The 70,404-nt window shown below is 42.1% G+C and overlaps 2 protein-coding genes across 5 annotated transcripts; one reads left to right on the top strand and one right to left on the bottom strand.

The window, feature by feature from the left end:
* Positions 1–10,541: 10,541 nt before the first annotated feature.
* On the bottom strand, positions 10,542–26,037 carry NTAQ1 (N-terminal glutamine amidase 1). Of its 2 annotated transcripts, XM_086609553.1 has the most exons (7): positions 25,964–26,037; positions 25,610–25,709; positions 24,971–25,021; positions 22,831–22,979; positions 22,370–22,494; positions 13,519–13,691; positions 10,542–10,558 (listed from the first exon to the last, which is right to left on the bottom strand). In XM_086609553.1, the coding sequence occupies exons 1-6, from the start codon at positions 26,035–26,037 to the stop codon at positions 13,558–13,560; spliced, it is 633 nt and encodes a 210-aa protein (XP_086465679.1). In that variant the 3' UTR covers positions 10,542–10,558; positions 13,519–13,557. The 2 variants fall into 2 exon arrangements, with proteins under 2 accessions (XP_086465679.1, XP_086465678.1); XM_086609552.1 differs by lacking the exon at positions 10,542–10,558 and having other exon boundaries at positions 13,423–13,691.
* A 620-nt stretch (positions 26,038–26,657) lies between these two features.
* ATAD2 (ATPase family AAA domain containing 2) lies at positions 26,658–63,176 on the top strand. Of its 3 annotated transcripts, none has more exons than XM_086608807.1 (28): positions 26,658–26,876; positions 31,799–31,941; positions 32,467–32,516; positions 33,831–33,984; positions 35,346–35,439; positions 36,427–36,499; positions 38,245–38,355; positions 38,799–38,907; positions 39,912–40,028; positions 40,952–41,060; positions 41,282–41,397; positions 42,692–42,866; positions 43,521–43,609; positions 43,944–44,103; positions 45,681–45,771; positions 46,201–46,515; positions 47,837–47,963; positions 49,245–49,428; positions 50,908–51,093; positions 52,386–52,521; positions 52,668–52,864; positions 54,129–54,288; positions 54,646–54,768; positions 54,863–55,012; positions 56,440–56,844; positions 57,546–57,670; positions 60,015–60,143; positions 61,906–63,176. In XM_086608807.1, the coding sequence occupies exons 1-28, from the start codon at positions 26,658–26,660 to the stop codon at positions 61,945–61,947; spliced, it is 4,089 nt and encodes a 1,362-aa protein (XP_086464933.1). In that variant the 3' UTR covers positions 61,948–63,176. The 3 variants fall into 3 exon arrangements, with proteins under 3 accessions (XP_086464933.1, XP_086464934.1, XP_086464935.1); XM_086608808.1 differs by lacking the exon at positions 26,658–26,876 and adding an exon at positions 30,843–30,871 and having other exon boundaries at positions 38,242–38,355; XM_086608809.1 differs by lacking the exons at positions 26,658–26,876; positions 46,201–46,515 and adding an exon at positions 30,843–30,871 and having other exon boundaries at positions 38,242–38,355.
* The last annotated feature ends 7,228 nt before the right edge of the window (positions 63,177–70,404 follow it).

The following is a 70,404-nucleotide window of genomic DNA, read 5'->3' as shown; positions in this document are numbered from 1 at the left end:
AATTTCTATCCCACGTCTTCCAATGATTTCGTTGGTAGCAAATCGGCTTTGCAGGATCTGGCCCTAGGGAGAACAAATCCATCTTGTCCTTGACACACGCAGTCTCTAGTATATTAATACCTTGAACACCCGAGAGATTCCCCCTCCATTGACCAAGCATTGCCTCTTTTCCACCTGGGATGGCAACCGAGGGTGGAACTTGCATTTCTTTAGCCATCGTGTGCTGCACAGAATGCTAACAGGTCAGCTACCAAGAGAACATTTTCATTTGAAATAGCAAATATGCTCATCTTTAGGAACTAATCTACAGTAAATATAAATACATACTTATATATGGAAGAGACTGTGTGTTCTGTTTTGCTTTTCCTTAAAGTTGTAACTAGAAATGATATGAAGTGAAAGGCATCCCTTGTATAATAAGACTTCTGTTTAATATTATTGTGTGGTTAAAATCTTTCCATTATAAATTTGCACACTTTCTTCTTTCCTTGCATGTTCAACTCCCAATTTTTACAGCTGTTCTGTGCAGACAGTAATGTATTTTGTAAAACATTTTTTGACACTGAATTGCAATAAATGTTCGAACAATGTGAACCACAGAGTTGGTTGTCTCATTTCTTCCAAGTTGGTGACCTTATCAGCCTTGAGCTTCTGGTGACTGTAAGCAGAGACTCTTCTGCAGGAACACGCAGTACTTGGCTTATCATGGCAGTAGGTACATGGAGAATACCCAGGATAGAGCTGGTGCTTCATTATACCTCAAAGGAAAATTAGGTGAATGGAGCCCTCACTTCCAGCAAAAACAGTGCTCATGTGGAGCTTGTGCATATGAATCTGTATTCTTCCCAAAGCATAGGAGTGATATTTGCCCCAGATGAGATTGCTAGTTCTTGCACTGGTCCAATAACTTCAACTTTTGTCTTACAGAAATGTTATTTTTTTTCTATAACATTATTATGTTATCCAAGTGACTTTGTTTTATTATTTTTTTAATCTTCTTTTCAGTTACAATTGCATCTGGTTACAGTCAGGACTGCAAGTCTGACCCAGGCTCCCGCTCGGAGGGAATGCGAGTAGGAACCCACTGAAGGGGGAACTCCCAGTAAATTTGGGAAAAGCAGTTGAAAAAGCTAAAGAAATGTCTCTCAGGCTGGAATAGAAGTTATCTTGGTAAAAGAGGATGACTTGCCTCATGAAAGCTATGCCAGCTATAAAAATAAACACAAAATGCAGATGCTTGGTTTTTAATTCCATTTGCACTGTCAAGTAAGGTATGCTTAAGTCTTTTTGTAGTTATGCTGTGCCTCAGGAGTATAGTTAGAGGGTTGCACCCCCAGACGCAAGTCTCTGGAAATATGGGACACTACAAAATCATCACAGCATTATCAACAAGGGGATAAGAAAGCTGTCGTCAAAATACATTTCTTACTCAAACTTTCTTGAAAGTACTCAATTCTACTTATTTTAATAAACTAAATCCTTTAAGGGGAATACTTGATCTTTTTAGGAACATGTTGGGTAGGTCTGTGAGATTTGTCTATGTTTCTTCCCATTTTCATGGTATCGCTAACACCTTCACCCAGAATTCTAAGAGCACTCAGGGATCGAGGGCAGGGCAGCCTGAAGCATGGATGAGAGTCCTGCCTTGATCAGTGATAAGTCACCTTCTATAATTCCTTGAAGTGCCCTCACTCTCTGTCTAGAGCCTAATAAAGAAGCCGAGTTTAGGTAAAAAGCATTTTGAAAACTATTTGCACAACAAATACTAAGATTATGACTCAGCTTTGCCCCAACTTCCCTTAATGCTCAGTTCTACTTTTCTGCTTTACAAGGGATGGGGGTAAACCCCAGTCAATCACGCAGGGGCTTGCTTTATTTGTGACAAAACCTGAACTGCTCCTGTCATCAAAATTGCAGAAATGGGAGGGAGCTGTTTTCTAAAGGTTCTATAAATAACTTGCGTGGGTTCAAAGGCCTTCCCTAAGCTGGAAAGATACCAGCTCACCCCTCGCTGTTCTTCATGTGTAGTATACCGTGCTTTTTAGTAGAAAACAAACAAATGTCTTTTTAATATGTTTTCCTTGGATCGTGTGGTCCTGGTCAGAACAGGCATTGAGCACAAGAGGCAGCACCCGCAGCTGTTGTGGCAGAGGTGGCAGGTCTGGCCCCGCGTCCCCGAGGGCGCTGCTGCTGAAAGCGGGTGGTGGGACAGCGAAGATGTCCACTCCCAACTTCACAGGATAAATAAACAACCAACCCTGCAAGGATTGCATGTATAGATGGAGAAATGCAGTCAGCGCAGGAAACATGAGTTCCTCCTCTTTACAGCACACCATGAATTTTGACTTATTTTAACAGGGCTTTTGAGCATTGAGTTAAAAATATATGCCTGTAGGAATATTTTCTTTTCTCCCTGGGTTTGGGGCACCCTCCTCAGCTGGGCCTGGGGGACATTTTGTCCAGGGACCTCCCACCAGAACCTGACCATGGTTTTCAACATGGATTATCTCTTAAATTACTTTCTCCCAATCTTTTTATAGCTGTCTTGACAAAGTGGAATTTATTCTTTCTTTTTTGGATATAGATGGAGGTGTAAATCCAGACAAATATAACTTCTGAAGGGGGATCAACCTGTCCATGTCACAGCTCGGCAGTGCTTGTGTTGCTGCTGGTGTATATAAAGCAACTCAGCTCCTTTTTAAACCTCTGAAACTGAGGTAATTCTATTTGGGTTTTTTTTTTCTTCCTCATAGACAATTAAATGTTTCTCCTTTAAAAGAGCTGGCTCCTGGCAGTAGGTAGAAACCTACAATCTTTCTCTTACCACACACTTTTATATTTAAAGCCTCTATTTTTAACCCAATGGTGGGATTCAGGGTTAATGCTCGTTAGATCTGTGTCTAGACAGTTGTGAAAAACAGGAAATGAATTACATTTAAGTATGAGAGGAGAATTTAACCTTTTCTCTCCTCACTAACACACGTGACTGAGGAAAATATGTTACAGCAGAGTATTTTGGAAAGTTTACGGAAGTAGAAAAATGAGGAGGGCAAAAAAAAAAAAAAAAGCTGGGTTTCCACAAGGTCTCGTGGGAATTATTTCACAGAAAATAATGAGCCAGACTCTGCTCCCAGCTACACCCAGGCAGTAATTCGTTTCCTCTGGTCTCTGTGGAAAACTTGCATTTTATTATTCCCTGCTTCTTCTGAACATTCATAAGGAAAAAAAAAAGCCAAGTTAAGCAGTTTCACGCACGTGCACGCGCACATGCGATAGCTGCAAGAGGGAAACCACCACGTGCCACCCATCCTCCGGCACACGGAGCCAGGCGGAGCAGCAGCACCTCACACCCCCTCTCCTCAGGCTATCTAAGGCCTCCAGGTCTTTATGTAATATTTTGAAAGTTATTTATTTGAATTAGAGACTGCAAAAATGCAAAATTCCCTCGCTTGGCCCTTCAGGAAAGTCAGAGCCCCGAGGCTCGCTGACCCCAGGCGGCGATACCAATACCGCTCTGGCCATCAGCGTGCAGGGTGAGACCCGAGTTTTAAAAGCCTGTTGCAATGAACCCAGAGCAGGAATTAAGCCTGAACTAGTGCGGACAGCTGGTCTGCTCCAAAGAGCTGGAAAGCAGCGGCTTGGGTGCTCTTTACCCGCCTATCCCCCCTCCGCCCCCTGCACAGTGGCTGCTGTTCGAATGCAAAACGCACGGCGACCAAAAGCAGTCCTGCAAGCACCCTCGGTCCTGCTTCTGAGCCTTTCCTCAGGCCCCCCGTGTGCCCCCAGCGGTGTATTTTCAGCCTTTCCCAACCCACTCACCCACCCCAGGCCCGGGACATGGCAGCAGCCGGCAGCGCCAGCAGCTGCAGGGGCACCAGGTGAGCGCCCTGCTCCGCTGCAAAACCGCCGTCCTCCCGCTGGCAGTCGCACCGCTTCTCCCCGAGGATGCCTAATCCTGCTCCGTTCCGCAGCCCTCAGCTGGAGACAGCCCTCGCCCCGCTGGGCGCTGTCGCAAGGACCCTGTTCATGTCGTGCACAACTTGCCTCCTTCGTCTGCAGCCCTTTGCTGGAGCCAAATGTTTACGCTTGCCGCACATGCTGTCAGCCGGCCAGAAACATTAATATCCCCATGGCAGAGCAACAAAGCCTTCCCAAGGATCCTCCATGCTGCTTGGCATGGGCCGTGCCGCTCCTGCCCTCGTGGGACCGCTGCTGGCTTCGGTGGCTGCTGGGAACGTGGAGGAAAGGGATTAGGTCCTCCTCAGGACTGTTTATTTGCTTTGTCTTATCATGATTGCTTTTAATTTTGAAGGCGCATGAATGTGAAGTGTACAAATCACTAGAATAATACTGTAGCTAATTTTATGGCATCTTTAGCAGAATCTAAACAGAAAAAAAAAAACACACAAAAATCCCAACAACCAACCAACTCTCCCTCCAATGGAGCAATCTAAATAAAGTTTTTTTAGCAATCAGTATTTGCCTGGATAGTCGTCAGTATTTGTCTTCCTAAAGGAACCAAGCTTTGGCACAGCTTATATTAGAAAAAAAACATCATCTTTAAATATTTCCAAGGGAGTGTGGGATGGTGGGAACGATGGGAGTTAAAATCACTAGTAGTGCAGTAATATGTTGGCCTAAGAGCCTCAGAAAGGAAACGGCTTTGATTTATCCAGATTCACTTGCCTGTGATCGTGCCGGCAAGGAAGGGAGCGGGGCAGGAGTCCTCGCAGCCCTTACACCCGGCCGGGCAGCAGCAGCCAAAGCGCAGGTCCTCCTCAGGAAGAGCCAACCACTAATGGGAGCAGTGAGGATACAATTTACCGACACTCGTTGCTGATGCCGAGGTGAGCTTAGCAAGCTGGGAGCCCGTACCCACTGCACAACCCGCCGCTGTGACAGCACCGTCTATAAACGTACACGTAGAGAGGCAGACAGACACACGCGTGCGGACGCACGGACACACCATTAATAAAAGCTGTCTTTCAGAAGCCTTGCTCGGTAGCATCAGGAAGAGCAATAATTTTCTTGTCAGCAGCAGCTTTGCTTGGAAGAGAGGCTTTAGGCCATGGCTCATCCTGTGGTGGGGAAGGAATGTTTCTGCATTAATCATGAACTTCTTTTCTTTTTTTTCATTAATATATGCTGCCTGATGTAAGTATAGCCTGCTTGACAGCCTGACACAGCCAGAAATGGCTTTTGATTTATGGAGGAGGTGGAAATCTGAACAGAAAAGGACACAGCCATTCCAAGGGTCCTCATTTTGGGCCCTCTCCATAAGTGCCCACGTTATCCCTGAGGTTGATCTTTAAGGGCCCTTCCAATGCAAACCATTCTATGATTCTAAGTCTCTTGGCATTAGAAACTAATGGAGGAACCCCAAAGCTCCTCTTGCTGGCTGGCTGCTGTAGTACCCTCTCAGGTATCTCAGGAAGCCACTTTTACCTCCAGCCCATCCTCAGGTTACCAGATGAACTGCATCAGCTGGGATCTTGCATCCCACTGAATATTTAATTACCCTTTGCTCTCAGTTTTCTTAAGCTAGCAGTGAAACCCTAGCTAGCCTGCATGCCACAGCGCAGCAGTATTTTATTACAGAAAGCTCCAAACTAAGCTTCCACTTGCTAATCCAGCCATGCTAATGGCCATACCGCTGGAGCTCCATAGATCAGTCTTCAAACAGCATGAAGCAGCAGCGAGAAGTAGTTACAACGTTATTTGGGAGCAGGCTCTGCTGCAGCGCGCAGTTAGGGCCGAGGACCTCACTGCGAGATACAACGATGCCATCTCAGACAAGACCAAGTGATGGTGAAGACAGTAACGTCTCTTTTGGGCCCCACACCTGTGCTTTTGTCACACGTCAGGTCTCAGATGTCATCAACGCTGGACAAGCTCCACGTGTGGGTTTTAGCCATGGACTCCACCCGCTAAGGCAGGGCATTTGCTCATTGAATGAACTCAAATAACCCCCATTTCTGAGGATGTCTGTAAACCCAGCAAGCATCCTGAGTGGGGTGGTCATGTCCTGCCACCTCCACCACCTGGGTTGCCCCTGCAGGGAACCAGCAGTGAGGACACCATGGTCCCCGGCAAGGGCTGGGGACCTGCACTCGCGTGGCCAGGGCTGGGCTGAGCCATTCCACAGCCATGGGTTTCTACAGCTGTTCAAAGCAGCGAGGCTGCAGAGAGCATCAGCAGAAAGGTCTCATTTGGGCTCTGCAGCCGTCAGGGAGGGCGACTGCTTCACCCCTGCTCACACAGCCTTTGGCAGCGGCTCGGAAGGGGCTGGGGCTTTGCCTCCCGTGCACGGATGTGACCTCCAGGCAAGGTGTGAGCTTGGAGAGGATGGCGAGCAGGGGGCTGCTGGGACCGTGTGTGGCTCTTCCCTGCTGGGAACCAAGCCTCGCACTTGGCCTTTCAGATATCAAAAATACCCAACCTTTTTTTTTTTTTAATTATTTAATAATTACCCAATAAATTAAATTAGAATAAGGGTTAAGGAAACAATCTTCCTAGTAAAACACCTCTGACAAATACGGCAGGTAGGGCACTGCAAATCCCCTCCAAGTCCCGTCTTCCCAACCTACTGCTGGGAAGAAGGTATGGGGAGCACCGTGCCGGTGTCCCCCTGGCAGGAGAGAGGTTGGACCCCCGCAGACATTCCCAGCACCCGTTATTTTGCATCTCAGGACTGAGCTGGTCGGGCTCCGTTTACTTTGTAGCAACTCCACGGAAGGATGCGTTTGAAAACAACTTCTTGCCAGACACATACCTTAGAATATTAAAAGGTATTTTTAGTACCTTTGGCAGAGCGGATCAAGCTCTGCTTTCAGCTGCACTAAGACAACTCTATGGACTTTGCTGGCAGGGCCACATATTCATACTGAGGTAGCAGCTGGTAGAAGCTCCTTAACTAAATAGTCTCACTTATTTTGCGTAAGACAAAAACACAAGCGCAAATAAATGCCGGTGGGATTCCTGACTTACAGCGGGCTGTATTTTCTCCCTAGGAGCGTGACTTTGCCCGATAAAAGTTTGAATTGCCAAGGAAACGAGTCATGTAACAAGGAAAAAATACTCTGAATGTCGCCTCCTCGATTTGTGATGACTTTGTTTTTGCACTGGTATAAATATAACTGTGACCATTTCGAACAGCAAAGTGCTCTGTGATGAGTACAGTATAAATAGCCAAACTGATTACATGTGCTATAAACAAGGACTGGAAACCCTTGCTTCACTCCAGCAGCTAGAAATGGTGGAAGCGGAGGGAGCTTGACAGCTAAATGGTTAAAAGCCGCAGCAGAACGTTTTCTTGGGATGGCTCTGAGCATGGAGCTGGTGCACTGCCATTGCAGCAGCCAAGCCGAGATGGTGGGAAGCACGCCGCCACAATTGCATACTAAAAAGAAGGGAAGGCTGAGATAACTACCATCTTCTCACTGTGTAGGCCGTTTAAAAAAAAAAAACAACATATAATGATTCCTGCCTTATTGCAGTGTTTGGGTCCCAGATATAGCATTGCCTGGGAAGGCCGGCATGACGCTGAACCCGGCCAAATGAGCATTTCCTGCTTTTAAGTAACATCATGTCAGGAATCCAGCTTGTCGGAAACACCCTGCTCATCGCCCTCCACACCAGCGCCAGACACTCAACATGAGCTTCAGGTGAATAATGCCGCTTCACTCAGGCTTTGTGAGTGACAGTTCGCAGCTCAGGTCCTTTGAATGCATACTTTTATGGCTATAAACCAAAACTCGGTACACCTCGTGCCTAGGAAGTGGCTTAGCTCACTCAGAAACTCAGGAACTCGCCAGAGGCCTTAGATAACTAAGTAAGATTTGTTTTAGCTGCCCTCAGTATCCAAGGTATTTCCTACTGTAAGTATAAGGAAACATCGAGGATACTTAAGCAACCATATTTGTTTATCTTAGGTCAATCTGGAGAGATCTTCCAGAACCACTACTGCAGCTGCACTTTACTTGTTGAAAGGCTGTATTTGTAGAGTGCTTCGCTTCTGACTCCATGATCACAAACGAAAACCTTCACCGAGAGCTGAGCTCCACAGGGAAGGGTGCACACAGCTGCTGAGCAAACCTGAGCAGATATCTCCAGACACTCACTCTCCGGGTATGCTTCATTAGCCTTGGCCTCAACTGGGCCAACTCCTGCATAAGGAGAAAGCCAGAAGGGAGAAGAAAATTGCCAGCATTCCCTCCCTCAAATTTCTGAGTAGGTAATTACCTGAAAAGAGACAGATGACCAGATAAGTTTCACCTTGAGAGATGACATTGTCCAAGATTGCAAATCCAAAGTGTCATAGGAGGGCAACCCCACCAAACCTGGCACCATCTGCTCAGCCAGGTGATGCATGAAGCCATGCTCTGCAGGTCCTCCCCTCCAGCAGCGTGGCTCATGCTAGTTGTGGGGGACAGCTACCACCTTGCTCATGGATGGTGTCTCATTCATGGTTCTGCAAGGTGCCTGGTGGGAGGTAACTGTGACTACTGCAGGGACATGGTGGGATTTTCACAACTCCTTCCTGTTCCTTGGTCCAGCTTTCTCAGGTCATTCAGTCTACAAACCTGTGTTTGCTGAAAAGGTGGGGGAAAAGACGATGAAAAACAAGAAAATTTGGGCCAAAGTCATTCTAACAAAAGGAAAGCAGACCCCAGAAATGGCCATTTTACAGTAGGTGTTTGGAGAGCAACAGTGCTTCAGAGCATGCACGAGGCTCTGGCTGGACAATGAGGGGTTGAGGAGAGAAGGCCATGCAGATCAGAATGTCCCAACCTGGGCTCTCATCCCAGAATCTGATTCATACATATGCACCCTGGTGCCTCCCCACAGCTTATTTAATAGCTCAGATCAGATTGCAGTGTCTCAGGTACCTAAATTTAGCCCCTGAAATCCATATATTGATAGCAAAGCAACCAGTCTGATATTCTATGGTGTCACATACATACCCATTTCAATAGGGCCTGTGAACGCTGAACAGATCCCCCAGAATTGGTAGATGGTTTAACAATGCTGACGTGTAGCCCTTGATGCGCCCCATGAACTTGCACTGACATTAGAGACTCAGGCAGTCAAGGGCGACATGTAACCTGTGAGCTACAACCTTGTAAGTTAGGGATCACCTCTGAACTGCTGTCAGAATTATTTTTATTGAGCAGTAACAGCTACTGGCAGGGCTGAGCGTGCAGGAGAGCGCCTCTGGCCAAGTGTCCCAACCCGCATGTCCACCGAAAGCTGACTGCTCTCTCTGCTGGCCAACTGAGAAATGGTATTTTCTCAAGACAGACATGGTCATGTGCTAAGTTTGCAAAAATGTGCTGACCAAGCAAATGAGTGCCAGAAAAAACAGCTTTTTTTTTTTCTGAAGTCCCAAACAGGCGAATAAAAGAGGTTAGTTATCAAATAAACTATATTCTTAACTAAAAAGCAGCAGCGAAGAGGAGAAAAAGGGAGGAGAGATGGGGGTGTCCTATCTCATGCTGCAGCTTACTGCATCAATAGCCTGATGGAGGTGCGAGGAACTACCTGCGAGATAGGACATGCCCCCATTGTAAGCATAAGGCTATCAGGGTCTTGCCCTAGAATGTCTGGAAGTAAAAGTCTCAGAGAATTTCCAGTAACCAACAGAATACAGAAGCTGGGAGACTGTAGGGTTGTCAGTAACTGACCTGAGGGCAGAGGAGTTTCTCCTCGCTTTGTTCAATGCCTGACTCAAGGGTGACCTAGTCCAAAAAGCCACCTCACAAGGGCTCTCAGCACATAAACGTTGTAAGAATAACTGGACAACAGAAAGGCTTTACTGTTGGAAGGGATAAGGTAAAGAAGGATGAAAGGGAATGGGAAGCTAAGTTCCACTAAGAAATTACAGTACTGAAAGAGCAAATAAACAGCATATCTTTGTGCTGAACACATCAGGACATCCTCTGGACACAGGGAAGATTAAAAGTTTCAAGGGCTATCGACAGTGTGGGGTATAGGTGAGCACATGCTGATCCAGCTGTGCCAGTGCACCGCAGGAAATCAGGCCTTCAGTAATGTCAAGGATTTCGTATGATTTCATATCTTATATATAGTAGCACGAGCTTAGCTTCACTGCATCACGGAGTGAGGCTCTCCCTAGAGCACCACTTTGCGCTGGGTGGCTGTACCGGCCAGCCTGGAGCTGTGCCTGAGGACCACCGAGTCATCCTCTGCCGGATGGTGTACCCCATACCTGGGTATGCCCGTGGCAGAAAGTCGCTGGAATCTCAGGTGTTTCAATACATCGGTGATGACAGAGCTGATAATTTGTGATGTCTGGCAGTGGAGTTGCCTCCTCGCCGTCAGCTTTGCAGTGGCAGTTCTTTGCTTGTACTTCTGACACGTGCTGCTTCCGCAGGCACTTGGCAAAGCGGCTCTCGGCAAACTGCGCTTTTCTGCCTGCAGCTTACTGTGGTGTTGAGTGAGTAAACCATGCTGGTGGGGACACCTCACGGGCCAGTCCGAGGTGACAGCAGAGCGGTTAAACACAGCAGTTCCCCAAAACAGTCAGGATGAGGGTTAACTGGAGAGAGAAAAGGGCAAAGAGGGGAGGAAATTCACTTAGTCCCTCTGATAGGACACCAGGGTTAATCATGAGAAAAAGGGCTGGTCTCCGCTAATTAATGGTGAAGCAAGTAGCTCCTCCTTGTATTTGGGGCCTTAAATAAGCACTTAGAGTATTCCTGGATTCTGGCTTTCTGATAGCACACCTTCTGAAACGGTGATGAAATGCCACCAGGCTCGAAGGGCTACAGAGACAGCACCACTATATCAACACCCTCAGCACTGAATGAAATTGTTCTCCGGCTTTTACCTATTCCTCTGGAATGACAACTTTTTACAAGAGCTACAAAAAGATGGTTAGTTATAGAAAAGCGATCATCACGCACCCCTGGCCTGCTACATGTAAAATTAAGCATCTGTTCAGAATGATTAGAGGGAAGAAGGACTGTCTCTTCACATCGATTTTTATTATAAACTTGTATACTCTGAATAATGGTTGTGACTGTTCTTAACAGCCTCGATCCTGAAATTGGATTAAACCAGGCAAATTCTTGTGTTTGAGCCTTACTCAAGGGAGTGTGTCATGGATTTCAGGCACTGGAAACCAGCTGAGGATGGCAGCTCAGTATTTAAATCAAATTACATACTCAACTATGGAGGGATGAGAACCTACCGTTCTCCAACAGCTTCGACAGTCTGTTGAGCAATGCACAGGAACTCTGTGTACAGGAGATGGAATCACTTGAAGGATAAAAAGTGCTTAACATAACTCATTTATCTAAAACGTGGATCTTTAAACTCTCAGTTCTGCTGTTGTCTAACCTGGGCTGTGTGCGCAATGCCCTGGGCACTGGGCGAGCACCTATACAGAGCTGAGCAGGCAAATTTCTGCTGCTGTGCACATTCACAACCAGACCTGACGTCACTCAAAAATAGCAAGTAACACTCTCTCAAAGCATGCCTGCCACAGCAGCCTCACGCAGAACATACCTAGAGAAGGGAGAACTGCCGTTTCATCCAGACACTGATAAATCAGACCTGAAATCCAGAGCTGCCTCCTTTCAAGAGAGCTCTGAGCACCAGTTTATCAGGAATCCCGAGTTCCATCTTCTCAATTGTTTCTGGTGAAGCTGGTTCAGAGACAGAAACTACAGATCAACTCTCTCACTCTGCAGACAAGTGCCACAACAACTTGCCTCCTGCCCGTAGCCCATGCTGGCACCCAAAGAATCCGTGTGGTAGCAGCCTATCTGCATAGCCAACCAGCTGTGCTGCATCTGGCAAGAGAAAGTGTAAGTTTCTACATTCAGCCAGCCCTGAGCCCTGATGACACAGAAAAAGAGATGTCTGGATGAAGTCAATCAATCCCACAGTCATTCAACGGTCTGTCTCTGCTGTTAACATGCTGAGTAAATTCTCTGGAACTGATGGGAGATAGATACAGCAATAAAATATGTATGTAACAATACACCTATCTAAACAAGGGATGTGCAGTATAATTGCTCACCACCTGGAAGCTGAAAGGTCCTTGATGTGTCAGCACCAACTATAAACATCAGTGCACTATCAATATTCTTCTCCTAACAAATCCCATACTAATCCAAAACACAGAGCTATTCCAACTAATAAAAACTCTGTCCCAGCTGAAACCAGGACAAACAGTAACATACATTTAAGTATCTTTGAAGTTTTTTTATTTTTCTGTACTTACAAATAAAATGATCCCTTAATACTTAAAACAGTTACTGTGCTTTTCCTCACGAAGACTGAAGTCCATCACAAATATTTATTGTAGTCTCAATCCCAGTCAGTTTCCAAGGCCTGACTGGATAAAGCTCTGAGCAGCCTGGTCTGACCTGATTGGAGCAGGGGATTGGACTAGACCATCTGACCCTTCTAACCTGAATTATTCTACCAGTCTGTGATTCTATGACATGCTAGTATGTAAAGTAGAACAGGTCCAAACCCAGAGAACTAAACACTCCAGTTTAGCTTATTTCTGTCATCCCATGTTCAGGGCACTCTTCGAAGATGTGGGAGACTGTGCTCCAAACCCCCACTCAACGTGATCGCTTTCCTAGGTTCCCCAGCAAGGATGCAGATTGGTATTATCTCTAAGGAAATCCAGCAGCAAGTGACCCTGTATGGGGGAGGCTTTCTCTTTCCCTTCCCCCCAACCATATGTTCCTGTTGATTCCCTTATACCAGCGAGAGCAGCTGTCTGACCTCATGGCAAGCCAGTTCAAGGAGCTAAGAGGCAGAAAAAAAACCAACTTTACTTCTTTCTGTCGGTTTAGCTTCCTGCTCTGGATTACCGTGGGGCCAGACAAACGCCCAGTGCAAGCACATGGGGCAGGTGAGAAACGCGCAACCAGCGTAAGAAGCAAAAGCAAATGCATCTTCCAGCAACTGTCAGCACTGGAACAGTTTAACTGCAGGCAGGCATTGAGTTCTCCCCTTGTGCAGCACAGAAGCCTGGTTTTACATAGTCTTTGAGAGTTCAAGATCATGCTACTAAATCTATGTTCCCTTTGTGGGTCTGGCCTTTAGGCTTCTGCTAATTAAACCTAATTGATAAAGTCAGTGACTAAACTGAGATGCACTGTCTGTTTATATAAGTGATAGAAATCATAACATAAAGAAAATATACTGTATCTTACATCGAAAATGTGGTGACATGTAGCAATTTGAGCTACACTGTTCAGTGTTTTATGCATATAGTTTTCCAAAAGCTTTTCTTACAGTGTGTAAATGCTCTTTTCAATTTGGGCACAGTAGACGGAAAAGTAACATGCTCATGGTGGGATATCTGCCTTTGATTTGGCATTAAGAAACAAGCTCATTCTTACATACTCAAAATAAAAGTTTTTATTCAGCTCATGATATTTCTGATCAGGTATTTTATTTTCCCAAATACTTATTCCACGTACAGAAACGTAAATCATAAATACAATGTAAGAGCAGCAAAACAAAACACACCCACTCGAAACAGAAGCAGGGAGAACTTCTTTGTTCACTTCACTGTCCTTCCAAGGAATAGCTGTAATCAGTCTGTCTGCCAAATCGATGCACAAAGTCCGGAAGGGGGAACACTGATCCCCATCCCACTTTGGGATTCATACTGATGAAATCATCCAAGTTCATCTTGGAGTCTAAAAAAGGATGAGAAAAGGAAAATATTTAAGTTCCTGATGCAGCTTCTGTAGCACAGGTCTACATCCATGAAGAAAATGCCCGGAAATCCCTCTTTGAGAATTCAGTCCAAAATAGCAAAGAGTTCATAGCATACTTGCTGAGCAGCAGTCCAGCAAGATTCTGCAAAATGTAGGGTGCTACGAAAACATCTATTTCCAGTCTCTGAAATGTTGCATTTGCCCCTGATCCCTCTCTCTGCCCATGGCAATAATCACATTACTGGATCAGTAAACATCCTTAATCATTACCAACCAGCAGGTGTAGGAAAGAGTAAGATTTGTCCCTGCAACAGCAGCCTAGAAGGGTTGAACAGTGTCGGAGAACTGGAGGGCAGATAACAACCAGCACAGGGAAATGCAATGCAACAGGTGCTCGTAGTCTCCCTACATTCACACAAATCTGGTTACTCAGAGGTTCCTCAGAGGGAGATACTATCCCCTCAAGGAGTCGTGAAACAAAGTCAACTGAGTCAGCTTTTGCACTGACTACAGAGGAACTGGATCGGAGCAGCAGTCAGAACCAGAAGTTGCTTAGCATCCCTCAGAAGCCCTTTGGCAAACCTGCTATTTGTTACTGCCTGGACTACGGACTACAGTATTTGCTCAGTATCTGCTTTCCCTCCAGCCCTGAACTTTGTCCTTGCTGTGCTCCAGCCCGCTGCAAGGCCAGTACACACAGACCGGAAGAAATGTCTGACATAACCCAGCTGGTAGCCTAGAGGGATGCTCAGGGGAAGAAGAGCACAAACCTAGGCTAGGAGCAAACACTTCTTTTTTTTGAATCCTGAACCACTGAATGAAGTCAGAGGGGGAAAAGGTTAACTGCCACAGGTTCTAGAGAAACGTAATCGTGACTGCTCTTTGCCAGGAGTTTGATCTGCTCTGACCCCCACAGGAGAGGTAGAAACCATTCTGTCCCATTCGTGGATCCCGGAGAGCTCAGCAGAAAGTTCTGGTCTGCAGTTTTGGGTTTAGGTGCCTTCTACGTCCTTTTTCTGGAGCCGGCCTGGTGCCAGCTTTGCTGACTCAGAACCATTTTGATCAGAGGTTTTCGATTCCTCAGCCTGTTCAGCTCTGACTACAAACATCTGTGGGCTTGTTATGTTCTCACTGACAATCTGTGCAAATAATCTTTTTAAATGCCCATTAGAAGAAAAATGGAAGAGAATGAGTTTAAAGAACAGAGTGGAAGAGCCATTGGATTTACTGTTAGAGCTCTCCTACTGTATTTAAGTATTTATTTTAACATGGATGATTCGTGTGCACATTTAAGGATTAAGAATCAAACAAGAGCAGGCTCTAATGAATGGATTAGAAAATCCATAGCATGGAATTTGCTTCAGCTGCAAAACGCTTGTGTAATTAGGCTTACCATTATGGACAGCATAAGCGAGGAAGGGAAGATGTTCAGGAATCCCAGCCCCAGCAGTCCCAGCCATAATTCAGCCCTCGAAGCCCTTTGTTTGCACCACATCTATGCTACAGCACAGCTTTGTGATTTGCCTAATCCCAGCTCTCAACGCTTCCGAGGTCTGGCCCCTAATTCTCTTCTGTTCACCTGTTTGGGCTCTGCACGTTGAAAATCCTTATGTCGAGCCAAGCATCTTACTGCTGAAGTAAATCTGGCAGAACAGGGAAAGATTCTGCCTGACTATGCAGGGATTTAAAATAACACAAGCCTAGAAATTTGCTGTTGTAGCTCAAGAACAATTAGTAGCAGCTAACAGCTCTTGCTTGCTGGTAGAATGTTTCCCATTCCAGCCTCTTTTCCCATACCCAACTTGTCTTTTCCTCTCAGATGCTTTTGTTTCAAAATTAATGTGAGTCTTCATATAGTTTAAGATTTGAAAGATAAATAATCCTCTGCTTTATGTGCACTAAGCATAGTAGAGTAATAATTTCATAAAACTGTTCTGTGAATGGTGTAGAAGCCCAAAGGGGATTGTTCCAGCAGAGTTACAAACACAGCTGCTGCTGTTAGCAACTCAAAAGTCGCTGTCACAATGTTTGTAGGAAGTGAAATACTCTCTTAAATTCAGGAGGGTTGTGGCAGAGCGTAACGCAGTCCATCAGAGAAGTTTAATGAAAGGAAGAATTGTTTTGACAAAGCAAACAAGAACGAAGTGAAGAGCGGATGGTCTAAGAACTGGTCAGTAGATGGCACTGAAGCAGTATCAGAGCTATCCATAGCAAAGAACATAGTGAGGCCTCTCCCATTTTATTCAGTTCTGGAGACAACAATCTCTCCAAGCCACTCTTCTTACTCAGGTGCTACATCTGAATGACATGCATGTTATGTTAGACCTGACAGCTTTAGGAAACAGCTCAGCAAAAACACATGAGAACACCACAAACTCCTCTGCTCAAAGCAGATGAAGAGTAACAAACGGCAGAATTCACAAGAGACATCTGGATGCCACAGTTAACAACCCAAGAAGATTTCTCCACAAAAGCAAGGAGATGCATGCTTTATATAACATACACAGTCAATAGCAGCAGAATATTTTTTTTAAAAAAAGACTTACATTACATTCTCCGTCCTCCTCAGGCACTATGGACACTACACCAGCTTGCATTTGTGCACGCTCTGAGCCGATGCTTCCTCTCACCAAATCCACTTTGTTACACACACAAACCGTCAAGGAGACCTAACTGGTGCATCCTGAGATTCTTGCATAATTTTATTTTTTTTAATCAAGTCTGACTCTTTAGTCCCAAGCAGGGATGAAATAAAAGGCCATGCGCTATTAGATGGCATTGTTAGCCATGACACTTGTGGCTTCTGCCAACAGTAGTTAGAAAGCCATGTTTCATCCAAGCTGAGGCTTGGCTCACAGACCTTGGACATAATGACAGCTGCCAAACAGCCACTGGAAGCGAGCAAGTCTGAAACAAAGCCTCCAAGATCAGTTCTGCTGCTGCCTAATCTTGGGGGCACCTAAAACACTTAGAAAGTTGGGCTCTTCACAGGCTTTTGCAGGTGTCTACAGTTCTCTTCAGATCCCCCTCCCTTGCCTGCACAGGGAGAGAAGTGTTTTTGCAGGCAGAGCTGGAAATGCTGTTACCACACTCAGCTGGAGAGTGCTGTCCCCACAGCTGAGACACAACTGACTGTGCAAACCATCTTGGTCCATGTCAGTGTGAAACAAAGTTCGTCACATTAAATTATCTTTCACAGTGTCCTGGTTTCAGCAGGGACAGTTAGTTTTTCATTTTCACAGCTAGAAGAGCTCTGCATTTTCATTTTAGTCTGGGATTCACTATGAGAAGAATGTTGATAGTGCACTGATGTTTATAGTTGGCACCGAGACCTCAAGAACCTTTCAGCTTGCCACGTTTCTGTCAACGTGCAGGAGCACAACAGCCTGGGGGGAAACATGGCCAGGACAAAGGGTCCACAACTCCCCTTATGATTTGAACTTAGACTGAGGATTGAGGGCTACATTGGCCAATGAAGAATTCTGTATCACGCAGCGTCATGCCCAGTATACAGATGAGGGTTGACTGGAAAGGAGGGCTTTTGCTCTTTCAGGAACTCTCTTCCAAGGGCTCACTCTTGGACTCTCAGAGTGCTATCTTATCTCTCTCTCTCGCTCTCTTTTTGGGCCTCTCCCTCATCCAGGATTGCAGTGTCAGGACTTATCTGTTTCAGGATCGTTAGCCAGGATGAGATAGGCGTTGGTCATCGGATGGTGAGCAGTTACATGGTTCACCACTTGTCTGTATATATTATCATTACACATATATACATATTCATATCTTACTATTATCCTTATTACTTTTATTTTATTATTATTCCCTGGGGGTGTGGGAGGGTGAGTGAGCAGCTGTGTGGCATTTAGTTGCCAGATGGGCTAAACCACAACACACAGAAAGTGGTGTAATTTCAATAAGCCACTCGCAGAATTTAGGTACTTCTATCTTTAGTTGTACCTTTATTGCCTCTGTCCTGACTTGACTCTTTATTTCCACGAAGGCTCATGAAGTAAGGACCTAACTTGACAGACTGGAGTTTTATTCTCAAATGAGAAAAGCAGAAGGTTCCCATGAAGTGTGTGTGAGCTACTTAAACCGGTACCAGTGCTCTCCTTTTTGCTTTCACTAGGATCCTACCACCACCTCAGAGAGGAGATACAGAAAGAAACTGCAGACATCTGCCTGGCCTCTGTTTAGTGGCTTGCCTGTCACATTTATGTGTCATACACAGTACCTCCAGGATTTCTCAGCTGTCCTACTAATGCTCTTCAAAACAAAAAACCCCAAACAAGTAAAACTATCATTTATGACTGCCAGCGATTTTAATAATAATAAAAAGAACAAAATGCCTTTACAAATCAATCCTGCCAGTGTGCTACCAAACACCTAGGGAGAACAGAAATTCAAATCAATGCTTTTCAGTGTTAGAGCTGACGCTAACAGTTGTATATAAGCTGTTATTTTTTCTGAGTAATTTTGAAATGCACCATGCAAGCTGTATTTCACATGGGCTTGCAGCAAGGACGGCTGATCTCATCAGGACTCATAAACTAAGCAGTTAGTTTGTGAAAAGATCACTTAAAAGAAAACCCCAGGCTGGGCTCGCCAGCCCTAGAATGATAAGTCTGTGCACCAAATCGCATCTTCTTAATTTTTACTATTTGAACAAAATACCAGACTCCCCTCTGTTTTCTTTCAATAGGAAGCCACTGGCAACCAGGTGGGACCAGGGAAATCTGCTGCAGCCCAGGCTGAGCTGCTTTGAAGATGGGGCAGGGTGAGCAAGCACCACGCACCCAGTTAGGTTAGCCAGCTTACCCTGGCATGCATGGCAGCAGAGCAGAACAGAGGCCAGAGCAACGCCAGTAAGAAACAGACACCTAGCTCTGGGAAACAGCTAGAGAAGAGCCAGTTGCAAAAGGCTAATGCTTAACATGTGAGTTCTGATGAGATATTGAGGAGTTTGAGGTTTTTTTTGTTTAGTTGGTTGGTTTGGGGTTGTTTAAAATAACGCTAAGGTTCTTTTTTTTTTTTTTTAAAAAAATCTAGTTCCAGTCCATGCTTAAAAAAATTGAAGCTGGAATTTATGACTCAAGTTAAAGCTTATTTTAGAAAGTTTATTTTGCAACCCCATGAGCAGCACAAATACAATTTAAGAATTATTCCTTTTGAGTTAGTAGTAGGAAAAAAAATGTTTAATTGGTTACCGATAGAGATTCCTCGATTCAGTGCCAAAAGGACTTTCATGGTCATTAAACATTTCCTGGCATACTTCAAAAACGATCACTGGTCCCAGTATGCTGTCCCAGCTCCACATTGGGTAATTACATTATCCTATCGATGGTCCTATTTAGCTTACATCTGACTTAGATACTAGAGAATTTCCTTTTCCAAAGTGCTATATTCAGGCTTAACAGACACTCTGCTCTGGAAGAGGCAATATTAGTACCAAGAGCAAACATTCTTGTCTTTTCAAGTTTACTAAAAGCTTTAAAACCAAGTGGGGTAAGAAGAGCAGTGTATATAAATGTAACTAACAGGCTTTAACACACAGCAAATTGTATCAACACAACAGTATCAGAGTGCTGATTATCTTTAAATACCAAAAGTTCATAGGCACATTTTTTTTCAACAGCATAATGCTCATACATGAAAAAAAGACTGATACATTTTTATTGTATTTTTTTAGTCATCAAACATTTGTTTAACATCAAAGAAGACATATGGCAAACAGAAGTAATATAAAAATCTTGTATTCTTTTGTAATCATCTTCTCAAGAGCTTAGGAATTTGGCTACTCTAAATGACAGCAAAAAACATAAAATAAAATAAATGCTCTGATCTAAGCGTGCCTCACAAATAAACTGATACTAAAACAATACGTGGTCAATTCTGTCAGCTATTAAATTGCAGTCACCTCTAACACGAAATATGCAAGCAATTTAATCTTGTGCAAACACAAATTAACATGGAAAGCAGAGCACCCTATCTAAGTGAAACGGCAGGGAGAAAACGGTTATCTGCAATGGAATTTGGCAGGGATGTGAACATTAATACCCCAAGCTCTCTTATGATAACAAATGGTCTGCCACCCAGTTTTCCATCAAGTTTAAAATACAGTGCTTTTATGCCTGATAAAACTATGCTGAGACATTACTTTACCAGTCTCTGTAGAATTACCAGTTCCACTTGTTGACAGCAACGCTTTCTAAACCTGTACGTTAGCCTGCAGGACACATGCTCCTCTGTGGAACCGCATCACTGAAGCACAGGATTTAGATTCAGCTAAAAGTTAAACCACATGCTTGTTCCACAACAGTTAGACGCAGACTCCTCACTGACTTGCAGCACTGTACACATTGCAGCACGCATTATTATAAGATATGTCAGCTGAATACAGGGCAAGACCAAAAATAAAGCTGGAGAAACTGATACTGAATGAAGGACAACTTGAACTACACATCCTAGATCTGACACAATCTATTCCTGTTCTGACGCAAATCTTAAAGCTGACTACTGAATGACCTTCCACCACCAGTGGCTGCAGAGTAACCAGTTTCTTTCAGCCCGGGAGACCAGAGCACATCAGCACAGAGCTGGAATACTGTATCTGGTTTGAAGCTCCTCAGTACGAGAAAAAAAACAAACCCAAAACATTGACATACTGGAGTGAGCCCAGAAGAGGAATATCAAGTTGTTTGGGGTAGGCGAACTTGATATTCATGGAGAGGCTGAGAAAACTGAGCCTGTTCAGTCTTACACAGAGAAGATGAAGGGGAGACCTTACTGCTGTCTACATCTTCCTGATCAGAGGACACAAAGATGGAGCCAGAACCTTCTTAGAGGAGCCTGGGTATGGGACAAGCAGCAAATAAAGCAAGTTGGAACATGGGAGATTCTGATTACATACTAGGATTTTTTTTTTTTTCCATGACAGTGGTTAACTATTGGAAGAGATTGCATAGAAAGGTGCTAGAATCTCCATCCCTGGAGGTGTTCAAGACTAGACTGGACAGAGCCCTAAGGACCCCCTGTTTTGAGCAGGTGTTGGACTGGATGACCTATGGATGTTTCTTTCAGCATGGCAAGGTACAGAGCAAATAAATAAAGCATAAGAGGGATGAAGATCTATGTATCTTTCACTATCTACCAACATCACAGAGACAATCTGGAGGTTGGTTGAGACCGTGTGGCTGCTGCTCATCAGTGAGGTAAAGCTCAGCCAAGCAAGACAGATAAGGGAAGAGTTACAGGGTTTGCAGCTATGGTGTCATTCGCTACAGCTGGAGGAACATGTACACATCTGCAACTGCTTGAGTCATTCTATAACTTACTATCCACAAATAATGTTTTCTATTCTTTTGATCTGAGTGTAATTTTTTCACCTTCCTAGTCTGGCCTGATCTATATTCCTCACACTTTCATCAGCTCTCAACTATCACAACAATAAGGTTTACAAAGGCAGAAAGTCCTTAGCACCTAGGAGACACCAGCTAACAATTAACTGCAAATTGCAGTTCAAGCATTCTCCACTCACTACACTACCTTGGTATAAAACTTCCCTGGAGATGAGGACCAAGACATAGAATGTAAGATGCTTCATAACCTGGTTTGTCTACAAAATACCTAAAGCTTGACAATGAAGACTACATCTGTGCTCCTGCCCACATTCACAATTCATCTCTAGTATGAAACACCAAGCTTCCTTAGAAGCCAAAGCAAAGACTGAAAATTAACTTCCCAGCAACTTAAAACCACAATAAACTTGGACTTAAACACAAAACTCATGTTTCTTTGACCCTGCCTTCTCTAACAAACACGTAGAAGTACTGCACTATCAAAAAGGCAACAAAACCAAACATACAGAGCAATAACATGAAAACTCTTTCAAAGCAAGATTTCACCACGCTTTTCTCCATCTGGGAAGAAAATGAAAGAACAAACAAACACATGGCAAACATTGGCCAGCTTGCCAAACACATGATTACAGTAAGCTGAACTGCTGAGTGATAAGACAGTTTAAGCAGCTCTATAGAACAGAAGAAAAGGCAAGTCTTTACTTCTCTCTCTGCTTGGCCCAGAGGCTATTATCTAGACTATCATTTAAAAGAGGCTTAAGGAAAAATGTACTAAATTTACTGAATTGCTAGTTTGCCTTGAAGTGCCCTCAGGTCCATTCACCTGGTAGAGAAATCTCAAACATCTCATGCAGGGAACCTCAGCATGCTGAGCAGAGCCTGAAAACTTCCTCTTGTCAAAATAACCTGCTCTGGCAGGATGAGACCTGCCAGCTGAAGTGTGGTATAACTGGTGTGTTAAAATTCACTTTGTGACCCCTAGAGCAAGTTATTTGGCCTCTTTGTTTCACTTCCCTGCTGTAACAAGAGAACAGTACTACTTACCTCTCATTTTCTGCTCAGTTCATGAAGATCAGTAATTAATGTTTGACAATGGTCAAACAGGAAGCATGCTAGACTTTACATGTTCAGAAAAGGAAGTTCCAAATGCTTCATAGACCTATTTTTTTTTCTATAAAAAAATAATAAGCTAGCTGGATGTGCTTCCGGACACACGTTATGGAAGCATATTTATTTCTTGTGTGCATCTTGGACTATGTCATTCAACACTGTAAGCAGGAAAAAGGAGCTCTGGCAGCTTACCTGCAGTTTCAATGCAAGGGTATGAAGGAGGAGGTTTCTGCCATCTCCCACTTGCATCTTTCATATGAGATCTGTCTGAAGCAAACGTCTTCAAGTACAAATCTGCTCGAATCATTCTGATTTTCCTAAATAATAACGCAAAACTGCGTCAAAAGATTCACGTATAAAATATTGCATTAGTTCCTCAGAACAAGAGCCCTTTCTTCCAATCAAAGAGCATTAATTTCATTAAACACAAAAATCAGCAATATTGTGCCAAGCAGTTACCTGTTAATAAGAAACTACAGTAGGAAAGAAAAGGGCTTTTGATGATTAAGGTAAAGAGCTTTAGAAAATAACACAGTGCATTTATTTTACTACGTATAAAAAAAAAAAACCTCTGTAACTATGCATCCACAAAGAGAACTTTAACTTTGATTTCATGAAATAACATTCACGGTCTTTATATTCTACGTCATCACCTGTGAAATTCTGGACGAAGGCTGTCATCCAACCTAAAGGCCTCTGCGCTGTACATGTCAAAAGGACATGGAAATGGCAACACTGTGTCAAGATCATAAATGAAGTTCTGCTCCCCACTGGAAACATGAAGTAGAATAACATGGTAGTCCTGGGAAGAAGAGTAATTGCCATTAGTTAAACAGCTATTCATGAGAAACTGCCGAAGGAGTGAAACAAAATGCTTCCTAAAAGCAGAAGCTACAAAACCTTTCTTTAACTCCTGCTCTCTGCCCTCAAAGAATTAAGCCTGTAACATTTCTGGCACCAGGAGAGAGATTTCCTAACGCCTGTCCCACCCATCGTGCCTTTCAAGAAACCTTGGTATTCTCTCCATTCCTTTGCAGCTTCCTTTGATTTAAGCCTGGACAGCTAAACTAAAGCGTATGCTACTCCTAAGAAAATTGCAAATCTCTTTTTCATGTCCCACACCAAAACACAAAAGTTGAGTGGGACGAGCATTTTTGTCTTAGACCTAGTCCTAAATAAAAGCTCTCAACAGCACATGATGACAGCGTGACATTGCAATTATCTAGTGATCTCTTCAGTAAGAGATGTTGTACCTGCTGCAGTAACACGCTCTGTGAATTTGGGTCCCGAGCGTTTAGCTGCCAGAAGCACCTGGAAAAACAGCACACAACTGACACAGCAGCAAATGGCTCTGGTCAAGAGGACTGGAGGAGTAAGGTGAATTCCTGTAGCAGCTTTTGAAGCTGGGAAAAATGCCTGTGGGTACTATATCACACTTTTTCAAGTTAACTATTTTGTCCTGGCACTTGGGTTATGAGGTGCAGTTTTATTCCTTAACTTGTAAGGAACAGGTGTGGTGGAGGTTTGGAGAAACTGCAGTTACTTATGTTAGGTGCATACAGTGCTGTTTTCCAAAATTAAATTGAAATCAGCTGTTAACAGCTTACTAAAGCTTACATTAAATCCACCCTCAAAAACAGTTTGTCTTTTGACAGTTTCAATATTAAACAAAACCACAAAAGGAGTGAAGAAGATCGTGGGTAAGCCGTTTTGCCGGACCAATACACATATACAACTGTAAGCAACAGCATTCAGAAGAATCTGTTACACAGTATAAGAAAAATTAACTACAAGTTTTATATATCCTACAATCCACTGAAACAGCAAAGGTAAAACACCATTTGATCCATGAATTTTTATAATAAACCCACACTCCATGGTGGCCTTTCCTGACTCTCCTATTCCTTTTTAGATCATCTCCATAACACTTGGATCTCATTTTAAACGAAAGCTTTTTTGTACTATAAATATACTGATATTTTGGGAGACAATTAATGATTCAGAAATCACAGAACTTCAGATGTTTGCAGATTACTTTGCAGAATTTCAGAAACAGAAATTGCCACAAGAAATAGACTTCTTTCCATGCCAAATAACTGAAAGTGGCAGTGGAAATTACTGAATTACATTAATTGATTAAATGACACTCCAAAGCCACTGTTTACAGGTCAGTTCAATTGTTGACACCTGAATACATGTATTGCTGATATTTTTCTATCCTCTGTCAAGCCTACATGGATATTTTCATCAGTCTACTTCCTACAAGTACAGACATCTACTTAAAATTCTACAAAGCTGGTAGCCTCAACTATATCCAAATAATCTTCACAAATCTGTTAGGTATTCTTACCAATGTTAAGGTTTGTCACCTGCAGATTTTACTGACTGTCTCACTGTTAATTTACTATGAATGGTAAAAAGTAGCACCAGATTTAGGTTCTTTATAAATCTGTTGTAAAAGAACAATAAATACAGAACTACAAAATGGTTTAGGCTGGAAGGGACCTCTGGGGGTCATTTTGTCCAACCCTCCTGCTCAAGCGGAAACACCTAGAGCTAGCTGACCAGGACCATGTCCAGACAGCTTTTGACTATCTCCAAGGACGGAGACTCTGCAACCTCTCTAGGCAACCTGCGCCAGTGCTCCATCACCCTCAAAGTAAAAAAGTGTTTCTTTATGTTCAGACGGAACAATTTGTTACAGTGAAGATGGCTGACACTGCCCATGTCTGATCCTGCAGCTATCAACTACAGAAGCACACTCTTGAAATTACTGAGAAAAGAATGCCTTACCCAGACAACAGGCTCATCTCCATGTCCTGATTTCTGCTTCCAGAGTGGAATCTGAAAGTTTTAAGTGAATAAAACCTTTTCAGATTAATACATATTCATCTGAGGTTAATTGGTTAGTTCTTTGCTAACCTACCCATTTCACCAACTTACATCTGTGCCGCAGTCAGAAAATTCTCCCTAGCTTCTATCTTTCAGGAGCATATGAAGTTGGAGATACTATTCTGGACCACATAATGTAATCATTCTCCTAAACTGACAGATTACAGGGAAGAATTTCCTCCCAGGGACGTTGTGCCTCTTCCCATGATCCTCAATGCATCAGAGAGCTGAAAGATCTCACGTGGTGTGATTTGCAAGCCTCTGAGCCCAAGCGAGCTACAAGAGAGCTTTGGACCATGCCTCACCTACAGGTTGGGCTGCGGCCCGAAGGCCCAGGACCGGGTACCCCCTGTGCCAGGGTGCAGGCCGAAGGCCTGGGACTGGGTGCCCCCTGTGCCAGGGTGCAGGCCGAAGGCCCGGGACCGGGTGCCCCCTGTGCCAGGGTGCAGGCCGAAGGCCCGGGTACCCCCTGTGCCAGGCTGCGGGCCAAAGGCCTGAACCTCTCCACAGCTGCATTCAGATCACATCTCACCGACTCACCATCCTCCTATCATTGGAAATGAAAACGGCATAAAATTCTTCCAAAGGGTATTGGTCCTGACTCCTGATGAAGTCACACAGTTTCCAAACGTTTTCTTCACTGCAAAAGACAACAACGGGTTACATTTTTTCACCCCGGCTTCATTTCTAGTGGACAGACGCGGGCCGAGAGGCCACGCCTGCCGGAAAGCCGCCCGGTGCCAACTCCGTTTGCGGCCAGAGGCTCTCCGGGTCACACACCCGCTCAGGACGAGCCTCCCCGCCGCAGCACCGCCTGGCGCAACCCGCCATTATCGCTCACGGCGCCCGCCCGCCCGCGCACCGCCCCCGTCCCCGGGCACCGGCGGTGCTTACCAGTAGCAGCTGGTGTAGGCGCAGGCGGGGCGGGGCGGCACCACCGCCTCATAGGCGGCCGCCGGCCGCGCCATGACGGACCCCGGCGGGGGGAGGAAGGCGGCGGCGCCGCCGCAGGAAGTGCTCGGCCCGGCGGGAGCCACCGGCTAAGCCTTCCCTGAGGAAACGCGGCCGCGCGGCGGGGCCGCCATCCCAGCTCTCCTTAGGCGCTTCCCGAGCACCGCCGGAGTACGCGGCCGGGGTGCGGGAAACGCGCGCACTCTCATCCGCAGATCCCCCAGGCGGGCGCGAGGGCCGGGCAGCGGCCCCTTTAAGCAGCAGCCCCGGCAAGCCCCGCGGCCCCGCCCCCTGCCGGCGGGAAGAGGAGGAGGGGCGGGCGCTGCGCGCGCCGCTGGGCCAATCCCGCGCCGGCAAAACAGCCCGCTCCAACTTTTACGCGCCAAAAATATCGAACAGCCGCGGCGCGGCGCGTGTCCCTCCGCCGCCCGCGCCGGGACTAGCCGCCGCAGGGCGAAGCAGCCGCGGAGCGCGCTCCGCCGGCCTCCGCGAGGGCGGGCAGCGGCGCGGCGGCGGCCCGCGGGGCGGGCGGAAGGAAGGCGGAGGGATCCGCAGAGAGGGCGGCGACCGAGCGGCGCGCGGGCTGCGGCGGCAGAGGCGGCGGTGGGGCTGGCGCCCCCCCCCGCATCGCTCCGCCATGGTGGTCCTGCGGAGCAGCGCTGCCCGCCCGCCCGGCCCGGCGGCCCGTGACAGCCGCCGCCGCCGTCCCCCCTTCGACCTCATGGACTCCAGCTCCGAGTTCATCTCCTTGGAGTCCCCATCGCTCAGCACCCGCCGCATCTGGACGCGGTCCGGGGCCGCCTCGGCCGCCGCCAGGGCCGCGGGACCCAGGCGGACCAGGAGAGCCGACGAGGCCGTGAGTAGCTGGGGGGGGAAGCCTGAGCTCCGCGGGAAGACGGGCCTCGGCCCGGCGGGGCCGGGCGCTGGGCCGTGGGCCCGAGGAGGTGCGCGGCGGGCAGCTATCGCCGGGGGGTGCCCGGCGCCGGCCGGGAGCCTTTGGGAACTGCTGTGAGGGGCTGGGAAAGCCGAGTCCCCGCGCAGGAGCACCGGAGATCGGTGTCACGTGGAGGATAAAACTAGGGGGGGAAAAAAAAAAATGGGCATTTAGGGTAAGCGCCTGCGGCTGTGCTCGGTTGCGCTGCCGCGTGTGAAGCAGCGGGCGGGGCCGTAGCCGGCTGGGTCCCCCCCACCCCCCGCCCCGCCCCCGGTTTCTGGTCGCCCTGCGGCTGCAGAGGGCTCGGGGCCGTCTCTGGTCCGGGGGACCGACCAGGGTGTGCTGAGAGACGGTCACTGGGGCGCCTGCGGTCCTGCGGATGTAGACTTTTCGCTTTATGGTTTGGTGTGTTATCTGTGTTTCCCCTTCCCCGTTTATTTTGGTTAAATTTGTTTACCTCGAAAGCTGTCTTAAAAAGATCTTAGAGACCACTTTGCTTTAATTGTGGTAACGCTCATAGAGCACTCGCTGGTTTTGATGGCAAAAGTGCATCAAAAACTCTGCTCGACACAAAATGTACAAAATATACACGACCTATAGCTGTGTTCTAGCTGGCGTGAAGCGCCTGTGAAATACTCCTTACTCAGGTGTATATAGGTACTACTTTAGATACCTTAAAAACTAAGCTATGTTTAGAAATGAGAACTAATTTGTACTTAATTAAAGCACTTATGCACATAACCTAAAATGCTGAAAATTTTTGCTTAAGCTTTTTATAATTTTAATCTACCCTAGTAGAAAAAAAGACAACTCGCATGATTATAAAAGATGCCGAGTGGTCTGTGCTATCTGCATCTCACTGTTGCTACTTCAATAACTGAACCGTTTGACTTTGAGAAGTTCTTTGTTTTTAATGTAGCCTTCAAAAGATAAAACTCTTCTCTGCTCTTTCCAAGTCAGGCTCTTCCCTGCAGGGTGTCCTGCATTTCCATGACAAATAAAAGCAGATCGGATCCAACTCAGAAGTGATCTGCTCTTCAGGGGAGCCCTGCCTTGGAGTGATGCTTATAGTGGACTGTTTCCTTCCAGCAGAACTCTTTCAGGATTTTTTTTAAATTTTTCTTTTTCCTTTGCAAACAATCATGGAACCTGCTTAAAGATCACTGCTTTGCTTTTGCAGTCTACGCTAGTGTCATGGTTTAGCCTGGCCAGCAATTAAATGCCACGCAGCCGCTTGCTCACCGTTCCCTACCCTCAGGGGATGGGGAAAAGGGAAGGAAACTCATGGGTTGAGATAAAAGCAATTTAACAATGATAATATATAAATATACATAAATATGACATAAATATGAGAATAATGATAATATATACAAACAAATGATGCGCAGTGTAATTGCTCACCACCTGGTGACCAATACCTGTCCCATCCAGCAAACAATCCCAAAACAGATAAGTCCTGACATCACCACATGAGTGAGAGGCCCTAAAAGAGAACAAAAGAGAGAGAGCACTCAAAAGTCCGAGAGTGAGTCTTTGGAAGAGCAAAAAGCCCTTCTTCCTGGTCAGCCCTCATCTGTATACTGGGCATGACGTTGCATGATATGGAATATTCCATTGGCCAATGTAGCCCTCAATCCTGCCTTAAGTTCAAATCATAAGGGGAGTTGTGGACCCTTTGTCCTGGCCATGCTCCCCCCAAGGCTCTTGTGCTCCTGTATGCTGGGAAAAACACACGTGGCAAGCTGAAAGGTCCTTGATGTGTCAATACTTATGATAAACAGCAGTGCGCTATCGACATTCTTCTCATGATGAATCTCAAACTAAAGCCAAGACAGAGCAGTTTTAGCTGCTGAAAAGAAAAACTAACTGTCCGAGCCGAAACCAGGGCAACTAGAAATGGTTGTTGGAGGCTACAGGGAATTAAGCTGCCTGTCGCACGCGAGGGAAGGCTGTGCAAAGTTAGGCAGATAAAGCAGCCAACGTGTGTTTACAGTGCAGAGAACAGGAATGAGGAAGCTAAATGTAAAGTTTTCATTGAAACCAAAGCAGCAGTGCCATTACGAAACTGGCTATAAGGTGTTTCTTTGTTTTAGTTTCTTTATTTCTTGTCTTTCTTTTTCCAGACTTTCCCCATGCTTTGAGGCATGGAGTCATTCTTTATTTGTAGGATGGCTGGGCTTTGCTGAAGTTTTCTAACCGCAGAGACAATGCAGAAGTGCCTGAGATGACAGAGATGATGCTGCTGCCCATGGCAGGGGGGTTGGAACTAGATGATCTTTGAGGTCCCTTCCAACTCTAACCATTCCGATTCTGTGCTGGTGCTAGCTGCATGTTTAAGTCCTCATGCCTCTTTCTTGTCTCGTTGATGTGTAAGGACTTGGTGGTGCAGCTTTGGCAGTTTTTCTGATTTCTGCATACAGTTTATCTCCAGTTATTTAACTTATTTCATCCACGGAGAGTAAGGTGCATATGGCTGAAAGTCTAAGGTAAACTGGCATCTGATGGGTTTATCCTCTTCCATGTTTCTAGTCCCAAGGAGTCCCATGGCAGATCCAAAGTGGTTACTGTCCCTTTGGAACTGTGTATCTGCAGGTCTATATCCCTGATGTAATTCCGCAGGCTGAACAAGATTATTCTCTTGTGACCTGCATTCAAGGGCAGTGCACTCCAGAGTTCCCTTTTTGTCTGGGCAAAGTGGAAACGGGCACTTTTCCAGGCTAAGCCTTTGGACTCTTCAGTATCAGGTCCTCAGCATCAGAGCTCACAGCCTTGTTGCTTAAGCGCATTTATCTCTTCTGATAGTACTTCAACATAGAGTTACTTCCTCAGAGATACCAGATAGCTAAACAGTTTTTGTCAAAAGACTTTTTAGGAACAATTGCTAATCACTTCCTGTAGCATGAAAAAAGTAACAAAATAGGAAATGCTTTCAAAACTTGAAATACTTTACAAAATTCTTTCATCCGGTTGCCTTATCTTTCCAGTTTAGCCATTTGCTTCTGCTGAATTTCACTTCTTGAGTGTGTTGTTTTTCAGCCTGATAGGGTTGATAAGAGTTAGTTACTCCTGCTTTGCTGGCAGCTTGCTGGAGTTAACCTGGTGGTTCTTGGTGTCTGCCATCTGACCGAACTAGGATGCCTTCCTGGGAATGGAGGACTGTCAGTTAGTTAGCTGTATACATTGTTACTGCTTTGTCTGTGTTCTAGTTTGAGCCAAGATTAAGGTAAAAAGACAGTACAGAGGATAACTAATATCACAAGTATTGAACATTGCATTAAAAATACATTTAAAAAGCAAACAAGTGCATAAGTATACATAGAAAGATTTCCCAGGTCATTGTATTGTTTTTCTTCTAACATCTGGGCTGCCATTCTCTAAGTGTTTGTTCTTCTTTCACATAACTTAATGTTATAGGTAGTTCCCAGTCATGCCTATGGATTTTATAGGATGATATATAAGCCATAGGCATACCAGCTGTAGGAACACTGTGAGTACATTTGCAAGTGAGAGAATATTTTGCTCTAGGTTTTTTTTTTTTCTAGTTGTCTCTGACAAACGCAGGAAATACTGGTTTAAGGCTTTATATACTCCTGTATGTGAGTGTGCACAAAAACCTGCCTTCTTCAATAAACCTAGGGCTTTATCAAGTTAAAAATAAGTTGAAAGGCTTTCTGTTACGATTTATTTCTTAAACCTTTAAGAGGAAGAATGTTAAAGGTGACTGACGGATCAAAATGCCACTAATTAAGCTTTAGATTTTGATACATCCATCTCTGCTGGATCCAGGAAACAGAAAACGTCTTTAGTATTGTCATCTCTGCTGCTTCTCCTAGCTGGCTTTTGAATTTGGGCATCTTCTGAGGCTCCACCAGTCTGGAGGAAGGGAGGTGCTCTGCAAAATGAGTGACAAAGGAAAGGTGATTAAAGCTCTTCTCATGCAAAAGGCCTGTCTTATCGTGACAAGTTGTCAGGTGAACGTTGGCGATGGCTTGTTGGAGGTGTCTGAAGAGAGGACTGTCAGGCAGTTACAAGATTGCCCAACTCTGGCTCAGGGCTGACCCTTCGGCAGCAGGTAGCTCTGCAGGAGCCTTGAGTGTTCATCACCACCCTCCTGCAGCAACCTCCTTCACGCTTCTGTCATCAGCTCTGTCAACTACTAATGGAAGTACCTCTTGGTAAAGTTAGTGTCAAGAAGTAAAAGAATTTGGTCTGTTTTCTTCCCTTTTCGGTGTGAGATTTCTTAATGAAACTTTGGGTTGTAAACTGAACAATGCTCCTCTCATGGTGATCACAGCTTTCCTCGCATAGTAAAAGTGATAGTGCTCATCCTCCTTGCAGAAATGCCAATGTGAACAAGATCAACAGCCATAAAAAAGTGTATCTTTGGTTTCCCATGGATAAATGTCGTCCTCCTGAAGGAAATCTTTTAATGTCCCTCTGAATGCAGTCATAAATGGAACAGAAATAGGAGAAAAACTCACCTAACTGGATTTGAATCCCAGGACATGCAAGGTCAAGCTTGACTGCTCCTCTGAACCAATTTTGAAATAAGTGTTGTGTTTTTTCTTTTTCATGAAATGCTGCAGTAACTTTTTGAAAGGATATTAAGTTCAAGTTGTCCACAGGAAAAGCATGGTGGAGGGGAGCTTTAGCTTTGAAAGCTGTTTTATCTTCTGAGAGCTACTTCTTGGTGCAGAAGTGGTTCAAGGCTTACCTGTCATTAGTTGCACCACTGTTGAGTCAGGAGAGTTGCAGAATAAACTTGCCTAAATGAGGCAGAATTTCCTTCTTAGCTCAACATACATGGTTCAGATAAATATGTTCTTATTTCCTTCTTTTCATAGGAATTTTCCTCTGGCAAAATTGAATGTTTCAATGGACACTGTTTAAGATCAATGAGAAAAAACATGCCGCCCTGTTCAGACTCTAGCTTTGACAAAAGCATGGAAATATTAAGTGAAAATGTCAATCCAAGACACTTTACAAGGTATTGTATTTCTAGGCATTCAATCTCTGTTCAATTTATAGAATGAAAAGGAAAAGTGAAAGCATGCACAATGAGTCACATCATTAATAAATCTACAACTAAAAATCTGCAGGGGAATATGATTGTGTTCATATCAGTGCCAATATCTTAGAACTAGAATCACTCTTTTTAGTAAAAAATCTTCTGCTTGTATAAAAAACATGCATCTTTTCCAAACTCCTTTGAGATCTCTCCTCCACTTTGGTTACCGAGATATTATTTGCCCTATTGAGACTTCAAGATTAGCAGGTTAGGAAATGTCTGTCCTTATAAAACTCTGTGCATATGGTACACAGCAGACTTGGGATCTGATCCTTCTTGTGGTCCACACGCTTTTCTTTGCATGACGTGAAGCACCAGATTATAAACTTGGTGAAGTTCCCCTGTCTTTAGGGGGAACTACACAATGCAATATGGTATGATAAGATGTAATAGTTCTATACAATAATTATTTTCTCCTTTTCTCTGTCCCCTTTCTTAATGTAGGCAGTTGGCAAAGCTGAAATCAGACCAGAAAAAAGAAGAATATAAAGAAGGTAAGTAGTGGTAATTCCTTACAATTCCTTTTTAGCCTGATTTCTGAGAAGGATTGTATTTGGTTGCTCTGTCTATTTAACTTGGCCCCAAAAACTTCTGAACTCATCAGGCAAAATCAGCTGAAGTTGTGAGAATAGATATCTCAAAGATAATTAATTTCCTATGAATTTTATGCAAAGAGATAGGTGCAAATAGGAGGATATGCTGTTAATTCCTTGCAGACTTGGGGAGAACGCAGTGTGAATTCCAGCCTGCTCTAAGGCACTAGAGAATCTGTTTCTCAGGTTGGGTTTCTTTGTGACGTGGATTTTCTGCAGGACACAACATAATTGAAAATTGTTGTTGCAAATAGCTGGGAATACTGCAGTATTATAAATTATAATATATGTGAGTTAAAAAGTAATTCAGTCGTGAGACGTGCAAATCCCCTGACATTGGGAAAGGTGTTGCTGAAGTTCAGCAGTTTACCTTGAAACCGAATCCACATTCCGGTAGTGCCAGGCAGCGTCCTGCCAGCCACGGGCTGAACACGGGAAGGGGCCTGAAACGCACTTTGTGTGTAGTAATTCAAGTTCTAATCGTGCAGTGGAAATTCTGATTTACTGAGCTCAAACTTAGTTTTATAGTTAGTGATGATGAGATCAAAGCACATACTAACATGGCGATGTACCTGCAGCGTCCTCACTGACCTCTCTTAGCTGTTTTAATGATGGTGCAAGTAATGAACCTATGGCAAACGATGCTGTGCAGTAAATACTGGGCAGATTTTTTTTTTCCAAGCAAGCAAGCGTTTTGAGTTATTTGGTATATGGGAGGTTTTCTTGAAGCATTTCTTATCTTTTAGAGCTTTTATGTCATGGTGCAGAAAATGAAGGTGATGCATGTTTAAACAGCGTACTAAAACCATACATCTTAAGAAGAGACTTCCCACATAAACAATTTTTTAAAAAAACTATTAGATACGATTTTACATGAATGGAGTAAAACACCTTAGAGAGAGGCATTGTTTTCACTTTTCCGGAAAGAAGTAACTGGAATAAATCTACCTCCTGCATGGATCAAAAGTTGTGTGTTTGTTTTTGTCAGACTGGCTTTCCAGTCTATTAAAAAGTTGCTGTACAAGTCATGCTTTTAAGTAGGTATTTTAAACATAAGTAATTTGAATACTATGGTCACGACAACAACTTCTAATTCAGTATTTAAAGAAAAAAGCAAACCACTGCAGATTTTTTTACATTTTGCTAGAGCAACGGTGAAATAAAGGGAATAACATATTTTCTGTTTCAAAATATTTATATATGAATGCATTTTAGTCACCAGGACACTGAAGACTAGAGCTGATGCAAAAGCTGCAGAACAAGTCCATGAAGAAAATGGGGATTTGGAGGTCCGCCGAAGCTGCAGACTTCGACAAAGTCGTTACACCACTACAAATCAATCTGTTTTGTTTGACAAACTTATAACAAAGTAAGTGGGTCTTTTTCATCATCTTGCAAAGCTACTAAAATAAGCCTCATTAGCAAGCCTTTGTGTTATGGCACAATGTTGGCTAGGGACTTTCTCCTTCTTTTGACAACAGAAAAAGGTGGTGTTATTTCTGTCAGCAAGAGCTAAATGTATTTAGCGGTTAGGCTGGGACTTCTCCACGTGTGCGATACATCCCTGTGATAACTGCTGAGCTGCAGGTGCCTTCTGTAGTAGAGTTCCCCCAGGGTGCAGGATGTTTTAGCAATCTCTGCTAACATTCCTTTGCTGTTGGTCAGGTGTGTCCTGTAATTATTGTTAAAATATTGATTTATGTAAGGTGTAGGCCTTTGTACTTTGCAGCCAAGCTGTTTAACTCGATTTCTTTGGAAGTAGGTGCTGGTGGCTGTTTTGAGACTTGTTGGTCTGAGAGTGTGTGTGGGAGGGTGTATTTGGAAGGTGCGTCATGTGTAAAGAATTTGGGCACAGCCAGTGTTTAAATTTGCTTGCCACTGGGGCATTCATTCTGGAATTGCCAGTTGCGGAGAGGTCTTTGTTCTAGAGCATCTTTTATGTATGGGCTCGGTGGGTTTATGTGTTGTCTTGTGAACCAAAACGATCACTTTGCATTGTGACTTTCAGTAGTTCTAATTTGCCCTCTAAATCAATTTTCTTAGCATCAAAAGCACCTTCATTTTTAATTTACTTTTTTCCATGCTTACGATGTTTTTATAATGCTCACTTGAGTTAAGGTAGTGAGAAAAGTTGGATACAGCCAAAGTGAAGTAGTCCTAGTGTTTCTGCCTGTTTCTGTCTGTGACTTAATATTCTTTGTGAAGCCCAAATCGATAACCTTTTCTGAAAGGTCTGCAGAGTGTAACAGCAGCGGGATGTTTTTTCCAGCGTACATAGTCACAGAAAACCAACACAAAAATTAAATTACATTTAAGAGAGGAAGAAGCAGCCTATTGTCTGAGAAAGGCTGTGAACTAAAAATGACTTGATGCTATCACACAGAGCAGCTTAAGTGCTATTAAAATCTGCCATAATTTCTTTCTCTTATCTTACTATGATCTTCAGAATTCTTTTTTTCCTACTAAAACTTTTTTTTTTTAATGAGTTCAGCGAGAGGGGAAAACAAACCTGCAAACAGCGTACATTTGCAAATCCTCAAATGCTTGTTCTTAAATCTCTCTATAAAAAAGTAAACAGTTGACCTAATTTTTAAGTAGTGTTTAAAAACTTGGCGAAGTGTCAATGACTCTTGCTTTGTGCATACTATGTTAAAATGTAGTACTGATCATGTGTGCTGTTTTAAATGGGTTTTTTTGTACTTGCCCTTACGTTTCAACTTTTTTTCTTAGTACTGCAGAAGCAGTCTTGCAAAAAATGGATGACATGGAGAAGATGCGTAGACGGCGAATGATGGAAGACCTTGGGGTGTTCCACGATGCGGAAGTAGTAGCTACTCATTTATTTTACTGTTTTCCTATAAGTAGTGTATTTCATGCAGGGAAGTTATTTAGTTATAATTTTAATTTAGCTGAAATAACTTCTTCCAAAGAAGTGTAGTCTAAAATAACATTTATTTTTGCTCTCTAATTATAATTTAACAGTCTTACTGTTGTGGTCATGCTACAGGTATGCTCTAGGGGTGGACAAAATATCTTCTTCAGAAGATGTGAAGTAGCAGTGCTATACTGAAATACATGTCTTATACTATGCTCTTTGAATTGCCTTATGTTTTTTCAATGGACACTGTTTACAAACAGCTACTTCAGGGCTTGGGTTTTCACTTCAAATCTTACTAAAACCTGAATTTATTGATGTCTGTTTTATCTATGTTTGCTCTTGTGCCAGCCTTGCCTGTGAGCTTAAGTAGTCCTCTGACCCTAGAGGAACTTAGGTTAAAGTGATATACTCCAATTGTATTTCCTCTCTTAGTTTTGCTCTTTTAAATTCAGTTTTTCTACTGTCCTTTTGAATGACATGCACTTCATTTTTTAAACATCTTCATAGCTTGCTTTCATAGTTTTTTGTTTAGATCTACGTTCCTTTTTTTTTCTTTTTTAAAATAAAAACAGAATTGTCCATAGTACTTTGTATACCATCTCTCAAATGTCCATATGATTTGTTTTTTTGTCTGCTAGGAATTGCTTTTTTCCTGGGTTTTGTCACACTCTTGGATTATTAACCTGTGATTAGTTGCTACACTCAGTTTTGTATCTGGATAACTACCAGATGTACTAAACCCTATTTTAAAGCAGAAATTCTTGTTACTAATCCTGGGTGTCAGAATGATATTCCTATTCTCTTCTCTAGTACCTTTACTTAATCTTTTTTGTATGTGGAGTGCCTTGATAATTGTAGTATGTAGGCATCAAAGATGCTCATGTTAGGTTTTCTGTATATTTGTGACTGATCTTTTTTGTTTCTTTTAATTAGGAAAACCTTGATATGTACTCCCGAGGAAAGAAAGAAATCCAAAGAGCTGACGAAGAAATAGCTGATAATCAAGGTGACATTGTAGTTACTTAGTTCTGGTTTGAATTTTCTTTACTGTGGTCTAGCCAAGAGCCTTGTCTTAAAGAACTGAGACAAGCTGAACTACTGGGTATTTTTCATCTGTTAAAAAAAAAAATCTGTACTGCTATTGACATTACAAGCTTTAATCACTGACTCTGGGGCTATACTGTAGTGAGCTCAGAACAGCTATTCAGAGAAAAAAAAAATAATTGGTGCTTTTCCAAAATGCTTACAAGATAAAAGGCATCAGACGGGTGTGGACAGGTGAGAATACAAAGAAATGGAGGGTATTACTCAGAATGAGAAAGAGCGATATTGCTGCAGCAGAAGCATGATAGTTTTCACAGTTTTGAGCAGCACAGTAAGAATTTTCAGGAAGTAAGGTAGGCTGCCAGATGTGTATAGAAAGGTCCTCCTGAGTATGACGATCAGCACGGGAGAAGATAGTGTTCATTTTTGTGTGTAGCAGGTAGTCAGTGGAAGCTGCTGCCCAGGCCTGTAATTTGAAGCTGTCATCCCGGTACTCAGTGGGAAATAACATAAGGAATAAGGTTAAATTGTAAAAGGCCATATAACTTTATGTTTGAAGTAAGGGAGGAAAGCTTTAAGATTTTTGTCATGGTTTAGCTGAGCCAGCAAACTAAATGCCACACAGCCACTCACTCACCCTCCCCTACCCTCAGGGAATGAGGAATAGAATTAAAGAGGAAAAGGGAAGGAGACTTGTGAGTTAAGAGAGAAAAAAAAAAAAAATTAAAAGTAATAATTATAATAATATATGAATAAATGTGTAATTACAATAATATACACAAACAAGTGATGTGCAGTGTAATTGCTCACCACCCGATGACCAATGCCTGTCCCGTTCCTGTAAACAGTCCGGAAATAGACAAGTCCCAACACTGCAGTCCCGGACGAGCAAGAAGCCCAAAAAGAGGGTGAAAGACAGATAGCACTCTGAGAGTCTGAGAGTGAGCCCTCGGAAGAGAGTTCCTGGAAGAGCCAAAGCTCTCCTTTCCAGTCAACCCTCATCTATATACTGGGCATGACGCTGCATGATACGGAATATTCCATTGGCCAATGTAGCCCTCAATCCTAAGTCTGAAGTTCAAATCATAAGGGGAGTTGTGGACCCTTTGTCCCAGCCATGCTCCCCTCAGGCTCTGGTGCTCCTGTACACTGGGAAAAAACACGGCAAGCTGAAAGATCCTTGTTGTGTCAGTACTGACAATAAACATCAGTGCGCTATCGGCATTCTTCTCATAACAAATCCCATACTAAATCCAAAACACAGAGTTTTTCTAACTGCTAAAAAGAAAAATTAACTGTCTGAGCCAAAACCAGGACAATTACCGTTCTTGGATTACCACTACAGAGTATTAAAAACATTTCCTTGAAATGCTTTCTCAAGAAATTACTTCCTGAAATAGTGGTTTTCATAGGAGCTGCATCTTAGCTAAGTGAGATGGCAGATGTTGTTACTAAGACTGATGAGAAGTCACCCAGCAATTTCAGTGAGGGCAGAACAATATCTATATGTATGCTCCTCTTTGTTTTGTAATTTCTGGAATGTGTCTTGCATAACTTGGTCTTAAGGCTTTGCAGGTTTTCAACTCTATTGTGTCATCGTCATGAAGGTTATAGATGCCTATAGGTTTTACTATGTAGTGCGTTTTGAATTTAATATAATTTGCAACAGTACTTAAAGAGTTTAATGTTATGTTGATGTACCAGTAGTTTCCTCAGAAGAAAGTGAAGAGAAAGAAGATGATGATGGTGAAGACACTCGAAAGCGTTATGACTTTCGACAGAGGAAAACTGTTGAGCGCTATCAAGCTCCATTGGAAAGTAGGTTACATGCACAGTTTCTCCTAAGAGCTAATTTCTTGCATATAAGTGAGATATCTTTTTTGAATGAAAATATATGCACACACTCAACTTGTATTTAAAGTTCTTACCTTCATTCCACAAGTAAATCTTATTAAATGCGTGTATCCTGTGCACATTACGTTTCTTTGCCGTTTGACGTACTTACTGTTTTTTTTCAGTTTAAAGATTACTTATGTATCCTTGAAAGAACAGTAATTAAACAGACTTGATAATCTTACTCTTGTGGCTTTCAGTTCTCCTTAAAAAGCAAGAGTGTGTTTTTTCACTTCTGCTGTGTACTGATCACTTGAAACTTCCCCTGAAATTAGAGATGAGTGAAACACATCACATTCCCTGCCTCTTTCACTATCCTGCTTTCTCACTTGTTTGTAATGTTATTCTAAATTCTTTGCTTTCAACAGAGCCAAGGCAACGTAAGATATATTTTTCTGGCCGGTCCTCACCCGTCAGGCAGAGATACTCATTTAGAACTACTCAGTCACAAGGCTCTTGCTGCAAAACAACTAACAGGTTGGTGTGTGGTTAGTGATAGCTGTTATTTATCACTAGTGCTGTCAGTCACGTCATTGAATAATGCTTTAAAGGGTTTTCAGGTTGCTGGTAATTACACATTAATTGTATGATTATTGCTGTGGTAGTCTGAGGGTATAAAGAAAACAAACAGTGCAGGGGGGAGACTATACTTTTTATTAGCCATTAGATTTTATTTTTTTTAAATGCAGTATTTGTGGTTACTGATAATGTGATTATGGAGGTCGTGACTGAGATGGTGTAACAAAATTCTTTTGTTCTGGAATTGAAGTCAGAATCTCCCTCTGAAAATCTTAGACTATTTAATCTTGAAGGATAAAAATTATTTTCTTAAAACTGAAGATAATGTAGTTAAAGGGAGAGCCTATGGAAGTTTTAGTAGATTTTTTTTTTTTTTTTTAATCACTCAAATATTGATTCTGGTTTCTCTTTGGAATCAGTTAATGTTTCTGTATAAAAATATCTTTAAACAATAAAGATGCTACATGAAATTGTAAATCATACATTGCAATAGTAATGTCAAAGGGGTTTTGAATCCTGTAAGCAGTTTGAGCATGGAGAATGCCATCTCTTGCTAGACATGAGCACTTTGTTTAGCATCCTTGAAAACAGGTAGTTATGGAAGGAAGGGTTTTTGAAGCCAAATTTTTAAATAAGTTAAAAATGTTTATGTTTCATAGAGTGGATACATAATGCTAAGTGAAACTTTATTTGTGTTTGTGAGAGAGAGATTGTGCAAAATGAGTGATTTGTTTATGAAATTTAGTTGCAAAATAGTTAAACGTTTTACCTTCCTAAGAAAAATTAAGTTTTGCTGTCACAAGGAAAATCCTGTAATATACTTTGAAATCAGATTCATAGGGAGTACAGTGATCTGGAAACTTAATAGATGTCAAATTCTGAGATAGAATTCACTTAAATGTGGATATTAGTTGGTTAGTGTGTACTTTAATTTTTTTACTTGTTTGTTTGAATGTTTGCAGACGGAGACACGCAGTCCACAACAGTGATTCCACATCCTCTTCCTCATCATCCTCATCTGATGATGAAGAGCATTTTGAGAGGCGTAGGAAGCACAGCCGTAACAGAGATTTAAGAAGGTTAATGTAATTGGAGAAGAGGGGAGGGAGGAATCTACTTGGGAGGAGTTTGCATCTGCCTAACTCTGAAGTGTTATCCTCTTCATCTTGTACAGTTTCTAAATTGCAGCAATATTTAATGATATCTGTTGGTACTGACAACTGTAACTGGACTCTCTAAAATTGGATTTTTAGAATTGATTTTTAATAAGCAATTTGATTTCTCTAGGCAGGAATGGGGGGAGGAACACTTATGTTATTTTTTAATGTAAAATTCTACTGCTCCTGTGCTTTTCAATAGTTTATTCAGAAAGAAAAGCACCATAACAGAAAATGTTATAAATAGAGGAATTGATGGAGGTTTTGTTACTTAACTAATGCTCTAGAAAAACTATTTTAATAACAATCTAACAAATAAGTTTTCAGCCAGATGTCTTTCAGACATGTGTGTCTTCTGGCACATGCATCCCAAAGTCCTTGGGAAGGACTAGCGGTGGTGGGCAGCCTTTATAATGTTAATCCATGCTGAAATAAGTATCCCCTTGGGCTGTAACTTTTTTCAATGCAGAAGCAAAAAATCATTGAAAGATGTCAGTGTGTTTTGGGTTCTTTCATTGCACAAATCAAGGTCAGTTCACAGTGCCCACAGATCTAATAACTTTTTCTAAGCTTGAATTCATATATATGCTGTGTTGACTGGCATGGATGTTCCTAAGTGCTAAGAGTTGTTAAAATAATTAACTCAGTTTAATGTCTGGAGTGACCATTTTCCTTTCTTTACTCTTGGACATTAAAACAATTCGAATGAATATTTAACTATTTAGGAAGTCTGTGCTCATTTACAAGGTCTTCAGCATTCACTTGCCATCATTGTAAGAGCAATAATCTTCTAGCTGCATCTTAAGTTAGAAAGTGCCTTTGTCTTTTTCCTTAATTCAAATCAGGTGTCTTCCACTTAACTTTCGGAAAGACGAGTTAAAGGGAATTCACAAGGACCGGATGAAAATTGGAGCAAGTCTGGCTGATGTTGATCCAATGCAAATAGATTGTTCAGTAAGTATTTTTAGTTCGTTGTGTCAGTGAGATGTTTCCAGTGTTTATGAGAGCTTTCAGTTACGTGCTGTCTACAACTACCTTGGTTTACAGTTTTCTCTCAGGTGATTTGAAAATTACCCAGAACATTTCCTTTGTGCTGACATGATTTCTGATGGAACCTTATCAAGGTTGCTGCTTTCTTTAACATATAAAATGTATTCTGTTGAATTTATCTTTAGGTACGATTTGATGGTGTGGGTGGTCTTTCTGACCACATTTCAGCTTTAAAAGAGATGGTTGTTTTTCCATTGCTTTACCCAGAAGTCTTTGAGAGATTCAAAATTCAACCTCCAAGGTAACAGACATTGTTTAAAACTATAAATTCTAATTCACTCATTTTTAGGAGAATGTTCAACTGAAATATCAAGATGTTGTTTCCATGCTTCAAAATTTCCAGCAGTATTGATGGGGGTTTTTAGCAGTAGTAAAAAGTAATTTCTTAAAAATGGATAGAATCCAGAATATATGTAGGTTCAAAGATTTACTGTGTGGTGAGAATATACCTCAAAAGTGTCTCGCCTTTAAAACGTGGGGTTAGGGTGGTTTTGTTTTGAGTTCTACAAGTCAACTTGATTAGTTTATAAGTAGGAAGGAATCATCTACTGGTAGTCAACTGTAATTTGTTGCTTGGAAGTCCAGTTATCTCTTCCACAAACTACTTTTTTCAAGTGCTGAAGTATGAATTTTACAATTGATAGGACTTGCAAATAGAATCTTGCAGTATTTGTTACGGTTAGGCTAAAATAAGAATCTGTCCACTTCTTACGCATCTAGATTGGTTCTGTCTTATGAAATGAAATTATTAGAGATTTGTTAGCTTTATATATTATCAGTCAGCAAAACTCAATCATGGTATATTGAAATACGACTTTAAATTCTTTGCTTTCAGTAACTTTAGAAGTATTACAAATAATGAAAATAAAATCTTTCAGTGTTTTGCTGCTCTGTGCATTGAAATTCTTTTCGAAACAGCAGGGTATTGGCTTTTCTAGTTGATGGCTGTATTTATCTGGAAATGCAGGAGACTGTCCCAGCTTTAGACTTCCTCCTCATTTATCATCAGCAACGGATGGTCTGCGAGACCAAATCCAGTAACTTAAAGCTTTTTAAGGGACAATTAAATATTTTACTAGCAAATCTTGCCTTTTGTGAAAATGAGAATGAATATGCAGCGTATCATTGAAGAATGAGCTGATGATTCCTGAGTTAGCCCAGTCTTAGATTCTGCGCTGAAGTTTGTTCTTGTTTGTCTCCACTGTGCTGTAACCACCACTGCTAGTTTGTCAGCAGTTTTGGAAGAGTCTTTTTGGGACGCTACAACCTTTTCTCAAGGTTTTGTACATCTGTGTTATCCTCTCTATTCATGTCGTGTACTGCCTTGTTGAATTGTGTAGGATCACAAAACTTCCATCTGTTTTGACTTTTCTCACACTTCAGCTATTACTGCTATCCTATACATGAAGTGTTGTGGTTAGGAGAGTTGTGTGTTTTAGGGGTGGGGATTGTAATAGGTACTTTTCCATGATGTTTTTTACTTACATTAACCTGTTTGTTGTTTTTGGTTTGGTTTGGTTTTTTTTCAATTGCAGAGGCTGTCTGTTCTACGGTCCACCAGGGACTGGAAAGACACTGGTTGCTCGTGCGCTTGCTAATGAATGTAGCCAAGGTGACAGGAGAATAGCCTTTTTTATGAGAAAAGGTGCTGACTGCCTGAGTAAATGGGTGGGGGAATCTGAACGACAGCTACGTTTATTGTTTGATCAGGTAAGGCTGAAATATGTGGTGCGTTCTCTCCAAGTGGTAACTGCAATTTTCTGTGGTCAGTATTTCTTTTTGTGTTTTGTCAGTTCCTTCCACTGAAATGGGTTTGTCAGTGTTTCTTTTTTCAGTGGGTTTTTTAGGGGTTTGAAATCTTGAGGTGTACTGGGAAAGATTAATAAAACGAACAAGAAAACCTTGCAAAGCAAACTCCCCTCAGAAAAAAAAAAAAAACCAACAGCAAAACCCAAACAAAAATTTTAACAGCCACAAAAAAGGTTGCAAGAGGCAAGAGATGGTGGCTTTGGATCAGAGGGAAACAGATGCAGGTTGAAAGTGTGGTCATTTAAATTCATAACGGAAACTTGCTTCCAGAACCTGTAATTTAATTAAGTCCCAGCTCTGTTCTCAGTGGTTGCCAAATAGCTGTAACAACTACTGGTATGATTTGTTTCCTGTCACCCAGTCTCAGTGAGTTGACATAGGCTGCTGTCTTCTGTTACTTGTGCCACTTACTCCATTAGCTCAATTAGTAGAGATCCCTGATCTAGTCTGAAAAATCTACTTCTAGTGATTTTCCAACCATAACATTTTTTATGTGCTTTCTCTTTAGAATAGTGCTGGTTTATTTATGTCAATATTCCTGTGTTTTCATTCTAGGCCTACCAGATGCGACCTTCAATTATTTTCTTTGATGAGATAGATGGTCTTGCGCCTGTGCGGTCCAGTAAACAAGACCAGATTCATAGGTACATGTTTTGTGTCTACAGAGAAGCTACTTGATCTTTGTGAAAAGAAGACCACAACCTATTTAACTTTGTGACACGTTCATTGTGTATTCACGTTTAGTAATTCAATGCTACTAAATTTCAGATGATTTTTAAACAATAATTGAAAACAATTCACTAAGCTCAATATCAGCACAAGGCCTGTGTTACCTTGTCTATTTTTTTTATGGCTTAAAATGAGTCTCTTACTCATCAGCATCTCACCAATTAAAGTTTGAGTGATCATTGGAGAAGGTCATGTAGAATGTAACAAAATTTACTAAACCAGTGAATGAAAATTGTACTTTTCTGTTAGTTCTATAGTATCAACACTTCTGGCTCTTATGGATGGCTTAGACAGCAGAGGAGAGATTGTGGTAATCGGAGCCACCAACAGACTGGATTCTATAGATCCTGCTTTACGAAGACCTGGGCGCTTTGATCGAGAGTTCCTCTTCAGCTTGCCAAATAAAGAGGTCAGAACTTAAACTCAACCTTAATGCTAATGTGGCAAAGTCCATCTTTATAACAAAACCACGTAACAATGCAGTATCACGGAGCAGTTGAAGTCAAAATCAGTATTGTACAACTTGGACAAAAGGGAAATATCTGGAGAGACTGCATTGTGGTGTGGGGGGGCAGAGCTTGTACTGAATATGTATGATCAAGATGATTTCAACAAGTAGTTAGTTCTAGAATTAGTTTTGATTTCACTGTGACCAGCCAAGAAAATGGGATGCTGCTAGTCACTGAAACGTGTAAGTAAGCATGAACATCTGGACTAGCTATAAATTACTGGTATCTCATGTTGAAAATGAAAGAAATTGTGTGCACACAAGAATTCCTTTTTGCTTACAAAAACTTTTATCAAGGCTGGTGCTGGAGTGAATTAAAATTTTTCATTCCCAAAGCAGTTCATGTTTGCTTACTTATTTAATCCACTTAGGCTTTCATCCTGAAGTGCTCTTGCACTCAGTTCTTGGTTTATGAATGGATAGTGGACATACACCTGTGTTGGATTGTTTCCAAGCGGGGTATCCTGGGAGATACTTATAACTATTTTGGGATCTGACATTTTTACTGATTCTTATTAACAGGGACTTGGACAAAGATGCGAAGTACACTGCACAGGTGCAGGGCTTAGGAAGCTTCTAGTTCAATGGCAATAGCCAAGCAATGAAAAAATAGGTCTATAGCAACCAAAAAATATCGAGGAGGGAAGATAGTGTGCAAAATTGGAACCCTATTTTTGTGGTTTTTTTCTCCGACTATCACTGATATTTCTTTTTCTTTTATTAGCACTTTTTTGAAAAAGTGCTTGTTGGATTGAAGGCTAGTAATAGTACACTGAACAGTGTATTTAACACAAACATTTATTTCCAGTTTTTATCTGCTTTCAGGAACAGGAGACGAGGTGCCATGAAACAGATACATAATACATGATTCCGTAGGGTGGAAGAATTCTAGAAATCTGCCATAATTAGTCTGCGTACCAGGAAATAATTAAATCAAAGTCTTGCTAAGATCAGAGATGAACATAGGCAATGTTTGATATTTTCTGGATTGGTGACTATTATTCTGAGTCATAATTATTGTTATTCTTTTTACTTATTGTAGGAATTTGAAACATAGTGCTAGGACTGTTTTCCTTGAAGGAACTGGCAGAAAAGCAAATTTGATGAACTAATGAGACTGTCACCATAAAATTTTGCTAAATTTGTGAGAATTTTCTTTGATGAAAAAAATCTCTGTTTGCAGACGAGTTTTTTACTACAATTTTTTCCTCAGGATTGTTAGGTCTCATGCTCGTGGAAACTCAATTTTTATGGAAACTATAAATGCCTTTTATTTCACGGCAGACCCCCAGGAAGAGTTTAATGTAACAAACCGAGAATTATTAAATTTCCTATTAACTGAACTTTAAAATACTTAAAAGTTTAGCAGATGAGAAAAATATTTTTATTAATGTGAGGGAGTTTTGGGTTTTGTGTTGTTTTGAGTTTTTTTAAGAGAAAACTTAGGACAAACTGAAATGCAATCATTTTGTTTCCAGGCTAGAAAAGAGATTTTCAAGATTCATACACGAGACTGGACTCCTAAGCCATTGGACACGTTCCTTGAAGAGCTAGCTGAAAAATGTGCTGGTAAGTTTGAGAACCAAGTGAGTTACTGCATGTGACTGAGTCCTGAGGAATCTGAGCTTGTTCCAGGCAGTACCCGAGCTCTTACACCTTGCTGCAGAGCAAGGCAGTGAGGCAGCTGGCATGCCTTGGGAGCAGACAAAGTGAGATGCTGCTCTTCTTTTAATTTTCTTTGTCTCAGAACATCGAATGGGTTTGGGACGTCTTTCTCAGGAGCAAAGTTTTGATTATGAGGCTCGTTTGTAAGTGCAGGATATCGGGCTGCAAGCCACGTAACAACTCCTGCAGTGTAGTAACTCTTTAAATTCTCTCTTCGCCTGTTAATTTTTGGCTGCATAAAAAGTCCGTCAGTGTCGCAGTTTGGAAACCTTTGCCTCGACTTCTGCGTTGCTTGAGATTGACGTAATATTTGATTCTTGTTTTGTTTATTAGGATACTGTGGTGCTGATATAAAATCCTTATGTGCTGAAGCTGCCCTCTGTGCTTTGCGCCGCCGCTATCCTCAGATATACAGAAGTAGTGAGAAACTGCAGTTAGATATCGCTTCTATTAAAATAACAGCAAAGGATTTTGTCATGGCTATGCAGAAGACTGTTCCAGCTTCGCAGAGGGCTGTGGCTTCACCTGGACGAGCCCTATCACCTATTTCAAAACCACTACTTGAAAACACACTAGGAAGAATTCTACAAGCCTTGCAGAGAGTATTTCCCCATGCAGAGCTTGCACTAAAGAAGGACCCACAGCAAGGTATAACAGTAACATCCACTTCTTTAAAATTCTGCCAAAGCAAAAATTTCTGATTTGTGCAATCAACATACACAAACCTCTCAGCCGTAATAACAGTAGAATTTTATAATATGCATGTGCACGCCTTTGTTTCAGGGATATTGTGCATAGTTTTCATTCTGGATTCTAAACTGAAGTGCTGGATGGAAGCTGTGAATGACTCACAATACGCAGTGGAAAACTGTGCGTTCTCTACTAGAGCACCCTGTTTCTGACAGTAGCTGATGTTGTATTTATCATTTAGATAAATCCATAGAGATGGATTTAACGTTTAATGATGAGGCATCACTTTCAAAATAAATATTTAAATAGGAGGAGAAGGGCATTTTTATATGAATGCTTCTAATTCCTATCTGAAGAATGGCAGGACCACAGTGCACATATAAGTTTAAGCTAAATGCTGGTTTAGCTATCATGATTTCTAACCACAGTCTCTTAATTTAAATGTTTGTCAATTACGCTTATGAGATCAGAACGTTGTAGTAGTGTGTACTTAGGGGCTTGGCTTGCACAGCAAGCATGTGATCTCATGGCTCCTGACTGCACCAGCCCTGATCAGGTTTAGTCTGTCAGTTGGTGAGAGCAAATAAATTGATAAAGTCACTCCACTTCTGATTAATGGAGATCCATGAATTGTTAGTTACGCTAATCCCTTGAGAGTATCCTACCAGTATTACTCCCAGGAGAGCTGGGAGATAAGTTTGCATTGATAAAGTAGAGGCAGAAATCCACCAATAAAATAAAAGCAGAGAGGCAGGAGATCGGTAATTGCATCCCCTCTCTGTTGTCCACATTCTGTTATCTCCTTCAGTGATCTTTGAGGAGCCTTATTTAGAAGATGTGTTGGTCAGTATATTCTGACTCACTAGTTCTAGACAACTGGAAGTCTGTGGCCATCACGTTCACTTAATTCCTCCACTGGAAGTTGGGGAACCTGCTCCAGAAAGAATGTGCCTCGTTGGATTTTTCAACTGTCTGGGAAATACAGAAGTTACTCCTAATCATCTTTATTCTAAGGAAAAAACCTCCAAGTTTTCATCAACAGAGAGATATACCTTATGCAAATCACGGGACATAGGACAGCTTTGTAGAGACATTGTGCAATCTCCTTAGATATGTGGTAGGATGAACTCTTCAGGAAATGGCATTCAGCATGTGCCCTCAAATGAAGAAATTCAAGATGAGGGGTTTCCAGCACTGATTAATTACAGTTTCCAGCTGTATTAATGCAAGAGTGAGATACGGACTATTCAGGAAAGTTAACAAACCTCTTGTCTTTCAGACAGTTTAAATCATATTTTAAGAAATGATGTGATTGACAGTGATGAGGAATCACCATCAATCTTTGAAGATAAGCCAACGCATAAAACGCCTGGTAGACAAAAGGAAAATTTCCTCAATTTTAGCAGGTAAATGTTTTTTTAATGTTTACATTTTTAAGATGGCTGAGTCTGTAAACAGTTTTGATGTGAGGAGTGGTAGATGTAGGAGTAAAATGGGGGGGAAGTGATCAATATTTGCAAGAAGTAAGCGTGAAGATCCAGCTGAGACCCAAGACCAAAGGAAAGTGTTGTCCTTTTAATGAAAAACCTGTATGGATTTGCGTAGCCATGTTTTGCCCTTCTACTTTCCAAGATTGCTTAAACTAGTAGCAAATTATGTAGCAGAAACAAAACTGAGAAATGGTTTGTTAAAACATTGTAAGAAGAACTTAAACAATGTCTCCGTTTTGTACCTTTAACTACTAAGTTTATGTTAATCTTTCAACATTTTAATGTGGAAGTCATATAAGCCAACAGTTGAAGAAAACAGATTGTTGTCATCACTGTGGGGTCAGTTATTTTTCTCAACTTCTATTGCTGTGCTGTCCAGAACATCTTCTGACCTACTGAGCTTGGTTAGGTCTCTAGAATCTTTGACTTCAGCCAGCAAAGTTACAAAAGTATTGTAGTGGGGGAAAAAAAATGCTCTTCACAAATGTGTTTCGTGCTAGTAAAGCAAGATTACTAGGAAATTAATACACAATTCAAAGATGAAGTAATCGGAATGAGTGAATAACGTAAATATCAATCTTACACGTATTTAGTGTACTGCTGTAACTTAACCGATCCAATTGTGTACTTGTTCAGATACAGCTAATGTGTTTCAGTGCCCACATTAATTTTTTTCTAGAAATGTTGTTCTGCTCCTTCCTTTACCACTATCTCCAGTACCTCTGGCCAAGTATCAGCTAAACTTGACAGATGTAGAGATCTCACAGTTACTTAAACTCAAGACCTACTGAAAATTGGTGTGTACAAACGGTGAAGAGATCCAGACTGGTGTATGCTGAGAGAGAGTTGTTCTCCCCCATATCAGGTTACTGACCAGTTGTCTGTTGTGTGTGTATTTTGCTGGACAAGTCACCCTGTGTGATTTAAGAGCTGTCACTTAACCCAGCCAAACAAATAGCAGACACGCTAGGGACCGGCAGGAATTCATAGGGGGAGGCATGGTACAAGTTTGTAAGAAAATGGGCTTCGATAGTCTTCCTGATCACAGACCAGCTTACTATTTGCTGGAATATGGAGAGTATTTACACACACACACACACACACACACACACAAAGTGCATAGGAAAAAGAACTTTTAACATCTGTGTGCCTGTTCATCACTTCATTTTTAAACTTGTTTTCTTCTTATTGTTGTAGAAATGCTTATTACCAGCCAACATCTTGCAGGCCACGATTCTTACTAGTTGGAGAACCAGGATGTGGGCAAGCTTCTCATTTGGCACCTGCAGTAATACATGCCCTGGAAAAGTTTCCAGTTTATACACTAGACCTATCTGTTTTGTTTGTTAGCATCACATCACCGGAAGAAACATGTGCACAGGTATCTTTTTTTTCTCTTTAATTTCATAGGATTCATGAACTCTATGTAAACTAGTAAGGTAGGAAAAATTGTTAATGGAGTTGGCCTGGTTTGAACATGCCGTTATGTTTACTTCTGTCTGAAAATCCACTCTTCTTCTAGATCGAATGATACTGAATACGGATGTTGCACATGCCCATATTTTCTATTCTAAATTAAACAGTGAGGATGCTGCTAGCAGCTCAGGCAGCTCGGAGGTGCTGCTATAAACTCCTCTTTATGGCAAGAAACCTGCCCATCTCGGTGGGATACAGAAAGTTGTTTTCATTGCTTCTTAAGACTGTGCTCCCAGCAGATAGCTCTGCATCAGCCTGACTGCATGTCGTGCACTTTTTGTAGCCTTTTTATTATATTTGTAAGGCAATCAAGGTTTTGAGCAAAAGAAGTGTTTCTTTTTTACATATACTTATACAGCTTCTGCTGCTGTAGTGTATGCAGTAAAAGCATTAAAATTCATGGAACACTTACATTTGTACACTGGTGTGTTTTTCTTAACCACGAAAATTAAATATAAGCAGATTTAGTGCTGTTCTCGTTTTTACTTTTAGTCAGGAAATCCATATTGTTTGGCATCACTATATTAAAGCATTTGAGAGCAATGCAAGTAAGGATGGGCACGTTACATGACTGGATACTTATTTGTCACATAAGAGGAACAATTTCTTTTTGGATGTATATACCATGTGTGCTTCCTGCTTTGTGATGGGAAGTCCCTAAATATTGATAATCTGAAAGGATGCACAGAGAAATTTGTCATGGGAAAGGACCATTGCCACTTCCATCATGCGGTAGATGCATGTCCTCTTGTATGACTGAGGTCCCATCTGTAGGCAACGGCTTGTGGTCTTGCAAAGCACGTAATCTGGTCTGATGGACCCTTTGGTAATGAAAGGCTGTGAGGGATTAAGCGGTTCAAGCAGGCTGAAGACTGATCACCTCTTACAAAATGTACTTGAAATTGGGAATTGTAACCAGGCTTTTTGTACAGTGTCAGTTCTCATCTTTTCACATAGGTCTTTGTTTGCCCAGACTGTGCTCCAGACTGACTTGGATATGTGCCCGCTCTGAACTGAAAACGGAGTAGTCATAGTCATGTAGCCATTTACCCCGACTAATACACCTTACTGAAGAGTTAGTCTTGTTTTTCTGGGCACACCACCACACCAGCTGAGTTGTCCAGCTCTTGAGTTATCTTACACCTAAGTAGTTTTGAAATCAGGCAGAGATTCTGGTCTGTTTCTGTCTGCGTAGCAATGTCTACATTTGAGTCAAAGTGGAAATTTTACCTTATTGTTAAGGAGTTGTTCTTTTGTTGGTTTGTTTTGATGTTTTGGCTTCATATAGTCCTATTTCATAAGATAGTTTCACGGATACATAGTTACTTATTAGCCTGTTCTACATGGTTTAGTTTTCTTATCCAACCTTTCATTTTTTTACCAGTTGATGAGAGAAGCTCAAAGAACAGCACCGAGTATAATTTATATCCCACATATCCATTTGTGGTGGGAGGCTGTTGGAGCTACATTGAAAGCTACTTTTACAACACTACTGCAGAACATTCCAACATTTGCTCCAGTTTTGCTGCTTGCAACATCTGATGTGTGTCACGCAGATCTCCCGAAAGAGGTATTTCTGTCAATACTTTTATTACTTTTTTATTCAATTTCTTGTTAATTTATAAATCCTTTAGACATTGGAGTACTGTCTACTCTTAAGCAAATTCCTGTTATTACTTGGGCATCCTAACCAGGTCTCTTAAATTTGATTAGACAAAACAACACTGAAACATTTCTCTAAAGTGTTTTCCGAGTAAAGAGATTGACTTTAACCCAACTTTTTCCTCCTTGTCATACACTCATGCTTATTAGAGAGATATATAAATTTACTCCAGATAATAATTCCAGTGACTTCAAGATGGTTAGGTATGTACTTAGTCAAGAATATACATTGCTTGAAATGTAAAGGGGAAAAAGATATTTTTACTGAAAACATTTTTACTGAAAAGTGAAAGATACTTTTACTGAAAAAGTACAGTGATCACACTGTTAATGACGGAACGTAATTTCAAATTTAAATTATTTAACAAAACTTTAAATTTCTTTCTTCATATAGGTGAAAGCTTTACAAATTAGAAAGCTAAGTTCCAAATTCTGTTTAAGTAACTTGGAACTCAATTTGTAATTGTATTTTTTAACAAAATTCAATAAGAGTACGTGCTTAGCTTTCTAGACATCTGAGAGTGTGCATTAAAGAAAGGTGTTCAAAATGTGAATGTGCTGCTCTGATTATTTTGGCTCAATTACTGGGGTGGAGGTGGGGGGGGGAGCTTACCTAGATATGTTTATCATCAAATGCTTTGAAAGGGCTTAACTTTCTACAGAAGTTTTTATACTGTTAATAAATTCCTTCTAAAATAAGTATTGAAATTCCTTCCATACCTTTTGGTAGCAGAGATGAAAAATGGAGTAAACCTTGGAAGCAACTTCAGACACCTTATTTAAATTAATTTGAAAAACAAACAAACAAACAAACCCACACCTTACCAAAAGCCTACACTTGTCTGCTGAACCCTGCCTGTTCCCTCTGTAGCTGCCATAAAGATTCAAATTAAAGGACAGCAGGGCACATAAATAGAAAGTGAACAGTCTTGGAGGTGATGAATGTCACCACTTTATCAGTGTATCTTACGGTCCCTTTGTTGAGCTTTAACTCTGGAGGTGTTCCTTGAAGAAGATATTTTAATTTTCCATGCTAACCTATGAAAAATGTAGCCTTTTAAGGCCAAGAAGATAACTTTTCACAGTTTGTCTTATCCAGGTGATTATTGAGTTTAATTCAGAAAGGTACTAGTCTTTTTAAAATAGAATATGAATTTGTGTGGCCTTATATCTGAAACATCTTTTCTCCTCATGCTTTAGATAAAAGAATTGTTTGCTAATGCTTGTGAAGAAGTTTTCAAAATTGAGTTGCCTAATAAGGAAGAAAGAAGAATGTTTTTTGAGGATTTAGTTGTAAATCAAGCTGCTAAACCTCCTGCATCAAAAAACAATGCAGGTGAGGATATTCTACATGTAAAACTGTGCTAACTGGAAGTCAGTATCTGTACAGTACTTGCATTGGTGATAATTTTCTATCAATAATTTTTCCTATGCTTGTATTTGAGTACCATAAATTGACTAAAAGTTTCTGATTAATTTAAGCTCGGCGGCCCTTGGAAGTGCTGCCTGTCGCACCACCGCCTAAGCCTCGACAGCTGACAGAGGAAGAAATAAGAAAGCTGGAGGAGCAGGAGGAGGATATGTTGTGTGAACTTAGGATTTTCTTAAGGAATGTGACTCATAGACTTGCTGTTGACAGACGTTTCAGAGCATTTACAAAGCCTGTTGACCCAGAGGAGGTAAATTACTGTTGATTTACTGTTGATGTACTGTTTTATCTGTGTGTATTCATAATTTCTCTGTGTATTTCTCAGTGGTTGTGTGCTCTTTATAAGAAGGTTTATCTTCGTTTTTAGGACTGTACTATTCTGATCTTTTTCAAGAAGCAGGAAGTGAATTTTGCTTTTACTTTTGCTGACTCCTTGAGGCTCTCAAATGTCTGTTATTTGAGTATTCACTGAAAGCCCCAGGTTCCTTCTAAAATGTCTTTAGAACTTCAGAGTATTTCAGTTGGAAGGGATCTACAACAATCATCCAGTCCAACTGCCACTTAGACCAAATGCCAACACAGTTTGTTCATGAAAAGCCTTTGCTATGTAGGCATGTTACAGCACTGAAAAGCAGAGAGATCTCTTTCTTTATAATTATAAACAGTACCTATAGGGCTGGTTTAATAAAGCCTAAAGCCCTTTAATTGACTATCAGTAGTTGCTGTGAGAACAGGAGTAGAAGCACCAGTTTCTTAAAGTTTAAGATTCTATTCTCTGTTTCACCTGAGGCTCCTCAGTATAAGATCAACCATAAGTACTGTGTGGTTTCTTCTTCTTCCCATACACTTCTTATGTGTCTCTCTCTCATTTAATTTATTGAATAAGTCTAAGCCCAGGGCATATACTTCTAAGTCAGTTGAGGTTTTAATACAGCTTTGCGTTTCAGCAAAGTCCTGTTCCCCTAAGCGTCCACTTACTTGTCTTTCCCTTTACTTCTAGTTTCTGAGATGTGAATAATCTAAACAAACATAGATGTCCTCATCTAAACTAGTCATTAGGCATCTTTTATGGTTTGAGTAAAGAAATCAGCACCTCTGGCTCCAGTTATCTCATTGTAAAGTAGATGCCTAGGACAAATACTTCAAAGGTGCAATTCCTGCAGCCCTTTTCTTGCTGCTAAGAGCAAAGAAAATCTCTGGTGACTTTACCAGAAAGGTTTCTTTGCTCTGATTTTTCTGAAGCGAACTGACATGGATCCCACTCCCGTGTGTCTGTTCCCTTCTCTGCCCCACACGCACTGACCTCCCTGCTTCTCTTTTTTCCTTCTTCTCGTCTGTCTCTTCAAAGCCAGTTGAAAAAGCCCTTCTATTTTCAAGAAACTAACTGGTTTTAATCCTCATCTTTGAACGTGTCATAAATATTTGGGGTTTTAAAAAGTCCTTTATTTGACTTTATTAAAATAATTTTGGTAGATACTGTGTTAAATCTCTGAGCATATATTTTTGATTTGTAGGTACCCGATTATGACGCAGTTATTAAACATCCCATGGACCTTTCGGCAGTTCTCTCTAAGATTGACTTGCACCAGTACCTAACTGCAGAAGATTTTCTAAAAGACATTGATCTAATCTGTAGCAATGCTTTAGAGTACAACCCAGATAAAGATCCTGGAGGTGAGGATGAGTTTTTATCCCTAATTTGGAAAAATTTAAAAGGTATAAATTGATAAATGCCATCTGTGGACAGTAGATTTGGGATTAGATAATTTTAAACATTCACAGAGAGCATTTCTTGCTGTGTTGTAAATGCTGTATCATTAAACTACTCGGGCTTGAAATTGTGATAGAAGTGTTGATCAGCAACTAGTGCTTTTGCTTTAATTATTAACTTTTATGTTGTTGTGCTGAAAATACTCACTGAGATAACCCTTCAGAACCTACCTATGAAAAGAGCAAAATCTTTCAAAGCAATCAAAATAAAAGATTTCATTGTTTGGTAGAAAATACTCAGTTCTGACTGTAAAATTTCAGATCGTCTCATTAGGCACAGAGCTTGTACTTTGCGAGATACTGCGTATGCCATAGTGAGGGAAGAAATGGATGAAGATTTTGAACAACACTGTGAAGAAATTAAAGAATCTCGTAAGAAAAGAGGTGTGTTTTTTTGACACTAAGAATTTAAAACTTGTCTCAGTGTTTGTAACCAACAATGCAAGACAATTCTTTGCTCTCTGTTCTTTATTCCAAGGTTGTAGCTCTTCAAAGTATGCTCCATCTTACTACCATGTAATGCCAAAGCAGAACTCTGTTCCTGCGTGTAAGAAAACAGACCCAAAGTGTAATGAAAAAACAAAGATGCCAGCAGTGCCTGTTGATTCCAGTACACCCCGCTCTAAAGGCAAGTTGCGTTTTATTCAGACTTTCTTGGAGAAGGTACTAAAGTCACTGATACCTTCTTGGTTCTTGTGACATAACAAGTTTCTGTGATGCTTGGCTCTTCATGCCAGAGGCATTACTTTTTTTTTTTTAATTTGCTTCAAAATGTGAGATAAATCCTGAGGTCATTCATTCAGTATGGTAATGAAGTTCAAGTAAAGTGGTTGGTTTACATTGTAAGACACTGGCATTGATGGCCCAACTGACATTTAATGGCTCCTAAATTGCTACCTCTTGAAGTCAGAAACGTTGTACATGGCAGTTTCTGAATACTCAACTAGTTTTTAGTTCTTTGAAACAGTATTTTTCCCTTCCTTGCCTTTAAAAACTAAACTCTATGCCACCTCTTGCTGTGATTTCCAATGGAAGGGGGAAAGGGAAAAAAATAGGGGAGCAATAGTCATAGATATGTAAAGGAAAGATCATTATTTCCTCACTTCTCCTGTGAAAAGGACGTGAAAGAACAGAGACTTGGATCTCTTTCAGTTAAGACTCATGACATCGTGTGAAGTTTCCTGGTCTCACTGGCATGACTGGGAATTTTGCCATTGACTTCACCTATATGCTTTGTGCAGTACTGCGTGAATACAAAGAACGGTGGGTTTTTCTGGAAGGCGAAAATGCAAAGTTTCTTTTAAACAAGGTGGTGTGGTTTAACCCAGCCTGCAACTAAAGCCACACAGCTGTTTTCCCCCAGCCTGTCGTGCACCTGCACGCTGGCAGAATATGGGGAGTTGAAAGGTCCCTGATGTCTCAGCACCAACTATAAACATCAGTGCACTATCAATACTCTTCTCATAACAAATCCCATACTAATCCAAAACACAGAACTCTTCTAGCTGCTAAAAAGAAAACTGTCCCAGTCAAAACCAGGGCACAAGGTTAACTGAATCAGAAAGCATATGAGGTGTAAGTCTTTAAGGACAATTTTTTCTCCAGTAAATATTCCCTTAAAATTGTCTGCTTAACTCTGCTCAATGTGTGTTTAGCTTTTGAAGTTTACAGCTTTATAATAGATTTGAAGAAGGGCTCGTCTCCGAACGCTTTTCTGTTTTCATCTGTTAGTTCATGTAGTAAGACAGCAACTTCACCTAATAACCTTGCTTTGCAGTAATGCTTACTATCTAAAGCAAGAATTTTCTGCTCACAAAATCTTGAAGACGATGGTTTTGTGAATGGAATTCCGCAGCTGGCTGTTTAAAATCTAATAGCAAATTGACCTCATTAAGTTGCAACTCTCTCTAGACATATGTAGGGAGACAGACAATGGTATACTTGAGCTCCTTAGATAATTTTCCTTGTAAGTCAAATAAGATGAGGATGCTGGATTTGGAAGGAGGAACTGTTTTGGTAATGTTTTGGATTACTTTTTCTGATATCTTTTCATAGATATGTCAAAAAGAAAACGCAGAAAGAACAAAGGGTCTTCAAGTATCGCAACAAAAAGGAGGAATTTTCAGTTCAACAAAGAGAACAAAGTTCCAGAAGACCAAAACGACATCGAAAGTGATGAAGAGTCTTCAGAAAAACATGTTTCTAGCATGGATCGCACTGAAGTGGAGTCCACACAGGATTCTTCTATGGAAGAAAATGAAAACATACTTCAAGAACGACAGAAAAATGGGAATGAAAATAAATCTGGGACGGAAAATGAAAGAGAGAGAGTTCTCCTCGTGGCTAAATCTGCTTCCGAAAAGAAGAGCGTCATGCTTCCTGAACACTCAGACCTAAGAAAGGAGAGTGAAGTCCCGGATTGCCAAATAGCTGCGAGTTCTGAAGACAGAGATTCAAATGGTAAGTGAAAGGTCAAACAGGTCATTCAGCTCCTTTTTCTTCCTGAGGAAGATTACACTATTTATTAGGTTTTAGCCTTACTTTAATTCCATTCTGTCGTTCCTGTTGTATCTCTCTAAAATCAGCACACAGTGTTTCTTGCATAATGATGCTGCCCCTCTAGTTATGCTAGCCAAACCCATGGTTTTCTGCAGCGGCTGGTTTTATGGTTCTGAAGTTTGTTTTTCAAATGGTACCTAATTGAAAAACAATCGTTGACTTACTTTTATTGTATGAGTATCTTCCCGGTAATGAGCGTAAGTTAAAAAGCTGTACTTCAAGCAGTGTGGACCCAGAGTCACACGTGGAATAGAAGACTTGTGTCCTAATGTTTGCAATGTAAGATGTTGTTGCCTGACCTAAATTACTTTGGAATTTTACCGTGCAGTGCTGTAATGGCAATGTGACTATTGTGTTGGGTTTTTTCCCCTGTTTTTACCCTGCCTTTTTCTCTAGTGCTTTTCTTTGTGTCAGAGTTTCTAATTTTTATGGAGCAGTGACTTTTGCCAGAAAGAAAGTAAAAGTCAGGCATTTCTCAGTGAAAAACGGTAACAGTTCTGTCTCTGTCAGTGCAGACACTGTATTCCAAGTACAGGATGATTCACTGATCCTGTATTCCAGATAAACAGAAATCCTGACTTAAGAAATCTGTGTCGTTTCAGATTCGTGTGTGCACCATATGACTCGTGCAAGGAATTCTCGGGTAGAACAGCAACAGGGGGTATGTGTTGAGAAAGCAAAGGAAATTCTCACACAGCCAGTGATTGTGGATTACTGTGAGCTCAAAGTAAGTCTCATTTCAATTTAGTTAATACCGAAGTGGGATATTTTCTTGCTACATGTACAGTTGTAAGTGATGTCAGTTGTTAACCAATGCCAATTAAAACAATTTATGGGAAGGATATATAGCTTGTGAAATAATTCAACCTGTAATGGTCTATGATTGTTGTGTTTCCCTGGTGTAGACTGCTGTTCTTGCTTTTGGTGAAATAAATTTTAGGAGACTGGATTCTCTTCCTAATTTTTAATGTAAAAGAGCTTGTTGAATTTTAAAGTAGCCCACTGACAACCTACTAGTACTGTTGATTATTAATGTCTTAACAGTTTTTATGATGGATTTGGCTGTTTTGGTTTGCTTTTTTGCATGTTTTCATTTATTAGGAACCTGAAAAGGACCTTTATTTCTAGCAGTGATGACTTTAAACCTGATGTTAGCAGGTTGACATAAAGCTCATCATGGATAAAACATTAATACCTACTTTTCTGAAATCCTTTCAAAATCCAGTGTTACAATTTTGCATTCATACAGTTACAGTGTTATAAGGATTTTCCAGTCCCTTGTAGCAGAGAAGTTGCTATCCTAGGCTACAGTTCAGGAAAGGGTTAAAAATGAGCCTAGCTACAGGGGTAGAAGGGGGATTCCTTTTCGTGAATTGGAGAGGGTAGAATAAGGATCTGATCTTCAGGGGATGCTGCAGTGAGGAAAATTAGGAAAATTGCTAGGTTGGAGTCCTGGAGGTTGGCCAAAGCAGAGAAGGGCTGCTGTTTACCTGCCATAATGAGAAAGGGAGTATTCCGTGGATGTGCAGGGAGAAGGTGACCAGATAGGAATCCCCTTTGGTGAAGGGGCTTGTCAACACAATTTCTGTCACAGTTTTAAGCTGTGACCTAATTTGTAGAGGTGAAACCAACTTTTTAAAGCTGGCTTCCTAAGGAAGAGGATTTCAGCAGGGTTTGTTGTTCATACATGTATGTAGAGAAGCCATGTAGGTTTTTCATAGGGTCAGGGTGCCAATAGCATGTGCTCTGAAGTTATTGCCCACTGGAGAAATGGTATGGTAGAGCCCTTATGTGTGTTTCAGCTATGAAGAGAGCTACAGTCATGAAACACGTCTTTTAGAAGAAAACTTATTTATTTAACATGGGTGCCATTGGAACTAGCTGCTTGTACCAGAGCCCCTCTTTGGAACTCGCCTGCAGTGAATAAGCTAGGTGAACTTCCAAAATGTAGCTGCTTGATTTTGTTTAGGGTTTTTTTGTTCATTTATTTGCTTGGTAGTAGGCCTATAACTTCATTAACATACAGAAGAATATGCAGCAATTAGAAATGGTTTCACACGGGGTGTTGACCATACACCTCTGTCACATCCTACCTTTTCTGTTTGCAGCAGCTGAAGGCATGCTGTGTGGTTTTGTGTGTCTTATCTGCATGTTGTATAGAATGAAGTTGAGGGGAATGCTCAAATTCTATGCTAGCTGATCTGAGGGAGGCAGCGTTTGATGATGGGCAGCTGTGAGGCAGTAATATTATCGTTTGGTATGGCTGCTCTCTTAAGCTACACCTTCACAGCCTCACGCAACACAGATACTGAACAGTCACAGCAGTGGAAGAAGGTGCTGCCACTAGCTTGTCACTGTTGTTTTTCCCAGAAATTATCACATTCGCATCTTTGGTAACAGAAACGATTGTGTGAGAGATTTGTGCTTTTGCTACAGGCAGAGTCACTCTGGTAGTTTATCCACTCTTCGATTTAAAGGTAGGAGCTAACTGATTTAACTTTGCTTCCTGATCTACTTCAGACACTCGAGCAGTGTGTTCTGCCAGCAGAGTTGTAGGCACAGTACGTGTTCAGCTAATGGGCAAAGGTGAGCATCTAAGGATGCCTCCGTTTCCAGCTGGCACAGCTGTATCTAGAAGATCTTTAGCTTGGCTTCCAAAGGTCCACTTTAGAGTGCCCTGCATTGCAGCAACAGTTTCTCTAATGAAATGCAACAGTGGCTTTGCTGTGGCAGCAACCCTAGGACAAAGCGGATTGTGTCATTCCCTGCTGTTCTGGAAGCAGTTGATTCACAATTATGACTGTTAATGTGATACATTGATTAGTAATAAAATAGTCTCTGAAATTAAAACCTTTTCTCTGAAGTACGGAAAATCACCTCATTTTCTCCAGTTAAATCTTGTGAGGTATTTAATCTGTTCTCTGAAGTGTCACTCATATTTTATTTAACAATGTAAGAAAGTAGGATGTCACTTGTGTTGTATTGGTTTTGTTTAGCTTCTGAAAACATAAAGAGCCTATTCAAAGGGTCTTGCGCTATTCTAAACTTGTAGTTTCTGTTTTTTTCTTCAGCAACTGTTGCATCTTGTCACTGTGATAACTAAGAACTTCAATATATTGCACTTGGAAAGACTGTACGCTGTTCTCAGTCAGTGCATTTACCAACATCGGGAAGATTACGACAAAACCGAATTAGTGAAGGTAAATTTTTTTTATCTTACAGCACTTTCTATCACTGTTATGCATGTGTGTGTTACGTATAGGTACGTGTGTGTTCTGGGCATCACGCTTATTTAGCATTAGTTACTCCTTACTGCTTATTTGCCTGTGCTACAAGACTTTTTCATTTCCGTCTGGAAGATGTTTATCCATATTGCAAAACTGTTGTTGTATTTGGCATAATTGTTGGCAGTTTCAGCAGGAAAAGGCTTGAACTTGAAGACAATGGGTCTACCCACACAGCCCTCTGAAAGCAGTTAACGTCAGTCTGCCAATAGTCCTTCTGCAGAACCCTTTTAGGGGTGGGGGGCTTTGAGAGGAGGGTGCTTTTCTCACTCTGTTGCTTCCTCTTTCTCCCCTTACAGGCAGTCAGACATGGTAATATTTCGTATAGTAGTCATTCTGTTCTCGAAATTTTACAAGGGCGTGTAGTGATAGGACAAGGGGCAATGGATTTAAACTGAAAGAGGGGAGATTTAGATTAGATATAAGGAAGAAATTTTTCACTCACAGGGTGGTGAGGCACTGGAACAGGTTTCCCAGAGAAGTTGTGGATGCCCCATCCCTGGAAGTGTTCAAGGCCAGGTTAGATGAGGCTTTGGGCAACCTGGTGTAGTGGAGGGTTTCCCTGCCCATGGCAGGAGGGTTGAAACTAGATGATCTTTGAGGTCCCTTCCAACTCAAACCATTCTATGATTCTAAATCAGGTATGAAACACAACAAGAGTTTGAGACTTCTCTCTAGTCTCACCAGAATCTTTTTTTAACTAGTGTGGCTCAAGCATCTTTAATTTGACACATGGGGAGATTTCTGCCTATGACGGTTTAATGCTAATGAGTCAAATTCTCTGATCTCTTCCTGCAAGGAGAGGATTTCTGAGTTGTCAGAAGTCTTCCAGAGGCACCCATGCTCCCAGTCACGCATTCCTAGTATCGAGTTGATAGGTTGGATATTCAGTCTTCAGATTCAACATCCTTGAATCCATTTGTCTTTGAGATGCTTGTGCCTGAGAATAGATAAAATTCTTTATGCCTCTCAGTCTGCCTTAAAAAAAGAGGAAACCTCTTCTCTTCAGCCCTGGTCATCTCGATCTCTTCTTCCACATCTGATAAAAGAGTTAGAATGGACGCTCCGTTCTGATTGTGCAACAGTGAGGGTTTATTTGGATTCAGGGAGGCCGTTCCTGAAAAACGTGCCCTTCTCTCATCTCGTATAATGAGGTGTTTTAGCACGAGGAGGGATTTGTTTATGCTACCTCAGGGCTTGTGAGCTTTTGTGGCTTAAATTAAAAGGGACTTGATTTCTTTGTTTTCTACTTTTACCTTTAGCTTTAACAAAAAAATATCTCCTATACAGAGTGGCTGTGCAAGCTCTAGTGTATGAAGGGAGAGACTTTAACAAATAATTATGCAGTGTGCAGAAAATAACATTTCCAGGGTTTAGTTGTGGCTTTTCAGGAACTGTCTCCTCTTTCTAATTGTTGAAACCACTGCTGATGCAGATCCATAGTCTCCTGATACAGATCCATACAGTCTCTCTAGCCCACTCTCTGTTTTGGACGCACAAGGATGCATTTGAAGCCAGTAGGTATAGAAAGACATTGTGATGGTGATAGCACATGTATTTGCTAAATATTACTGCAAATTTGATGTATGTACAGATTCTTTATTTTTTATGAAGACCTACACAAGGTTCTTAAGCTTTTATTCATGCTGACTGGTAGTTTGTCTTTTTTTCTTACTAGGAAATGAAGAAAGAAATTGCAGCCTTCAGTTATGCTCCATGATACTTGATTTCGGCATACTTGACTTCTACTCTGTAATGTTTTCTTTTCATTGCATGCTGTTATCTGTGCATAATTCAATAAAAATACTTCTACATATATATTTATAAATATATTAAACAAATATATCTTAAAATTTATTAAGAGAGCTCAAATAAAGTCCTTTAATTGCTTCTATTTGATATTTTCATCTTATATATACATTTCTACATTGACATACTGCTGTGATTGCTTTTGGAACACTGCAGATCTGAACATCTCCCAGGTAATTTCAGTACCTGTCTTTTAAAGAAAACGATGGAAAACTTGATAAACTCTTACAATCGTTTTCCAGCTTGTGGGAATACATTTTTCTAAAAATAGTCTGTGGTGCTGTATAGTCCATTGCATATTGCATAAAGGTTTTGAACCAAATCTCATTTTGGTATATGAAAAGTAAATCCTTTAGAAACCTCTTAATGCAGTTCAGAGGTAATTTTTTTTTAATTACCTGATAGCACCTCAAGTGGCTTTCATAGAATTAACAACCTAAAGAAAGTATGTGGGAGAAACACTCTTTCCACAAACATAAGAACTTTTGCTATGGTATATTTTTGCCTGTCAAAAAAACCTAACTTGAAACAAAGCAAGATTTACTACTGTAAATTTCTAAGGTAAAGTTGAGTCTTGCTTATAATAATGACAATCTTCTTGATACTAGAGAATACCATTTTAATATAAATTGTAGTTGCAGGTCAGGTAGCTTGTAGGTGAATTAAATTGTAAATAGTTTTCTAGTTACTTGGAGAGAATTATATCTGTTTATTACATAAAAGTGATATATATTGTTGGTGATAAATATATTTAAGGAAAAGCAAAGCAATACCCTGTTTTGAAGATGTATGTGTCTTCAAACCAGCAGAGAAAATGTCTTTGTTAATTTGACAAGAGTTGTTTTTTTTAAAAAGTGAGACTAAGACAAAGTTTAATTATATGAGAATGAAATTTTTTATTGGTTGCGATGAACTGCGTGGCACGATACATCGCTGTTGTGTTATGTCACCTCACATACACAACGTCTGGTGGTACTGAATGCCTAACTGCAATTCCTCTGTATGTGTTTGGTTTCTTACCTATGTTTCAGTTTTCTTTTTTTGTTTCTTTCTACTGTGTTTGTCCAAACATTTGAGTACTACGCCGATTTTTTTTTTTTTTTTTCTTTTATCTGTATTGTTTGGATGGGTATTAATAAAATATGAATCACCTTTTGGGAGGCATTTTGTCTGCTCTATTTTAATCGCGGTATAATTTTCATAGAATCATAGAATGGTTAGGGTTGAAAGGGACCTTAAAGATCATCTAGTTCCAACCCCCCTGCCATGGGCAGGGAAACCCTCCACTACACCAGGTTGCCCAAAGCCTCATCTAACCTGGCCTTGAACACTTCCAGGGATGGGGCATCCACAACTTCTCTGGGAAACCTGTTCCAGTGCCTCACCACCCTGTGAGTGAAAAATTTCTTCCTTATATCTAATCGAAATCTGCCCTCTTTCAGTTTAAATCCATTGCCCCTTGTCCTATCACTACATGCCCTTGTAAAAAGTCCCTCTCCAGCTTTCCTGTAGGCCCCTTTTAGGTACTGGAAAGCTGCTATAAGATCACCCCGGAGCCTTCTCTTCTCCAGGCTGAACAGCACCAACTCTCTCAGCCTGTCTTCATATTTTGATCATTAGCAACCTTACACTTAAAAATCAGTATCAGTCTCAAGACTTTAAGGTAAGAACTGTATGTGAGCAGCTTGCCTCTCACTCTTGGTGTGTTGGTTATATGGCACAGGCAAGCACAGGAGGATGAAAAATTGTATTGAAAATTTACATTTTGATGTAATGTACTACATTGGAAATGTAATAAAGGAATTAACATAATTTCTGCTTAACTTGATGTACACCTTGGCTGCTGTCACTGGTTTTTGATGGGATTGGGGAAGCCGTTTGCTGACTCTACTCCCCAGGATGACTGTTTGGAAAACTGAACAAGAGCGACAGTGTGGAAATGAGGAACCAGAAAAACATCCCTGGGATCAAAACTTTTGGTTTTGAAATCTTCGATCAAACTCCTTCCTGTCACATCTCCACAGGATACTGTATCTATACAGCTTTTTTAAAAAAAAAAAAAAGTTTATAATTGTGTAAATCCGGATTTTTTATGACCAACTGTTAACAGTTCCACAAGCCGCATTTTTTTTCTTTCTCAGGGAAATAATCATAGTGCCTGAACCAAAATGGCAAACAGTGATGGAAGAGACAGCATGTATAAACACGACATTTTTGAGAAATACGCAGCGGGAATTAAAACTAAATATTCGCTAAAATATCTATGTATGTACTAAAGGAAGAGGTCCCCTTTCTCCGCGTTCTGTAACTAAACAACAACAAAGAAGGGTTGTGGGTTTTTTTCCTCGGAGTCGCTACTTCTGCCCCTCCTTCGGAGCTCCGGACCCTGCGGCAATGTCCGCCCTCGGCCACAGCTCGGGGCGCCGGAGGGAGACTCGGGGCTGGCGTCGGAGAAAGCGCCTTCGCGGGGCTGGAGACGACGCTGCCCGTAAAGCCCGTCCGGGTGCGTGGCGGGAGGGAAGAACGGGGAGAGGAGATCGTCCTCGGACCCGAAGGGGTTTCACCGAAGTTTGTCGGCGGAGGAGCGGCCGCCGCTGCCACCCGGGAGCTCCCGGCCCGCCGCCGCCGTGCCGCCCTGCCGCAGGCGCTGCCCGCCGGCATATCGCCTGGACCAAGGGCGAGGAGACGCCGGCGGCCCCCGGGCTGCGGCGCTGCGGCGCCTGGGCAGCCCCCCACGGCCGGCCGCTGCCTCGGCGGGGCCGAGCCGCCCCGCGGCTGGTGTCCGCCGCCTGACGGGCGGGGCGGCGGCGGAGCGGCTCCGCCCCCGCTCCCTGTCAGGGAGGCTGAGGCATCGGCCGCCGCTGCCCGGCCTCCCCGCGCACCCACCCCGGGGCAGCGAGGCGCCGGGAGGATGCGAGTGGGCGCTGCGGGCGGCGGCGAGGCGAGGGCCCGGGCGGCCGGCGGCGTTGGGAGTTCTCGGCTCACCCGCCGCCCCCCCGCCCCAAAAGAAGTGCAGTAGTTTGTGAAACGCAAGATGGCGGCGCGGCCGTGAGCGAAGGCGGCAGGCGGGGAGGCAGGCAGGCAGGCGGGCGGCGCGGGCTGAGGGGGCGAGGCGGAGCGGCGCCGGCAGGTAGGGCTCGCGTCTCCCGCCGCCTCTGGCGCGGGCGGAGAGGGGGCTCTCAGCGCCGGGAGGCGGGAGGGCGACCCCCCCCCCCCCCGGGGAGGCGTGCCCCCGCACGCCCCCGCTTCTCCCCGGGGAGCGGGCCAGGTGCTCTCCCGGCGGGGACGGGGCAGCGCCGGCGCGCCCGCCGCCCCGCACCTCCCCAGGAGAAGGGCGGCTCCCGGCCGGCGGGGGCGGGCGGGCCGAGCCGGGCCCGCCGGGGGCAGCCGCCCCGCTGCCGCCCGCGGGGTGGGCGCGGTGGGCCGGCCGCGCCCCGCCCGCCTCCCTATTGTCTGGCGGCAGCGAGCGACCGACCGGCCGGCGCTGTGCCCGTGGCCGGGGGGCATCACCTGCCGCGGGCGGTTGGCTCCAGGCCGCCTGAGGGAGCCAGGGCCGGAGGAGAGCCCAGGCGTAACTTCGAGGCGAACTGCTGCGCGCCCGCCCGGCCCGCGGCGGGGTGAAACCCCTTCGGGTCCGAGGACGATCTCCTCTCCCCGTTCTTCCCTCCTCCACCCTGTGCCAGCTGCGGAGCCGGCAGCCTGTGCGTGGCTGTGCTCGCCACAGGGCGGAGGAAGATCCGTCTGACTCGTCAGTTGGAAAGGAGAGTCAAGAAGTTCGCTCCCGGTGCGCCCGGAGGAGCTGGCGAGTTCCCGCCCGGTGTCACTGGGCTGCGCGCACCCGCGCTGACGGACTGACAGACAGACAAACCTGACGGCAGCCAACGAGCCATGAAGTTCTGGCTCCGGAGCCGTCTCGCATCCCGTGGCGTTGCAGAGCGGGGGCGAGCGTGCAGGAGCAGTGCGGTGTATGTGCAGGCGAAGTTGGGGAAGATGTCTGGTTTACTCTTCTGGGGGTGTCTGGGGTTTGGGGTGCGTTCTGACGCTCGGCTCTCCCCTAGATCAGCATGTGCAGCACTGGAGATCGACACCGACTGCGATAAACCATGTAATGGAGGCAGTTCTGGATCTCTGAAAGGGCTCAGAGTATCTGCAGTAGTGAACGTTATCTGGTAGGTACTGGGCTTTATTTCTGAGCTGCTTGGACTTTCTGGTAGGTTAAATAGTTAACGGAAGGATGGAGAACTTTACTTTGCAGAAAGTGTCATGTAAAACAGTGAAGGCTGTCTTTTGGTCTGCAAGCTGGAATAGGTGCCACTTATTTTTAAAATAGGGATGTACAGAGAGCATATTGGGCATGTCAAAGTGCATATAAACATTGTATAAATACGAAGTGGATTTTGTTTTGAAACTTGTTATGTGGAAACAAATATTCCATTAAACATAGGAATGAGAGAGGAATTTTAAAAGCTGTGCTGTTGGTTTTGACCAGCAGTATGGTTTTATTTGGTTTTGCTTAGAAGGATTTCACACCAAAAAAAAGCAGTAAGCTTGTGAACACTTATTAAGGTTTTAAATAAACCTTATTTAAAACAATCTGCATGATGCAAATTATAGGACTGCCCTGAATTACAACCTCTTTAAGTGACAACGCATCATTTAGAAAACCCTTTTGTTGCTGTCTTTAAACATTGCCAGCAAGGCAGTCAGTTTCACTCGTGGTGTTAAATGAATTCCCCTGAGCCTATTAGAAGTAGATGCCATTTTTTGTAACTGAAATTATTTGCTTTTAAGTTCAGGCTAGTGGTTCTTGTATCTTTGCTAGACTGAAAAGCCTGCTGCTATCATGTGTGGGTAATGTGTGTGTATACTGTGATTGTCCCCAAACTTGTCTTTGTGAAACACAGCAGTTGGAGGTAGAGCTTTTCGGCATGCTTGTCTACTTCTTAATGTTTCTTATGACCGTTCTGGGTTATTTCCTCTCTTGCAACACCCTTGATGACCTATGCGTGCTTCAGCTGGATCCAGTGTCCTGATGTCTCGCCTTAATTGCTGTCGTTTATCACTGTTGGTTATTATTGGAGCAGACAATATTTATCACTGCGTACCAATATATCATCGGAGACTGTTAGAGCTGTGTGTTGAACAGTTCTGCCTTCTGTAGATTTCTCAGTACTGAAGAATTTCTATTAAATGATGGACTTTGTGCTATTGTTAGGGTTCCTTTTGTTCCTCATGTACCAAAAAGACTGTTTCTTGTATCTTTTGCTTCACTGAGCAGTCTGTAGCATTTCACTTAAGCTTATTGCTATCCCTCAGTTTCCTCCACGTTTTTTCTCCATTTGTTTTTATGTAGTCTGGGGGAAAGGATTACATTTTGATTAGCTCTTTTATCTAGTTATGATTGGTGACCCTTTTGTTCGGTTGTGACTTTAGAAGAGTCTTATTTAAAAAATAGTCACATGTTTTTTTAAGTCAGATTCTTTCCTCAAGTCTGAGTTCAGGATTTTTTCCAGCTTTATGAAACTGTGACTTTATAAGTACTCTGTGCTTTAAAACTGGATTTTATTCTGTTTGCACAATAATAAATATAATCAAGGCACAATTACTTGTGGCTAAGCTATGGCTAATGTTTATTTTGGTGATCAGGTTCTCTTTACCTGTCAAACTGAGGTCAAGAATTTCACAGTGTCAAATTCATTATTTTTATGTTTTCTAATTTTTAGAAATCCTGAGCCTGTTGCAAAACTTACAGAATGATCTTTTTAGTGTTTGTTTATTAAGTCCTGTGTGATAACAGTTTTGGGGTTGGGGGGCGGGGGGAGGTTCTGAACATTTCTAGCTGAGTGCATGGACGTGTTCTCTTCTGTGTATTAATGGTCAACATTCCCTCTCCTTGCACTTCAGATGCGGGGTCATTGATCCATAAATGTCCAAGATGGTTCACCTCTGAGTTGTCAGTGACTTGTAAACAAGTGATGCAATTTTCAGTATAGTACCATTTCCCCTTTTGTTTACTATTTCCTAAATAGGCAGCAATATTGATTTTAGTGTTCTGCTAATGTATCTCCCCACTATGTGTCAGTAGCATTGCCTTTGTTGAATATATGCCTACAAGAATACAATTTTTCTGATGTTATTATTTGAGTTTCTCACATTGTCGAATCAGACATTAAAGCAGCTTCTTTCTTCAGACTATCAAAGGGATACGGTTACTTATATTTTCAGCATTATTAGTAGTAATATTATTAATTCCATTTTGTTGTATCTATTCCAATTCATCTTCTGTTTTTTTTTTTCTCTTTTTTTTTTTTTTGTGACTAGTTCAGGACCTTCCCAAGCATTCAAACCACTTTTCTGCATAAACAGTTGTTTCTTTTTCTATGGAGGTGGAAGCCTCCAAAAATGATACATTTCCTTATCCTGTACCAGCCAGGTGACATTTCATAATTCTGTGCCTTGCATCAGTTTAACTGATGGTTCATTTCCAGTTCTGTTGTCTTCTGTCAAGAAACTGGAAGGAACTTCAGAAGGTCCACTCAAGTCTTTTTAATGTCCTTCAGAGAACTGTAACATATTTCGTAGAACAGTGTCTCTACTGCCAGTGGATCCTTTCTAGCTGGCTTCAGAAATCCGCCCAAATTGAGCAAAAGTTGCTTGTGTGAGCTGTTGTCGCCTGCAGAAAGAGGCGTACCACTATTTCATCCTTAAGAGCTTAGAGATCATAGTAAATGTTAAAGTTCAGTAGAATTCAGTGAAAATAGTATGATCTAAAGGAGCAAGAACTGGAATGTAGAGTACATTTATTATACCATTAAAATTATAAAAAGAGCCATATCATGCTAAAGCACAGAAGGTAGGAAAATTGCTGACGACTAAAAGAGGAATGGATGGGGCTTGATGGGAGAACCTTTAGGAAAAATAGTAAAGAGCTTTGAAAATGCTGCTTTTTGCACTCCTTAAATGATGTCAAAGATAGCAAAAAACTTAATGTTGCAAACATCCTTTATCAGCGTGACCTCCGATTATGCCTAATAGGTCTCAAGGAGCTCAGTAATTTATTTGACTCCCAAAGAACAGGCTTCAAATTGTGTTTGGAGCCGTTTATGAACGTGAGTTTGGTGGTTTAGGTTTATTCCGTGCAACTTGGCCTTCCCCAGTGGCACTTTGCAAACTGCTGCTCACCTTTCTTATCCATTGGTCTCACTAGGAGTTGGAGGAATGTAACACACTGCCAGGGGGACCCACAATTTGAAGTCCTTGCTCAAGCAAGCCTTGAAGGCTGGCAGTTTTGTTTAAACAGTGGGCAGACAGAGCTGTGTAATGAGGCATGCGTAACGCCAGCCCTCGCTCTTTGCCAAAGCCAGTGTCCTGTGAGCGCCAAATTCACCCCACCAGACAGAAGGACAGAGATGAAATTTTGAACGTTCTAGTGGTTATGGTAAAAGTTCCACATGTTCTGCACTCTGAATCTTGAGAGCATCTTATGAACCACATATATTGAATACAAAATAGCTGTTAGCTTACAACGAATACTGAGAATTAGGCAATCGTTTTATATAGGTTTCAAAGGCTTGAATTCTTGTTTATAGGTTAGGAGTGTGATTATTTTAACATTGTTTTACCTTACAAAGATGCGAAGAACATCATAGATTAAAATGCATGTTTGTACAGTCAAAGGCCGTCTTGGTAGAGGACTCTAAGCTTGACTTTCCTAAAAATTGCTGTACATTAGCCTAAACAAAACATGGTACTAATGTGATTGCCCTCCTCCCTGTGTTATAATGGAAAGACGTGCTTTGTATGTCAAAACACAGTTGATTTTAAAACTCTTCTGCTGGCTCTGCACATGGGTGTAAGCCTCTGTTCTGGTAATTAGGTCAAAATGAGATCTAGGAATGTCGTATGTCCTAAAAAGAGTAGAGGGGATGCAATGAGAAAGGAGTCAGGAAAGAACAATTATTACCACCTGGGCTGTAAAAGACTCATAGTTAAACCTTAGTTACAGCTGTGTGCTTCTTCAAAAAGTCCAAATTCCTAATTAATCTTTAGGATACTTTCAAAGTAGAAAAATACTGCCTTTTTATACATAGGTCAGCTGTCTTCAGCAACATCAGTTGGAGCTGAGGGTGCTCTGCAGATCAGAGCTGTATCAGGAATAGTTAGGCATTTGGCAGCAGTTGCCAAGTGAGCTAGATGGAGCAAGCGTGAAGACTCGAGGGTTTCTGTTTCTTGGTAGGATTCTCAGCAAGATGAAACAGCGTTGGTGGAATTTTTGGAGCATTCTGCACTGCACGATGTCCAGCCTTGTTTGCAACGTTGAATACTGTGGCTCTCTGTCCTCCAGACTTCTCACTGGGGATCTGGACTG

This window comes from Tauraco erythrolophus, chromosome 3 (assembly GCF_009769465.1).
Source record: "Tauraco erythrolophus isolate bTauEry1 chromosome 3, bTauEry1.pri, whole genome shotgun sequence".
Classification (NCBI taxonomy): Eukaryota; Metazoa; Chordata; class Aves; order Musophagiformes; family Musophagidae; genus Tauraco; species Tauraco erythrolophus.
Note: the sequence above shows the minus strand (reverse complement) of the source record. Positions and strands in the feature narration are given on the sequence as shown.

Coding starts and splice junctions, on each gene's coding strand:
- NTAQ1 (XM_086609553.1), bottom strand. CDS start 26,037: ATGGCGCGGCCGGCGGCCGCCTATGAGGCGGTGGTGCCGCCCCGCCCC. Junction 25,710..25,963: donor GCCTACACCAGCTGCTACTG/GTAAGCACCGCC, acceptor TGTCTTTTGCAG/TGAAGAAAACGTTTGGAAAC. Junction 22,495..22,830: donor CTTCGTCCAGAATTTCACAG/GTGATGACGTAG, acceptor GTTATTATTTAG/GAAAATCAGAATGATTCGAG.
- ATAD2 (XM_086608807.1), top strand. CDS start 26,658: ATGGTGGTCCTGCGGAGCAGCGCTGCCCGCCCGCCCGGCCCGGCGGCC. Junction 47,964..49,244: donor AATTTCCTCAATTTTAGCAG/GTAAATGTTTTT, acceptor TTATTGTTGTAG/AAATGCTTATTACCAGCCAA. Junction 52,522..52,667: donor TGCATCAAAAAACAATGCAG/GTGAGGATATTC, acceptor GATTAATTTAAG/CTCGGCGGCCCTTGGAAGTG.